Below are 72089 nucleotides of genomic sequence, written 5' to 3' on the forward strand. Positions count from 1 at the left end.
CTCTAACTATTTTCTCACTTGCTGGAATTTTTACCTTTTCCTTTTTCAAAATTGTTCTGTCATCATGCCCGGCCCTCGCGATGTTCTCCATCTTAACTATTTGCGCAAGGAGGAGTTGATCTATGAATTAACTATCAGAAATATGCAATCTGGAGGCACGGTTGCGGTAGACACAAACAAGCTTAGAGAGTCCCTTGAGTTGCCCATTTCCATCCCCACTTTGGGAGAGAAAGAAATTGACGACTCTCTTTCCACGATCACCGACAATACTACTGAGCTAGCATCTGTAGTTAGTTTTTTTGAAGAAAATGATCCTTCGCCTAATCAAATTAAGCGTGTGCAAGCCAGGCTATTTCATTTTTCAAATAGAGTTAACGATCTGTTGTCTCTAAAGTTGAATGACGTTCAGAGGAAGGAAGCTAGTATGGTTCTTGAAAATCTTTCTGAATTATCTAGTAAGGTGACCCAATTGTTAACTGGGGAAGTTCCTCCCAAAATCGATCAACCTACCACGGTGAATGTAGGTAGCGAGGAAGAGCCTCCTAAGGGAGATGCCAATAGGAAAACCGTTGCAGCTCAAACAACCTCTGCCCCATTGGACGAGTCTGAACGCCGAACCTCGTTGAATAATGTACGTTCTGAATTAACGTCTTTGCCACTTAAACCTTTACCTACTATGTCACCGGGGTTCAGCAGCTTGCCTCATCCATTAGCAATGTTGCTCAGAGGTATCTCTAAGTTTTCTGTTAATACCACCAGTGAAGTTATTTTTTTTAAAGATTTTTAGTTGAGTTCCAGTACCATGCTCTTGTTTTTTCTCTTTCTCCATGTCAGATTTTGCAAATCATCTATCCCTATGCAATTGGTATTCTCTCAGACAAAATAGTAAGAGCCATTGCCGAACAATCATCTATTGAAGACTTCCACGCCCACTTGCTAGCTAACTTCATTCCGGCTAGGGCAAGATCCTCACTTATTCAGAAGTACTATTATCGTGTACAGCGCTTGGATGAAAACTTGGCAGACTTCATCCAAGATATTAAGTTCTATACTAGGGTGTTTGCTCTTCATTTTCCTGAGGATCAGATTGTACAAGCTATTGTGGAAGGTATCTCACCATCCTATAGGTCATACTTGTGTTTCGCGGCGTGCCCGCAAACCTTCTCCGAACTTGAAGCATTGGCCGTCTCAGCGGAAGGAGTTAGATACGCCGATTCCTTGCGTGTAGCGAAAGAACCCCCTCTTTCTTTTAGTAATCCTCGGCCTCCACCTCGCCGACCAGTCACACCCCGTAAATGTTATGCTTGCGGCTCGCCTGACCATCTTCGCAATAAATGTTCATTGGTCAAATCTAGTAGGGCAAATAATGGAGCTGGTTCATTACAAGGCTGTTTTAAATGTGGGGCTTTCTCACATATCGCCAAGAATTGCCCAAATTCAAATAGCACCCCCTCCTGCTCAACTTCTGGTGCAACTTCCACCAATGTCACTAATAATAAGTGACTAGCGGCTTCGGCTGAGTCGACTAATTCTGCTTCCCAAGGCTCAGCCCCTGGTAAACAGGTCGAAAATTCAGGGAAGGTTCAGTCTTCGAACTCATCTTTTGAATGCCCCAAAGAATGTCTTAGGATTGCGGCGGATACCCCCGCACCGGTGCCTTTTCTCAAAATTGAGTTAAATAATGAGCCTATGACAGCTCTATTAGATTCAGGCAGTGTTTGTTCTATTATTTCGGCTGAATGGTATTCAAAATTGAAATCTGTTTGTAAGCTTCCTGACTATTGTTTGTCTGCGATCCAATATGTTTCGGCTAATTCATCTCCATTAGAAATTCTAGGTTCTTTACATGTAAAAATTCGTATTTTTAAATTGACATGGAAAATCAAATTGTTTGTGGCTAAGCACTTGTCTTGCCCCATCATATTGGGAGCTGACTTCATTTCTCACACTGGTCTTGTGCTCGATCTTCAGAGTAAGTCGTGCACATTCAAATTTGCTTCCAATTGTAAAATCCCATTATTGAAATGTAATTCTGCATCATGTTCATCTATTTCGCCTACCCAGGATGAGATGTTGTTAGACCTTAGACATCTACCTGAGGAGCAGGCTGATAGTATTCGTAAGTTGTGTCAGTCGTTTCCAGAGGTGTTCTCTGATACTCATGGTGTTACTGACCTTATCGAATACAAAATTTAGGTCACGGATTCGATTCCTGTCCGTTTTCCACCATATAGGCTGTCTCCACCTAAAATGAAGGCTCTGAAAGAAATCATCGATCAGATGTTGAAGGATGGTATTATTAGGCCCTCCGAGTTGGCGTATTCTTCGCCTATTTTTCTAGTCCCGAAACCCCAAGGTGGCTTCAGGCCTGTCATTGATTATAGGGCTCTCAATCGGAAGGTGGTGTTACAATCTGTACCCCTTCCCGACCTTCATTCTTGTTTTTCATGGTTCCGTAAGGCCAAGTTCTTTACTATCTTGGACCTGAATCAGGCCTACAATCAAATTCCCCTAGCCGAAGAGTCTAAACATCTTACAGCGTTTGCCACGTATTGGAATTTGTATGAATACAACCGCGTGCCTTTCGTGCTCCCCACGGGAGCAGCTGTACTCACGAGACTGCTAGATAGGGTCTTCTCCGATATCAAATTTGAGTACTTGTATCACTACGTGGATGATGTCGTCGTATTTTCGGAGACCTTTGAAGAACATCTAGATCATCTGCGAGAAGTTCTTAATCGCCTTCGCAAGGCTGGGTTAACTGTCAAGTTGTCCAAGGTTGCCTTTGCTAAGCCCTCTATGTCATTCCTAGGGCATATTGTGTCACCTGATGGTGTTGCAGTCGATCATTCTAGAACACAGGCCATCCGTGATTTTAAACCTCCCAAGGACTTCAAAGGTATCGCCAGGTTCATTGGCATGGTGAATTTCTTCAGGAAGTTTATTCCTAACTTTGCTAATAGAGCGGCGCCCTTAAACCTTCTTCGTAGGAAAGGCATCAAATTCGAGTGGGGACCTTCTCAACAAGCTGCTTTTGAAGATCTGAAATTAGCTCTCTGTAATGCCCCTGTCCTTGCTATGCCTGATTTCTCGAAGAAATTCATCGTCCAAACCGACGCGTCGTCGTCGGCGGTAGCTGCAGTCCTTCTTCAAGAGACTGAACTAGGGAGGCGACCCATCGCCTACGCATCTAGGACTCTATCGGCTCAAGAAGCCAAGTATTCTATCTATGAGCTCGAAGGGTTGGCAGTCTTACTTGCCTTAGAAAAGTTCCGTCTCTATCTGGAACATGTCAAATTCGACCTGGAGACAGATAATCAAGCCTTAAGCTGGGTCTTAGGTAGGCCGCGTCGTACTGGTCGTATAGCCCGTTGGGCCATCCGTATTTCGGCCTTCCAATTCGATGTCAGGCATATCAGAGGTACCGAAAACGTTGTTGCTGATGGACTCAGCCGTATGTTTTCCAATGACGTTGAGACCCATGAACCGGTCGACAGTTCATCACCTCCCGAGTCCATACTATTTGATGTTAATGCCATCTTAACAGATGCTCCCATGCTCTTCAGGGATATCGAGAAATACCAACGTGAAGATCCGACGCTGGCTCCGATAATGGAAACCCTTTCTTCTGGGGAACATGTCGTCCCTTATGTTCTGAGGAATGGTGTTTTATGTTGCCCTTCGAGGCATGATAAGATGATGAAAGTCGTTGTTCCAGCTGTTCTTGTACCTATGATCTTCAAGTACTATCATGAGACCCCACTGGGGGGGGCATCTTGGAATCTTTAAAACTCGTGAAAAGATTCGTGAAAGGTTCATCTGGAAGGGTATGGACGGTGAAATCCGTGAACTAGTAAAGGCTTGTAAATCCTGTTTGCTTAGTAAACCAACCATGTCCACCAAGGTAGGCCTTTTTACTTCTCATCAAGCGTCGCGCCCCATGGAACGCCTGTATATTGATTACGTAGGACCCTTCCCCCAGTCAAAGGGAAATGCCAACAAGTTCATCCTTGTATGCGTAGATGGTTTTACAAGATTTTCCTGGTTATTTCCGACTAAGCTGGCTACCGCTCAGTCCACCATTACTTGTCTAAATTCTATCTTTGCTTCTTTTGGTCCGTGTCAATATATTGTGTCGGATAATGCTAAGGCTTTCACATCAAATCTTTTTCGTAAATTCTGTTTTGACCTGTCCATCTCTCATGTGACGACTTCTGCTTATTATCCTCAACCATCTCTGGCGGAACGGGTTAATCGTAATCTCAGGTCCGCGCTTATTGCCTATCATCAGGAAGATCATTCTAGGTGGGACACGTCCCTGCATTGGTTAGCTTTTGCTTTAAATTCGGCGGTTCATGAATCTCACAAGTTTACTCCAGCTTCTTTGATGTTCAAGTTTGTTCCCAACACGCCGCTCTCTAACCTCTGGTCTCTGAGTGACATTCTACCTGAGACAATAGACCCAGACAACATTAAAGATCTTTGGAAGAAGGCTAAAGCCAACCTTAAGGTGTCTCATGAAAAGGTTAGGGAAAGATATGATCGTGGACGGAGACCCACCCATTTGAAGGTAGGTGACCAGGTGATGGTCAAGAATTTTGTTCCCGCGGGCAAGCTTGCCCCCAGATTTCATGGGCCGTGTATCATTCTCGATTTCCTTACGCCGGTTACGTTGTTATTAAGTAATCCAGCCACCGAGAGGATATTTAGGGTTCACCTGTCACAGGTGAAACCGGTGTAAATTCTGTGTTAACTTGCTTCATATAATTTTGAAAGAAATAGGAAGGTTATATTTTTTTTCTGAGTGGTTTCACTTTTAAGGCCTTCTGCTCTTGGAATCTGTTTCCTTTGTGTGTAATTATTTATTGTAAACCTTCCCCGCACAGTTAAGCTGCCATCCTATCCTTGCCACGGCCATTACCACGCTCCCGTCTCCTGCTATCATAACACGCAGTGGCTTATTCATGCCATGAATATCTTCACGCCGCTGGCCCCTCAACCTCTCCACAAGCCTGTGCCCTCAAAAAAGATGATGGTCCAACAAAATTCTGCCGCCGAGCTTTAATGTTTCAGTGCCCCCGCAGCCGCGCGGCGCCGTGCCGCGACTGGAATAGAGGAAGGGCCCCCTCTTTTCCAGCGAGGTCGACCTGTGTACGGCGAGCCGGAGTCCTCCTCCCGGCCAAGGCTGATGTGCGCCGCACAACCTGTAACTGGCCCGCGACCTGCATGTTCGCCGCGGGCGCGGCGTGCTTCAACTCCACTACCCCTCTCATAGTGCGGGCGAGCGGTATCTCAGGGTACTTGAGGGGTCCGAAGGGCCTCCTCTGGACTCAAGCAGCGGCGGCTGGCCTGGCCGTCAAAGTCATCGGCAACTGATATATTTAGTCACTTACATGGACGTTTCACATCAACAATTATTACCCTTTTGGATTTTAATGCAATATCTGGGGGACTTAGAAAATTTTCTTCTCTTTCAAGAATTTAAAGTTTTTCCTTCTGAATTCAACTTCTACAAACATAAAGACATTACTTCAACAGTTACGACAAGAAATTTGAAACTGGATCTAATTATTCTAAGAAAATTTGTTGGTAAATACTTCTGCAATTAACTTCCATATCAACATCATAACTTGGACTTTGTTTTCAAACAAATTTCATGTGTCACCCCTGGTGGGACTTTGGGGGGGGGAGGTCTGTACCGGGCGGTACCCCTCCACGCCGCTAATTCAAACTTTGCGCCAGTTGAAACTCCTCTGCTGGAGGAAGTCTGAACTTTTGTGTTAATTTTCAAGTTTCTCAGAAGATGTCACTACTTGGAAATTTTGAAGTTTCTGAACTGGGTCGTTTTCGACGTATTTTTGTTTTTCCGGTAGTAAGAAGTGTGAACATTCTCTTCTAGAGGACACTACTGAAGAACTACAATGGTGCACCCTAGTGCGAAGTGAAAGAACTATGTTTTTGGAGAAAATTTGAATTCATAAGTTTGTTCTTTGTTAAATTTCTTTCAGTCATTGTTTAAGTTGGCAAAATTAACCCTTTCTTTCCCATTGTTTTGAATTTAGCCAATCCCGAATTTCTCGAATTAATTTTCCACCAATAATGTGTTTCTTCTTCGTATTGTGTAGGGGTTTTCTTGGTGAACCAATAAAATCCTTGTGGGAGGGTGTTCTCATTCCTGAAACGCCTCGAACTTTCCGCGAGAGTATATAAACTGCTGATTTTAGGGTCTCCGGGCCACTTCAGTAACATCTTTCTGTGTGTAAAGTACGTAGCAGGGGGCGGGAAGCGCCTCTTTCTTCGGGCAGCAGTTCAGCCACCAGGTAATGGCCGTTTAATAACTTCTTTTCTTGTCAGCTCAGCAGTTTAACTCTCGGGGCAGGTCCGAAGCATTTCTACCATGTAACCTTTCCCTAAAATGTAAAGACACTTAGTATCTATTCTATCTTTTAAACTACATATCGGGATAGAGAGTGCTTAACCCTCTCGAGCTCCCACTCATATTGCATTGAGGTGAACTTATTTTTTTCTCAACCGATTCTTCCTTAACGTAATGTAAATTGTTTCTTTCTAAAGTCACCTCTTTAGTATGGGATTAGCCCTTGCATTAACGGCCTAGTGCCAAATAGGTTTTAAACAAATGTATTAGGAGTGCAGATCGCCTCCTCTCAAATTGGTATTTTAGAGGCCATGTAATTAACCTTTTCTCACTTAATAGGCCTCAGTAGGTTGGGTATTTTACCCCTGTGTTTATGTCCTTGGAGGACAGCTTGAAAGTAGAATTTGGAGTGGCCTATGGTAGGCTTGAATTTTAAGAGCGGGTTGCTCTTTCTTAAAATTTTTTTTTTTTTTGCGTGCCTCGAGGAGGCTTTACTGTGTGAAGGGGAGCAAGTGCTCCGGGGCTTGATTGGGGTCGTATGCCCCTGTGTTGAATTCTGTATATCGTAAGGTTGGGCTTATTGCTCAGGGGTTGTGTGTCTGGCTCTCGGAGCCCAAATTCTGTAACTCTGTAATTGTACATTATCGATCTGTGTTTCGGCTACTGAGTACCTGTTATAATTGTTTATTATTGATCTGGAAAAGAAAATATAACCTTGTTAAATTTTATCTTAACTTTAATTTCGTATTTTGAGACCTGTTCACCCCCGTACCTTCTTCACCTCTGCTAATCCACCAAACCACGGTAACAGTACAATTAATTTAATTTACATCATAATGTAACAGCTTATAAATCTCAGATTTTGTCCCGTATTGGCTCAACACAACTATGGTTAAGTTATAAGGAGATTCCTACCTTCCAATGCTTGTCAATTCCTTATAATGGTTTTACTATTTAGAGGACATAATCCAGCATAATCTCTAGGTGTATATTAAATAGGACATGTTTCATTCCAATTATGGAACATCTTCAGCTAAAAGATTTGACAAAATGGCAAGAAAATTAAAACACATGTATTAATTATTAGTGATAAAATAAAATGTTCATTCATGTTTGGTAAAAATTTCCAACAAGTTAGTGTCCAAGTGACAAAGTAAAATTGGTGTAAGGGGTCTTCTTTATGCTGGAGATGTGTATGCTTGTTAATCTTGAAGATAAAATTAGAGATATAAAAGATTTTCTTAAAATATAGTTGTCAGGAGAACTCTTGAGAAATAACCGTAGTTGAAGTTGAGTTGCAGTTAGATTATAAAAATGAGTCTGAAACAAGAAGAAAATAAGTAAAGAGGGAGATATTTTAAAGGAGAAAACCTTGTGAGAATGTATGTTAGTGAGGATAAAAGGATAATGGAATTGTTTACCTTATAGTCGATCGTGTCGTATTTAGTGTCCTCCCTTACGCCGTGTCATCATTATAAGAAATTGACAAGTATTCGAAGGTGGGAATATCCTTACAACTTAACCTTAATCATAATGTAATTTATTTTTCAATTTTGCATACCTTAAAAACACAACAACTTCTAATGAACACTTCAAAGTTCCAGATTTCTTCAGACAATTAAATTTTAATACATTTTTGAGTTGTAATTCTCATGAGAATTCATTATTGATTTTAATCATACTCACGATGAATTGTACAACCTTGCCATTGAAATGAAACAAAATCTCCAATTTAACACGTTTTAAATTAATCGCACATTCACATTTTATTAACTAAACAGATTGGATTAATCCGACATAAGTTAAGCAGTTTTCAAATAAACAGTTCACATTAATCAGTTTTCAATTCAATCAAATTGTAATTAAACAATTTTAAATCTTCTCATCAGAATAAAATACCTGACTACGATCGCACCTTTATTCTGGAAAACACTAAATTATTACAAAATAATCCTCTCCATTTCCAAAGAAAAATTCCTATGCAATGTTGGGAAAATATTCACACAATAATGATAGTCATAGCAGAAAATGATTACCTCCAAGTTCATCACTTAAGTAAGACAATGATTACATCAAGAAGATACAATTTCCAACCATAAATACTGCAAAATATGATATGCATTATTAACAAGTGCATTTAGAACATTCAAGCTCTTTAGGCTTTTTGAATCGTGAAATTACCAGAGTTTCGCCCCAGTGTAGCAGTGGGCACATCAGTTGGAATGCTGCACCTTTCAAGTACAATAAAGGTGTTTTAATTTAATCCACCTATTCAATACTTTTATTTTCACTTATAGTGGTTACATAAATAGACTCTCAGTTAAATTGGACATGTTTTGCCCTCAATTAAGGGCATCTTCAGTCTAAAAACAAACATCAAGAGTACAACTAATATTAAAAGTGGAAGCTAAAAGTTTAGCCAGTTATTTAAATTCAGGACATAAAAATGTGAAAAATGATACAATATATAAAAATGTTAATGGAAACACTGTCAATGATTAAACTATAATCTTGTCAGAGACTAAAACTTCTTCTATTAAAATTCTACCTAAAACAGTTCATTTAAAATGTTAGTAGAAAACCAAAGTGGTAATAATATAAAGCCAATGACATGAGGGCGTGAACACAAGCATAAACATGATTGTCATAAATACAAACTGTCTAAGGCCGCTGATGAAATTCGTCAGCATAAAGTGAGACAGAAGCATCAGTTGAAAAATTGTAAGTGGCCCTTAGCACCGATAGGTAGATTTATAACATGTAATAGTAACACTGCACCTTTCCAAGATGCTGGCGGCTAGTGCACCGTTGAGACACCACTGCAAGCCTCTTATGTAGGACAAGGCAGTGACGGTGCACTAGGGGAAGTATGTGCCTCCACTTGTACAACTGTCTGCCTTTGGCCTTTATATCAAAAATAAGGTTCCTAGAAGGAAATCATAATTTAATTTCATCGATTGCAATTGTCAAAAACATTTAAGCATTTTAGGCTTTTCAATCATGAAATTATCAAATTACATTTGCAATCAATGAAATTAAAGTGAATAGGCCTAGCATAGTGGACACATTCCTTTAGTCTTTGAACCGATTACTCCAGTCGCCTTTGACCATAGTTAAATGTAACAAAGGCTTTTCAGTCTGTCAAACACACAGCAAATATAATGTAAATTAAAACACTATAAACATATCTGTAAAACACACACTAACATACAAAGAATGACATGTTTCGTTCTACAAGAACATCCTCAGATTCTATCGAATCACTTAAAAAACAAGCTTATATATGTACAGTATTGTTTATGTAGCGTAAACTTGTCAATGATAGAGAGATTAGTGATAACATGAAACAGTAATGACAAAAATAAAATATATATAATTATTAATATAATGAAAAACTTACGTACTTATCTAGACTTCTGATGTTAAGTTTGTTGTCACCAAACACTATTTCTGGACTGTGAATGTAACAAAGGCTTTTCAGTCTGTCAAACACACAGCAAATACAACGTAAATTAAAACACTATAACATATCTGTAAAACACACACTAACATACAAAGAATGACAGTCCTGAAATAGTGTTTGGTGACAACGGACTTAACATCAGCAGTCTAGATAAGTACGTAAGTTTTTCATTATATTAATAATTGTATATATTTCATTTTTGTCATTACTGTTTCATATTATCACTAATCTCTCTATCATTGACAAGTTTACGCTACATAAACAATACTGTACATATATAAGTTTGTTTCTTAAGTGATTTGATAGAATTTGAGGATATTCTTGTAGAACGAAACATGTCATTCTTTGTATGTTAGTGTGTGTTTTACAGATATATTTATAGTGTTTTAATTTACATTGTATTTGCTGTGTGTTTGACAGACTGAAAAGCCTTTGTTACATTTAACTAAGTCAGCATTGGAAAACATGGCTTCATTTTTAACAAATTTAACAAATTTGACCATAGTCATAACTATAGAGTCCCAAGACAGCCATGAGAGACTTCCAAGGGCGATCTTCCCCAGCAGTCTATCATAGTGAAACGGCAAACCGCCAAAAGACTTCTACAGTAGTCACCTGGGTATGAGGAATGGCTCCACCATAACTGTTACAGCAGTCAACCAGAGTGAAAAGTTTAAGGATGAATTCACATATTTATCACTCACAATATCCATTTAAATTAATGCATTTAACATGTGGGTCAATGATTTTTAGTTTGTGATTATTAAACTATCACAAGGCTGGTTTTTGAAAGTACTATAAAGAACTTCAATTGTATAACATGGCTCCATAGTTGTGCACATTGCCAAATAATTACAGATATGACAAGCAAATTACTAAGGAAGTTTGAAATGGAAAGTTAACTTAAGATTCACTACATTTATTATCATAACCACTACAAAAAGAATTTAGAAAGGTGAGATGGTAACTAGTTTACAACTGTACTTAAATTCTGCTGTCTTGTTTCTCCTCATGATCTCTATCTGGTCTCCTTAACATTCCTTTCTGCTGTTTCTGGGCATTATTATTGAATTCAGGACCTTTTGTACATGCATAGCAACTCTCCATGCTGCACACACTGGTAGCCGAAGCAGAATGTGGTCCCACTTTTGATGGAATGATGTGGAAATCAATATTGAGACATTATCATCATCATCATCATCATCATCATCATCATCATCATCATCATCATCATCATCATCATCATCATCATTTCCCCTTATACTGCCAGGACGGGGTATTTATGGCACTTCTCTATCTTCCTCTTTCCTTTCACCATTTCTCTTCCATGATCTTGTCAGAGTCTAAATTTCATTTTCTTATCCCGCTCTTCTCCGATTCAATCCACTTTACTCTAGGTCTTGCTCTTGCTCTTGCACTTTGCCTCCAACATCTGTTTTAGAATTCTATTCTCCTCCATCTTCTTTACATGTCCAAACCAGATTCGTTTATTCATTTTCAACTTTATCATTTAGCTTTCCTCTCCCAACTTCCTTCCCAACATCTCCATTTCTCACTCTGTCTTTCCTATCATACGTCTTACGAATTTCATCTCACTGGCTTGAATTTTACTTTCTTGCCTGCTTGTCAAAGTCCAAGTCTCTGCTGCATAAGTCAGTATGGGTACACAGTACATTTTGTACGTTATCTCTTTACTTTTTCTTGGTACTTCTTTGCTCCAAACAAGTTTTCTTACACTTTGGTAGAATGCATTACTCTGCTGTACCCTCCTGCTAATCTCCTTGTCCACCTTAGCATTTTGCATTAATTCACTTCCTAGGTATTTAAAGATGTCCACAATTTCCAGACCCTGACTTCCAATTTTCACAGTGTTTTCCTTGTCTTTTTCCTCTCGACATCTAGTTGTTACACTTCTTTGCTGTTCTTTTCCCAGATCACATCATCTGCAAATAGCAGTATCTTTATCTCTTTATCTTTATAGGCTTCCTTTGTCTCCTTTACAATTTTGTGGATGAACATAGTAAACAAAAGAGGTGACAGCACATTCCCGTCTTAGTCCAGTCTTATAGCTATAACATTCTATCTTTCCAACTGGGGTCAGTACTCTGCTAACATGGTTGTTGTATATTTCTTACACCATTTCTCTTCTGAGTCTCTTTTTAACCATGGTTTCCCAAACCTTCTCCCTGGGTAATCTATCATGTCTTTTCTATATCTATGGAAGTCATGACCAGATTCTTTCCACATTCCTGGTTCTTTTCCATCAGGTGTCTCATGCTAAAGATTGGGTCCACTGTAGATCATCCACTCCTGAAGTCATACTGTTCCTCTCTCCTTGAATCTTTCTTCTCGTTCTTCTTTGAAATGTCCTTTCCAGTATTATAATTACCTGCGATATAAGTGTGATTCCTCTCTAGTTACCACAAACTTACTTGTCCCCTTTCTTAAACACTGGTATAATTATCCCTTCTTTCTAGTCTTCTGGTACACATTTCTGTATCCACATACAATTTAGTAGTTGGTACAACTATTGCATACCAACAGGTCCAGCTGCCTTTATCATTCCCACAATGATTTCATCCATCCCTGTTGCTTTTCCCATCTATCCTTTTTACCACTAACTCCACCTCCCTCATTGTTATATCATCCTCTGTTGTTGAGTCCTCACACTGCATTGCTCTATATCTCCTGTACAGTTGTTCATATTCAACAGCTTATCAAAATACTCCTTCCATCTCCTATTTACCTCTTCTGGGTGTGTTAACAGTTTCCCATCTTCCTTTTTCACTAGCTTTGTGGTAACTTTTTCTGTCCTCTTACTTTTTATAAGTCCATACAGCATCCTTTTACTGCCACTTACATCTGCTTCCATTTTTGGTGTAAACTCTTCCCAACTCTTCTTCTTTTCCTCTCCTACCACCTTCTTACATCTCCGTTTGCTGTTCAGATCTACCTTTTGCTTTCTTCTGTTTGATCTTAGTTCTCACCAGGCTGTCTTTTCTTTCACCACTTTCCTCACTTCCTCATTCCACCATGATGTCTCCTTTTTTTCACTCTTGTAGATGTCCTGCCACAACCACACTCTGCTGGACTAACAAATGCCTCTTCTACACTTTCCACTTCAGTAACTGGGATTTGTTGCTTCAATCTCTCCTGAAAATCTTCCTGTACATTTTTGTCTTTCAATTTCCATACTTTTATTTTACTTTCTCTTATCTCTTTTAGTTTTTCCGTTCTTCCCAACCATAATTTTGCTGCCATAACTCTATGGTCCCCATCAAATGCTTTTCCTGGTACAGCTGTCATATCCATCAATTTCCTGCGATTTGTCCTTTCCACTAAAAAGTAATCAATTACTGACTTTATTCCTTCCGTCACTCCACCCATATCTCGTACTTTTCCTGTTGTTTTTCTTTTGAAACCAAGTATTCCCCACTATAAGTCCATTCTTTTCACAGAAGTCCACTAGTTCCTCTCCTTCATGATTCTCTTTCCCATATCCATATGGTAAAATTACATCTTCCTTTATTTGTAGCTCGTTTCCGACCTGTGCATTCAGATCTCCCATAATAACCACTTCCACACCTGAAATTTCTTTTTCTACTTCCTCCAAGAATCCTTCAATATCTTCTTCCTTGTTTCCCATCCGTGGTGTATACACTTATATAAAGTCCATCACTTCATTCTACATCTTTAGTCTAATCTTCATTATTCTTTCACTCAAATATTCTACCACTTCATCATACTCATACAATTGCTTCAAAATGGTTAGTCCCACTCCGTTTATTGCCTCTTGGCCACCCGTCCAGTATAATGTGTATCCTTTCCTTAATTTCTTCCTTCCATTACCTTTCCATTTCACTCCACTCAGCTCCATGCCCCATCATTTCCACCTTCTCCTTCTCCATGAAATCTACTATTTCCTCTGCCTTTCCTGTCAGGATCCTAAGATTTACTATTGCTATCTATCTCGCTATGGCTGAGTAGTGGATGTGTGACAGTAGTGCTCCTCAATATTTTGTGATTTTGGTTGTACGTAGTTTCAATAACGAAGTGAAACGGTGTGCCTCTGGATTACTAAGGTTTGAAGAATTGATGTACATATTACATTTTTATTAGATCGTAATTAGTGATGTATTATGAGCCAAGTTTAAGTTATTTGAGGAAGAATCTGTTAATGTAAACATTGAGGTGAAGTGCTACCAACTTGAACATATTTCCAAAGAGTAGTGAAGAGCAGTTACCGTCAACTTACACAATCGATTTTTATATCAATCGTGATACCATTCTTCGCCACCATGAGCTCTTGTGTAGCATGCCAGAAGGCTGTTTCTAGGCAAGATATACATTGTAAGATTCAGTGTGTTAACTGTCAAGGTTGGATCCATTGCAAATGTGTTAATATAGGACACGTTGAATTAAATTTCTTAAAATCTGAAAATCAAGTTTGGAGGTGTGCTTGTTGTGAAAAAGAAAGACGAAATAGTATACATGGCTTGGAACTAGCAACAGCACCATCTATTGGGGACATCTATCAGCTCTTACTTGAATTAAAGAAAGAAATTGCAGAGGTTAAGAAATCAAGCGCAGAGGCTGAGCGAGAGTTAGGCTAAAGCTTGGAGTTAGCTCACATAAAAATTGGATGAGAATGCAACATTCATTAAAAAACAGTCGGAAGTAATAAATCAGTGCATGGAGAAAATGGAAAAATTGAGAGAAGAAAATTTAAATCTTAAGAAGCAACTCAAAGACACACAAATAGAGTTAGATGAACTTGATCAGTATGGTTGTCGTAACACGGTTGAAATTTTAGGCATACCTGAATGCGTTAATGAGGATGTTTATGAAATTGTTAAGCATGTAGGCCTAGGTCGAGTATTAAATGTGGAGATCAAGAATGAATCGACGGATGCATGTCATAGGTTGAAGAGGCAATTGCATCAAGCTTCAGGTGCCATTGTAGTGAAGTTTGTACACCGTAGTGTCAAGAATGAACTCATTCAAAAATGCAGGTTAAAAAGGATTTAAATGCATCTCATCTCGGATTCTCTGAGTATGAGACGGTGTATATAAACCACAGTTTGACGTCCATACGAAGAAAGGTCCTTGGCCAAGCTCGAAAAAGTAAAGAGAGAAATTATGCTTTTCTATGGGTAGATCATAGAGGCAACATTAAACTCCGAAAAAGAGAGGGTGATCGGCAGGTGTTTAATCTAAAAACCCTCGACGATGTGAATGGATTAAATGAGACTGTGTAACTTTTGTGTTTTGAGAAAAATGATTTTTAATGCAATTAATATTTACTACCAGAATGTAAGAGGGCTAAACACTAAAATTTTGGAGTTATGTTAACAATAGTGAATCAGAATACGATATTCTGTTGATTGTGGAAACATGGTTAAAATCTCATGTTGCTAACAGCGAACTGTTTAGTAGGGATTTTAATGTGTATAGAAAAGATCGTGGATTAACAAAGAAACGAGGAGGTGCATTAATAGCTGTTAAAAGTTCTATAGTATCAAGACAAATAATATTAGATTTTGGTGATACTGAAGCAGTTTGTGTGAAAATTATAGTTAATGGTCACAGTTATGTAATAATATCAGTGTATTTTCCACCTGCCACCAAATTGGAAGCATATTTGAACTTCTATAGATTGTTTGAAGTTAATAAGGACCTTTCCAATTTAGATCTTATTATAGCTGGTGACTTGAATTTGCCATGAATTACTGGTGAGCAAAGTAATCTTGTAAATTTTGGACCTGGATATAGATCCTTAGCTGAGTTTATGTCACTCTATCAGTTGCACTTGGTCAATAATATTCTTAATGCAAATGGAAATACACTTGATCTTATTATTATGAATGTTGACACATTAACGGTATATAGAGATGAGAGCCCCTTAATTAAGGAGGATAGTTATCATCCTGCAATTGCAGTCACGCTACTATTAAACAGAGAGCGTAGCCATGTTTCACAACAACCTGAACAACCCAAGCAGTTATTTGACTTTAGAAGTGCTAATTTCTTTCAAATGTATAAAATGTTCGAGCGAATGGATTGGTCTAGGATTGTAGAATTTACGGACGCTGACCAGGCTGTTGAGTATGTTTATGCTCAGGTACACTCTGTTTTTCGTGAAATGGTACCAATGAAGAATTTTCACACAAAGAAAAAATGTCCTCCATGGTTTACTAAAGACATAATAAATAATTTGAAACTGAAGGAAATCCACAGAAAGCAAAGGAAACATTCAGAGTATAGTAGGGTAATATTTAACCAGTTAAGGAGAGTAACAAAACATATGATCATTAAAGCGTGTAAGAATTATATTTCTAGACTTGAAGAGAATATCAAAAGTGATGTTAATCAGTTCTGGAGCTATATGAAATGCAAAAGAAATACCAAGGAGGGTCTGCAACAGGGCATGAAATTTAACAGTATCTTACTTAAAAATAACAAAAGTATAGCTGATGGCTTTGCAACCTTTTTTGGATCGGTATATTCGAAACCTCCACCAACCTATGATATTCCTGATTCATCTGATGTATATGTTAATTATCCGTTATCTTTAGAATTCATGGATGAAAAGGAATACATGTAAGCTATTAAAAAATTAACACCTAAAAGGTCATGTGGTGTTGATGGAATACCGCCATACGTACTGAAAGCACGTTCGAATGTGTTGGATTTCCCCTTACGAGCCTTATATTACATTGTGGTAAAAACACAAACCTTTCCGGAAGTATGGAAGATAGCTAAAGTGTGTCCAGTTTTTAAATGTGGGGACAGTAAAAATATTGAAAACTATTGCCCTGTTTGTATTTTGTGTGCACCGGCTAATGTATTTGAGCAAATAATGTACACGCATATATTTAATCATGTGAGGGTCGGTATAAATATTAATCAGCATGGTTTTATGCTAGGTAGATCAACTACGACTAATCTATTAAAATTTATACAATATGCGTGTGCCGTTTTGAATAATCAAGGACTGGTTGACGTAATATACACAGATTTTTCCAAAGCCTTTGACAAATTAGATCACGGCATTTTAATGAAAAAATTGTCATGCTCTGGTCTGACCCCTCCTTGGTTAAAACTGCTTACATCTTATCTTAGTGCATGGAAACAATATGTTTGCTATCATCAACATGAGTCTTACGCATACAATGTTACTTCTGATGTACCACAAGGGTCTATCCTTGGCCCTTTATTCTTTATTTTATATATTAATGATTTGCCCACTAGAATTAGGTTTTCTCAGTGTTTATTATATGCTGATGATGTCAAACTTTATAAAGAGAGAAAAAATGTTGATGATATGTTGAAATTACAATATGATTTGAATTACTTATACACATGGAGTATTGAAAACTGTTTGCAACTTAATTTAATAAATGCTGTTTCCTTCAGATTTCAAATAAGAAAAATACATTTCATTATAAATATAAAATTAATAATTAAGAACTCAAAGTTGTTCACTCTGTTAACGACTTAGGGGTAATTGTTACAAGAAATTTATCTTTCAAGGAGCATATTAATACAATGGTTAATGATTCCTATAAGAAATTGGGTTATATAATTAGAAATTCAAGAGATTTTACTAACACGTATGTACTCACCTTATTATTCAATAGTACTGTCCGATCAAAACTCGAGTATTCATGTATAATTTGGTCTCCATGTTATAAATATTATCAAAATCAAATTGAAAGGGTGCAGAAACACTTTTTAAGATATATTTATTACAAAAAATATAAAACATTCCCCTTTAGAAATTATGTTTCATGTGGATTTTTGTTGAATGAATCACTAGCCAGTAGGAGTGTACTGTAATAGCTCAACAAATTTATCTCTATAAAATGGTTAATGCATTAATTGACGATAATAGCTCGTTTTACGAGTTATGCTTTAAAGTTAGAAAAGGAAATTTAAGATTTTGGCAATTGTTTATTACTCCAGTCTCCAAAACTGTATTTTTTAAGAACTATCTGTTTATCAATATGTCTGAAACCCCTGGAGAGAGGGTGTCCCAGTATTTCAAAGCCCCCAGGAACTGGGCTGCCCAGGATGTGTTGGGTATTTCAACCAGCCCTATTGAATTGTAGGGTCCCCCTATCCGCCACCCGGGGATGCGCCCTCTAGGGGTTAACAGGCTCCCCTGAGGGGAGTATGGCACAATTTCTGTAGATTTACACGGTCCCTAACTATAACACTAAGATATTTGCCTAAGTATCTGCACAAATTATCAAATCCAATGATGACCTTCTGTAGGAAAATACTTAACATGCATCATTGATGTCTGACAAATTAATGATAGTGGGAACTGTATGGCAAAAACACACATTAATTCTGCCTAAGATGACACAGAAGAGAATGGAATGTGGATTGGTGAACAATGACATGATGTTGAATAATCCAGACTAAAGTGTCGTATTATCACCTGTCTTCTTATTTTAACCAGAAGTATCTTCTATAAAATACTGGTGATAGTTCTGACCCACATTTAGAAATAATATGGTTTCCCTTTTGTATAAATATTGCACTGACTCGTCTATTTTTTTTTACAGCATTATCAAACATCTGGAGACCTTGATTCATCCTTGTTAACTTGCATGCTGAATTCCAAAGCACTAAAAAGACAGATCTGACACTAGTGTCTCTCACACATATAAATCAAACTTTTACAAACACATTATGGGTTCAATACAGAGGACCAATGTGCACTAGAATTTAACCATTGTCAGATCATATTGTGGAGTGTCCCTTGTGCCATTTCTTCCATTGAAAAAATTATGAGACAATATTTATTTTGTCTCAAGAGCATTTCAAAGTTGGGTTTCCACTCTGAAACACGTTACGTGGTTAATGTGGGTATATTTTCATAGTTTTAGTAAATTTTCTGAAACTTTGCATGCATTTTTAATTTTTTACTAGTTTTGCCTTGCCCAGTTCAAGTCTGGTAGGGGAAATAAGGTTTTTAAGAAATTATATCGTCTGTTACATCAACTCTTACACCCACTTGTCCACGCAAGCTAAAAGTGATTAAGTTTGCCAAAAGTTCCATTAAATGCTTTTCAAGAAGTATGTTCACTTTAGCAATCTGGGTTTCCCTTGAGTAATGATATTCTTACCCGCTGATGTCTAAGGCGGTCCAGTACACCCGTATCCTTACAGTTATAAAACATTACATGAAGGTCTGGATTATTCACGTGTGTGGCTTCAAGGTCAGCAGGAGGATCACAGTTCAGAAGATCAAATTTCAAAATCTCAAGTTTATCAAAGCTGAACAAAGGTATCAAGCACTGTGGTGTCAGTCCTTCACAATCTAAAATATCAAGATGTCTCAACCCTGATATTGCTTGGAGGTGGGCCACACAGGCATCACTGATGTATCGGTTACTTTTCAAACAGAGGAACGTCAGTTTCTTAAAGTTAGACACATATTTGAGGTTGCGATCAGTGAAGTCTAAACACGAAAGAGTCAACTTCTCAATTAATGGACAGCTGTTAGCAACCACAAGAAATGCCTGTTCATCACAGAAATCGCATTTGTCAAACTGTAGCACCACCACATTGGGAAAATACCTGAACATGGGCAAACAGTCACTGATAGTGTACCACCCTGAATCTCGGATTGTTAACGATAAAATCTGTTTCAAATGTTCTGTTGACTTATCAGGTAAGTGTCCAATTTGGCCACATAGACAATACAGAGTCAATGTTTTCAAAGCTTTACATAGTGATAAATATGGCACGATACACTTCATACCATTCGTTTCACAGTGAAAACCTACGGTATGCAGGGAACGTCTTTTCTTCTTCAAATATGCCTCGATGTCACACTCTCTTAAAATGTTAAAACTGCAGTCCAAGTGTTCAAGATTAGGAAAATACATGAGTACATACTTTAAGTCAACTCTATTGTCAAAAGAGTCTAAGTCTTCTTCCTTAATGTCTACAATCAAGATCTTGATCTTCTTCATTACAACATGTTTGTTGTGTAACCAGTCCCAGAACACAGCAAGCTTCACCAGTTTGGGACACCTGTTCACTTCTTCAAGCAGCTCCTTGGTGATAGTACAATGTTTAATGTATCTCAGGTCAATGGCTTGTAATGATGGGGATACTTTCAAATTGTCTATTATATTCTTAGTGTTATCTGTCTCTCCAGGTTTATACACAATGTTCCTCCACAAATATTTTTGTCTTGATATCTGCTGCCACCATTTGCAGACAAACTGGATTTTCAATAGATCAGTATAGGAAAAATAGGAGAATACTTCCAAGAGTACATCAGCTGGTAATAGACCTGGATTACTCTCCATTTGGCAAACAACAGCTGGAAAAGAAACAAACAATTTCAGTTTGTAATGTCATTTTCAAACTCTTTCAAATATTACCACATAAGGTATGTAATCAAGCTTGTAAAGTGTTAAGAGAAAGGGGTGTAGAAGAATGGGTAGTTACTGGTTTAATGGGAAGTACAAATGTGCAATGTCCTGCTTGAACACAAACCAGATTATAAGATGAAAGATATTTGACTCCTTTCTTTTTCTTTCTGTTTCTGCTAGTTGCTTTATGTCGCTCTGACACACATAGGTCTAATGGTGACAATGGGACAGGAAAGGCCTAGGAATGGGAAGGAAGTGGCCGTGGCCTTAAGGTACAGCCCCAGCATTTGCCTGGTGTGAAAATGGGACAACACAGAACACCATCTTCAGGGCTGCTAACAGTGGGGTTCGAACCCACTATCTCCCAGATGTGAGCTCACAGCAGCGCGCTCCTAACCGCACAGCCAACTCGCCTGGTATTTGACTCTTCAAAGAATGAGCATGAAAAATGAAAGAGCCAAGAAGGCCATGAAAGTGAAAGTGTGCTGGCCATTACAAATCTAATTCCACCAGGATCAGATAAGAACAAGAGTTACCAAGGAAGTTTTGATAGGAAAGATGCAAGTAAGATGCGTGGCACAAATAAATGAAACCACTGACAGATTGATTGATTGATTGATTGATTCGTGTACATCCCCTTAAATTGAGTTTCACCACAGGTAAGAAATACTGTGGGTACACTCTCTCTTCAATGATAGCTTTTCTCAAACTTCTTTCAACTGAACAACTTCTTAAGTTATAATGTTCTGGAGACCAACCTACTCTTGCCCTGTTTGAAAACAATTATCAAACTTTTGTTTTTCATTTTTGAACTACTTGTCAATCAGTTGATACATAAATACTTTTAAAACTCTGTATGTTATAAGCCCTTGGTTTGTTTTAGGATTAGTATGATTTTTAATTAATGAAGGCAATCAATATAGTTTCAAAATAGACTCAGTGAGTGCTGACATTACACCGTTACTATGCAATGCTAATAATAATAATAATAATAATGTTATTGGTTTTTATGTCCCACTAACTACCTTTATGATTTTTGGAGACGCCAGAGGTGCTGAAATTTAGTCCCACACTGTTTTTTTTTACATGCTATTAAATCTATCAAGATGAGGCTGAAGTAATTGAGCACCTTCAAATACCACCAGACTGAGCCAAGATCGAACCTGCCAAGTTGGGGTCAGGAGGCCACCGCCTCACCCATCTGGGCCACTCAGCCCAATCACCATGCAACTCTATACAACTAATTACTAGAAACAGTACATAGTACAATATGTATAGTGAAACAATCTATTGTTCTGTTTAAATGGATTGAAAATGAAATTGTGTGCTATTCTAAAACTTTCTTAAGAGAGAACCAAAACTTGCAGAATGGTTTTTTTTTTTTTTTTGCTAGGGGCTTTACGTCGCTCCGACACAGATAGGTCTTATGGCGACGATGGGATAGGAAAGGCCTAGGAGTTGGAAGGAAGCGGCCGTGGCCTTAATTAAGGTACAGCCCCGGCATTTGCCTGGTGTGAAAATGGGAAACCATGGAAAACCATTTTCAGGGCTGCCGATAGTGGGATTCGAACCTACTATCTCCCGGATGCAAGCTCACAGCCGCGCGCCTCTACGCGCACGGCCAACTCGCCCGGTACTTGCAGAATGTGGGGAATATGTTGTCAAGTCCAATCATGTGGCTTCCTCTTGTTATGATAGGATTTCATTTCATGGAACGGTCATAACTAGCATGAAGAAGAAAGTGTATGATATAGCCTACAGGAAATAGTAAAATGTTTATTGCGCTTAATAATATTGTTATTTGCTTTACGTCCCACTAACTACTTTTACAGTTTTCGGAGATGCCGAGGTAACAGAATTTAGTCCTGCAGGAGTTCTTTTACGTGCCAGTAAATCTACCGACATGAAGGTGATGTAATTGAGCACCTTCATATACCACCAGACTGCCAAGTTGCGGTCAGAAGGACAGCGCCTCAACCGTCTGAGCCACTCAGCCTGGGTTTTTCAATGTGCTTGAGACACTTTGTACTGCAGTATATTCTCTTGCAATATATATTAATTATAATAAAAACTACAGTATTTTAATCTCAAAAGGTCATAGATATTTGGATTTTGAGTAAATTAAATAGAAAATGTTGTTTATATAAGTTATCCTTCTTCATCCTACAACTTGTCAAATTCTTTGTTTTAAGGGACCTCAGTTTTTTTTAAATTTTTCAAATTTGCTATACGTCGCACCAACACAGATACAGGATGGCACACGAAATGTCATACACTGGAAAATGTTTATAGAAAATGTAATATACAACATATTGAATACAAGTTCAGCTCCATGGCTACATGGTTAGCGTGCTGGCCTTTAGTCACAGGGGTCCCGGGTTCGATTCCCAGCAGGGTTGGGAAATTTAACCATCATTGCTTAATTTCGGTGGCACGGGGGCTGGGTGTATGTGTCTTCATCATCATTTCATCATCACGATGCGCAGGTCACCTCCGGGTGTCAAATCGAAAGACCTGCACCTGGTGAGCCGAACATGTCCTCGGACACTCCCGGCACTAAAAGCCATACGCCATTTAATTTCATTGAATACAAAATGGCGTTTCAACATTCACTGATGTGTATGGTTAGTCTGTGTACAGGACATGTTCAATATGTCCACCTTCTCAGTGTACAACAGTTTTGAGATTTACCCGCATGTTCGTGATCACTCTACAACATAAGTCCTCACTCAACCCTCGGAAGAAAGTCAAAATGGCCGCTTGCAATTGCTGTACATTTTCTGGTTTATGGTGGTAGATTGTCTCCGTCAAATATCCCCAGAGGAAGAAGTCGCAGGGATTGAGATCAGGGCTATGGGGTGGCCAGTTTGAGCCGCTCTCAAAACGCTCAGGATATCGATGGGACATTACACAGGGCCCGAAATGTTCATTCAGGAAGTCCAGAACATTTGCTCCATCTTGCATGAACTATTGTGTCTCTATTGGTAGTCGTAATGCAAAGATTTCTGAAAGGAAACTGTTTGTCAACATGTCCAAGTAACATCCACTACTGACTGTGTCATTGGCCCAATAACTCCATGACTGGAAATTGCAGCCCACACACACACACACACACACACGTTCATGCCATGACTTTCAACCTCGTGCACAATAGCAGGCCGTTCTTTTGCCCAAAACTGGACATTATGTTTGTTCACTGCACCATTGAGATAGACGTGTGCCTCACCACTGAACCATGTGTTGTGAAATACGGGATCACCTTCTGAAATAGCCCACACAGCAAACCGTACTGTATGTTTGTATGGAAAGACATCAAGGTCAGACTGCTGTATTCTCTCAACTGACCGATGAGAGATGCCCAGCTGAACATGTGAAGTTCTGGTGGATTTAGAGGGGCTCCGAGCCACAGCCGCTCTCACAGCAGCAACATTTTCCAGTGAGCGGACCGGCTTGAGGCGGGGCCCTTTCTCACCAGTATGTTGCCTTCTGTTTCAAACTGCCTGGCCAGTCTGTATACTGTCTGCCGACAAGGGGCCCACCAAGTACGGAAATGAACATGAAAACTTTCCTGGGTCGGAGCTACGCTCTTTGTTTCCGCATAAAACAAGAGTATCCTCACCTTCTGTTCACACGTTAATCTCCCTTTGTCTGCCATGCTGTATAACTGGCAGCCGGTACACATGCGTGACGTGGTGCTGCCTGTCGGATCATGCATGAAATAAGGTTTGTGTTCACAAAAGGACATGATTGTGAGGCCAGGTTTACACATTTTATAAAATATTTCCAATGTATGACATTTTGTGCGCAATGATGGGATAAGCCTAGGAGTCGGAAGGAAGCAGCCGAGGCCTCAATTATGGTGCAAGCCCAGTATTTGCCTGATGTGAAAATTGTAAACCACCGAAAACCATTCTCAAGGCTGTCAACTCCAGGGTTGAAACCCACTATCTCGCCGATGCAAGCTCACAGCTATGCAACCCTAAACGCATGGCCTACTCACCTGGTCAGTTATAAATCCTTTATGATGCTAACATTGTTAGCAATATGCCGAGCGGTTATAAAAACTTTCCCTATATGACTTACACTTGACAGGCAATGAGTTATAGTACAGGTAACACACATACAGTGTACCCTCTCTAAGATGTACAGTACATTGCTGACAGTACCTATCAGAACCACAACTGCCCATCAGAAGTCATTAGCATACACGGGTGTTGATAACCACACAGACCCATATGTACCGCAGTCAGTAAACAAACAGCATGGGTTTGGACAAAAAGAACAGAGTATTATTGGTGAACCTCTTTTATAAAAATAATGCAGTGGCTGCACTTCACGGACACAGTGGGGTCCTCTTTTTCATACCCACATTACAGAACATGGTGAAAATGTTTGAAGAAACCAGGGACATGTATGTGGCTCCGAGAAGATTCTGGCGATGGGTTGCATCACATACAGATGAAATTATCTCTGTTTCTTTGGCAGACCATGCTGCGCACAACCCCTGATCATCAAGCAGTGCATGAGCTGTTACAGGGTCCATTATTTGGAAGAGCTGGCCTTAGACTATTTCATGGAGTGACGGAGCACATTATACGCTTTTGGTAAACGTACAGAATTGCTGATTTTGGGTATTGCCATCTCCAATCCATGAGCACCAAGTGCCTCTGCATAATGAATGTGTGGTGTGACCTCACAGCCAGTTTAATCTGTGATCCACTGTTCTTTGAGGAGGCTGGCACTCAAGGTCCAAGGACATGCAGAATGACTGGCCAACAAGACTCTGATGTGGTTCGCCAGCACAATTCATAGTCTGATGGATGATATACCCTTAACAACAGTTATATTGCATGATATGGCAATGCAAACCCTTTGAGGACCAAGGGACAAATATGTTCCCTATAGAAAAGCTTTATTTTGCTCACTTTCTGTGTGAAAGTAAATAATATTTTTAAAAATTTCCAATCAATTATGTTTTTAACCACCTGCCTACAATTATCTTTTCTCTATCAAATACCATTAACCAAAAAATAATAGAAACTTAGATTTCCCTTTTCAGATATATTATTTCTTTAATTCATACTTCAAAATTTACAATATTTATTCTATAACTGGTCTGTAATCTCATTATTTACTCTCTAAAAGTGTTTCCTATAGATTTACAAGAAGAAATAGCAGTAACATACATTTTCATAGTCTTGGGACAAAAAAAAAAAAAATGTGCATGAAATGCATATGTTCCTGTGGTCAATAAGAGAACTTAGTTGGTACTGTTAGCCAAAACTGTTGATGTTTAATTTTTATTTACTGCATATTCCCAATTACTGTATGTTCACTGTTGCATTGCTGCACATTGTTGCAGCTACGGAAGTTCCTAAGTGTTCTAAAATGACTTCTGAAGTATTATATTTAATAGAAGAAATGGAACTTTACAGTGTTTGACAGCAGCTAAAGTGGTGATGAAGAAAACAGTGTTCTTGGTAAAGAGAACTGTACGATTTTATCACAAGATGCAGATGTTGTTGGACAGGAGGTTATTATGAAAAGCCTAATCTAAACATCTCAGACACAGCAACAAATTTACAATCAGCTTTTAAAGGATCATTCAAAGAATATAACTACTCTTGAATTTCGACAGATGGTTGTTAAAGGACTCATTGGGGAGTACACTAGTTGAAAGAGATCACTCCCCCAAACAACCATTTCAAGAAACCAATATAGGTGTGCTTCAGGTAAAATAGAGAATGTTACATTGAAAGGACCAGTCTGACAATATGTGCAATGTGCTAAGAGTAAAGTTGAAAGTCATACAAATAATCTGTGTGAAGTGTTTAATGTGCATTTGTGCTTTACAAATTACAGGAACTGCTTCGAGAAAGTGTTTTGTCCAGTAGAGTGAACTTGAATTTCCTCCCTCTGGCAAAATTAAACAAACATCTCGTCATAGTACATTGATGGACTAGCTGTATAACTGCACACCAACTGAAATATTTATATACTTTAATGCAGATATTTGATACAACATGTTTTTCATAATCGCAGTTGACATTAAAAAAGAAAAAGGGGAAATGGACCACAGGGACATTTATGTCACAACTATAATTAGTCTAATGATGACAGCCAGCTTCATTTTTTTCTTTTTTTTTTTGCCTGTTGCTTTATGTCACACCGACACAGATAGGTCTTATGGCGATGATGGGACAGGAAAGGCCTAGGAATGGGAAGCGGCCGTGGCCTTAATTAAGGTACAGCCCCAGCATTTGCCCGGTGTGAAAATGGGAAACCACGGAAAACCATCTTCAGGGCTGCCGACAGTGGGGCTCGAACCCACAATCTTCCGGATGCAAGCTCATAGCCGCGTGCCTCTACACGCACGGCCAACTTGCCCGGTGAAATATTCACTAACTTTGAAGATAGGAATACTGGCTTCAGGAATGTAGGTGATATGATAGAATTTGTGTTAAGCTTGCCTGCTGCAAATGCTCCTACAGAATGAGTATTTTCATTAATGAACATCTTTGGACAAATGAAAAATCCAGGCTAAAGCCCCAAAATGTAAAACACATGGTAATCACTTGGTGCAATTGGATATAACTGCATAGAGTTTTAAGACATACTGCATGGAAACTTAAAGTTGTTGAAGACAATTCATTCGAATGAAAAGTACAAGAGCCTGTCAGTGACTTCACACTGCAATGTGTTAATGTAACACTGTGTGTTGTAATGTGAACAAATGTAATAGCATATGTTAGTAGGTTACATTTTCTAGAATGATAAATTTCATAATTTTAAATGGTCCAGTTGCATGATTATCAATCTCTACTAACTTGAAACTAAAAATATTCCTAAAGAGAGAGAGAGAGGGGGGGGGGGGGGAAGAGAGAGACAGAGAGACCATAAAAGGAGGTTTCTACCTAGGATACATCGTTTGGAGCTTTGTTACAGCCAGTCTGCCCTGCCAATTATCTTTTTTACTATACACAGTAAATACCATACATACAGTATATCCTACATGTAATACATTTCATATTGCATTCTGAACTGATTTTACATTAAAATAAGATGCTATTTTAAAATTTGTTTTTGCTACTTGCTTTACGTCACACCAACACAGATAGGTCTTGTGGCGACGAAAAAAAAAGATGGAATCACTTTAATATGACATTGTGTGATCAAATCCACCTAACTGATAATTTATACAAACATTTCTGGGACATGATCCCACCCTTTATTGGACCTTCTTCAGCTATCAGCACTGAACAAAATTAAGGGGGAATGGGTTACCCTATCCCAATAACATTAAATTAGAGGAAATTTTTTACAAGTTGTTTTATGTCACATCAACACAGATAGGTCATATGGCGACGATGGGATAGGCAAGGGCTAAGAGTGGGAAGGAAGAAGCCGTGGTCTTAATGTACATCCCCCGCATTTGGCTGGTATGAAAATGGGAAACTACGGAAAACCATCTTCAGAGCTGCCAACAGTGAGGTTCAAACCCACTATCTCCCGAATGCAAGGCTACAGCTGCATGTCCCTAACTACATGGCCAACTTATGTCTGAGTTTGACAGCTGATATAGCTGCCATACTGACTGCTTGCAAATGAATTTCTATGCAACCAATTATTTAAAAAATAGATGTAGTAAAGATATCAAAATAATTTATATGTCATTTTAAGCAGAAAATACTGGAGATTCGGAAACACATTTTAAAAAAATGAATTTTTGACCCCAAAATCCTTTTCATTCTGCCTTCCATTGTTCAAACCTCCCTCAACTTTACATTCTTTTATTGTATGATATGAAGAAGTGGCTTTACATAATTAAGAGAGAAAGGATGGCAGATATGATCAAGGGGAAAATACAGAAAGGGTAGAGGCAGGAAAGGAATGACAGAAAACTAATAAGATTCCTTTATACTGCCATGGCTACAGCTTGTTTAAGTAAGTTAATGTGAAAATAACTAAATTTTAACTGTGTTTAATCTTTCATTTTGGGTAGGATCACAGCACATCATTGCATTAAATATCATGTCTGAATAGAACAGAAGAAATGTTTTTTAACAGCATTGTCTCTCTCTCACTCTCTCTCTCTCTTAAACTCACCTTATTGAGGGAAGAGAACCAGCTTGCTACTGCTCTCAGTCCAAGCACCTTGTTAGACAGGAATTAACTTTTCATTAGCGAGGTGCGCTATATTTATATGCAAACTGAAGGTTCTAGAGGTAGAATGTCTTAACGACAGTCGATCACATGATGTGCTGACGTTATAACACATTCAAAGAGGGTCAGTCAAGCGTGGGCAGCATGAAAGAAGAGTTGAATAGGCATGAAATTATATAAATAATGTTCTACTTCAGCCCAACATTAGATACGAAAATATTCTTGTCTATCTTAGTAACAGATAATAATATATATGCCACAACACTAATTATAAGAGAAAGGGGCAGAGAGAGTTATAGCAGTGCATTGCTGACATGTCTTGAAAATGTATCAAATCTCATACCAGCACAGAAAACAGGTTAAGTATATTGTAATCTTGTTATTTTCCCAATATTTACCATTACCTTTTTATAACCTTCAATTCTATTCCCAACTAATGGACTGAAATCACCCTGCAGAATTTTACCATCTACAGTCTTATGGTGGCCCTTAAAGGGGATGTCGCCAGTTAGGGAAAAAGTAAGTAATTCTACAAAAATAGTGCCTCTGTTTCAATCCTTAAAATGTCTATCTCATACTACTAAAGTTCATTTCATATTTCTTAATAGGAAACAGGTCCCAAAAAAAGTCAATAAATTTGCCATGCTTCCTTTTATTTTATTTTATTGTATGTATATTGTTTTCTAACCTTCCTTGAGCGATAAGCCTAAGAACATGACTAGTAGAATAAAATACAACCTACCAATTCTGCATCTGTTGCCCTTTCGAATTGAGCTATGGTCATCAAAATTAAACATTCATTGAATATTTTTATGTACTTTCTCTTGGCTTGATTTTCAAAACCACAAATATGTGTCAAACCACTCCTCTGTTACACCGAAAATATATAATGATGATGATGATGATGATGCTTGTTGTTTAAAGGAGCCTAACATTGAAGTCATCGGCCCCCAAAATATATAAAGAAGCATCCTGACAGCTAGGACTGTAAGAAGGAGCACAGCACATGCCATTGGATGGTGTTGCCATATTCCATTCTCCTTCCTTTCACTTGTTCATCCAGATCACTGTGTTCCATTGTAGACTACCTGGCCAGATTATGACTGACTTGGTCTCATGTTTGGTTATTTTTAACAGCAGCCAGGCTGATAAGCTCAGACAGTAGAGTACTGGCCTTATGAGCCCAACTAGGAAGGTTCGATCTTAGCTCAGTCCGGTGGTATTTGAAGGTGCTAAAATACGTCAGCCTCGTGTCAATAGATCTACTGGCATGTAAAAGAACACCTACAGGACTAAACTTTGGTACCTCGTCGTGTACGAAAACTGTAAAAGTAGTTGACAGGATGTAAAATCAGTAACTTATTAACAGGGGTGGTACTGATAGCCTGCCAAATAGCAAATAGCATCCTCTTTACGTGGATCCAGCTTTGTAATTCTGGAAGTTTTGGGCATCTTCTTACCAGGCGTGGACAGTTTAGATGAACCCTCCTCTGAGTTGTTGTAATTCTCCATTTTAACTCTTGTCATAGCACTTTTCCTAAGAGCTTTCGTAATGCGTTCCTGCACTCTCTGGATGGAATTAAAGGAACATTCCTTTCTGGGAAACTCAGCATTCCCTTCAAACAATTCCCTTGCCGCACATATCATTTCCCTTCCTTGGTGATGAATTGTCACATCATGGCCGGCAGTATTTTTGTCCATGAAGTGGACGAGTCTCGGGTCTCCCTCTCCCTTGAGGAGTATTCATCATGCTCGAAATACATATTGCAATAAAATAATTGTACAGAATTCATGTTTAAAATATCATTAAATATGTAATAATGGCCACAAAACAGAAATAGATTATAACACGAGCTGACCACCAAGCTTATCCTCATGGCAACTGCAGTGAGCCCACCCTCTTTTCGATGGCAACCATATCCCCCACTCCCTTCATCCTGCCCCAGTAGGCAGTAAACAGACCTCCCTCTAAAATCTGTCAGAACTAATATTTCAGAAATACGACCTTAGTGCCAATTTTGTATTACAAGTTACAAACATCATTACTATAACTACCAAATTCAAATCCCTGTTCTTTTTTTTTTTCTTTTCACAGCATACAGGTGGATAGAGAACACACGAGTGTCACTATAATTGCAATAGAGTTTCATTTTCTTAATTTAAAAATGTTTGAAATTTTTATTATATTTTGAAAATGTTAAATGTCAAATTACACCTAATTTTTACCTCTATAGTGTATTTCTATCACAGGTATGATGCTTTTGTGAGAATACAGTGAAACCTCGGAATGCAAGTAACTTGGTGTAAGAGTGTTTTGCATGATAAGCAAACATTTTAAATAAATTGTAACTTGATAAGCAAGTCAGATTCTGCAATACGAGCATCATGTGTGCCTACGTTTTCCCCTCCCCTAGGCCTTTGTTGAATGGATGAATGAGGTCTTTGGTCCTGTAGTTTAGAAATACCTTTCAGAAAATAATCTGTCACTCAAAATCTTGCTGGTTATGGACAATGCTCCTGCTCATCCTCCAGGTCTTGAGGCCTTGAGGACGACTTACTGGAGGAATTCAAGTTCGTTACGGTTAAGTTCCTTCCTCCCAACACTACTCCACTACTCCAGCCTCTGGATCAGCAAGTCATTTCGAACTTCAAGAAGCTATACACCAAAGCACTATTTCAGCGATGCTTTTAAAGTGACAGACGGAACACACTTTACCCTCCGAGAGTTTGGGAGAAATCATTTCCCCATCGTGAACTGCCTGAAGATCATCGATAAAGCCTGGGATGGAGTCACTAAGAGAACTCTCACTTCTGCTTGGGGAAAGCTGAGGTCTGACTGTGTTCTTGGACGTGATTTTGTGGGGATTGTTGGTGACAATGAGCTGCTGATTGTCGATGAAATTGTGTTGTTAGGTAAGACTATGGGGCTGGAGGTGAATGACGTCGACATTCAAGAACTGGTGGAAGAATATAAACAGGAACTGACCACCAACGAACTGATGGACCTGCATCACAAACAACAAGAGCAGGTTATAGAGAAGATCTAGTCTGGGAAAAAGGAGGAGGAGAAGTCAATGGAATCTCTCACTTCAACTGAGATTCGGGAGAAGTGCAAACTGTGGGAAATGATGAAAAATTTTGTAGAAAAACACCACCCGAATAAGGCTGTAGCAGTACGAGCGATGAATCAGTTCAGTGACAATGCAATGTCACATTTTTGAGAAATCCTCAAAAGAGAGGCAAAAGCAACAGTCATTGGAAAGGTTCCTCATTAAAGTTGCACGAAAAGAAAACAATTGCATTGAGCCAACAGATAGCAGTGATTTCGTTAGTGAAATTTGTGCTACACAGTAACTCTTCTCACATCATCTCTCGTCTTCTTCCTCACTCCAACAATGATTCCATTGTAAGGTAAAGTGCACTTTAATTTGTTTTACTTTATATTTTGTATTAGAAATGGTATGCGAATAAATATTTTTGTGTTGTGGACGAATCATCCAGGTTTCAATTTTTTCTTATGGGAAAACCTGCTTTGATATATGAGCGCTTTGGATTACAAGCACATTGCCAGAACGAATTATGCTCGCAATACAATGTTCCACTGTATCCACTTTTAACAAAAAACTAAAGTTTTATGTAATTCTTGATAGTAGTTTTTGAGAATGACAAAATTTTACAAAATAATGTACATGTAGGTTCAATACACTATGACCTCCAGTATTACGTGGATTATCTGTGTCACCTGTAACTTCCTTCCAATCTCTGTTCGAACTATCAACAGAATCTGAGGAAACATCTGTCAGTTTGGATTCACTATCTGAGCTATTTGGAATTATTCCTTCCGGCATCAGAGATACATTCACTACATGGCATTGCCTAGACAGCGGACTTACAGAAATATCACTGTTATCAGAAGATGCAAAGTCGTCACTGTCATAGGGCGATAAATCACTCTCCAATGAATCGCTAAATATTAAAACATTGTGCATTTCATCCTCTTTCATATACTTAACCATCTTTACACTGTTGGAGGTAAATAAACAAACAAGATAACAAGCAACTGACATAAAACGGCAGAGTGCACGGCTACCATGCGCGAAACTTGCAATGCATTGAGTGAAAACTTTTATAAAACACTGATATTGATATTGCACATTATCAATATTTCCAGAGAGTATAAACTGAAATCTTTCTGTTTGTATTACTTATACTGCCATCGTGCAGCAGGGAACGAAGATAGAGGCAAAAGAAAAATATGGTCAATAGATCGGGCCCTGGCATTTTTAGCAGCAGCTCACATGGCCGATACATCAGCCACCTGGCACTATAAGAGTTAATATTAATGTTAGATCTTGAGACCTTGAGGATGTGATAAGCTCAGTGGCTTAGCTGTTGGTTTCCCACTCAGAAGGCTGAGATTCGAATCCTGGTCTCTCCAAGATTGAAACTTCCATCTCAAACATCGTGGAGAATAATGAAGGGCATCCACCTTGGCTCCAGCAACCCAGAAGAAAGTGGGATAACCTGAAGAAACTTTTGGGGCATGATAAGTTCAGTGACAGCTGCTAACTACCCACGTGGAAGGCTGAAGTTCAAATCCCAGTTGATCAGAGGATGAGATTTTCATGTCAAAAGTCATGTTGCATCAGGAGGGGCATCCGGCCTTAAAACCCCAGTCAAAATCAAAATGAGCTTGGGTGGGAAATAACTGGGATAAGCTGAAGAAAACTTTTAGGTGTTTGAGACCTCCTGTGTGTTGAACTGTGGGTGTATTTCCCTGTTTACAAGACTAATTTTGGATTTTTAAATTAAATAGGTATTAATTTTGAACTAAGGTTATTTTTTATTTCATTATATTTGAGTTCATACTTGGCTCAATAGCAACTGTATGAAACTTGTTGATACTCAGATGAACCAGGCTGTTGTGTCTGGAGAGCAATGTTGTTGTGAATCGAGAAGGTGGTGAACTTGCAAGTTAAGTTTTAAAAATGAAGACGAATGTTCCTTGTTGTGCTATGTGATTGCTGTGAAAGTTGGCTGAATCTCTAAATATACGGTTGAGAATTTGTGGAAGGAGTGAAATGGGTAGTTTCATTGCTGTTCCAACATAAATTTGTGACCCCGACATGATTTTATAACACAGATACTGGCGAGTCTCAATTTGGTTATTAAAGGTCTAATATCGTAGTGGAAGAAATGGAGGCAGTACTTATAAAACGTAAAGTGGTGAGAGTATGTTATACTAAAACTTAACTTACAAGTTCCTCGCCTTCTCGATTCACAACAACTTTGCTTGCCCAGACGCAACACAGTCAATGAGAACTGTGACTGCCACAGTCAAATCAATACCCACATTCTAGCTACCGGCACTGAGTCACATTCCACCATACGTAAACATGCCATAGTCCGGGAGTATAAGAAGATAAATGCCAATGTCCAGATATCAATACACCAGGATGTAATTGCTGCTGAAGCCAGAAGGTTACACTTGTGGAACCCACCCATCAGGACAGTGAGGCATCTGATGGATAATAATTTCAGGACATTGCCATGGCATTGTAAACACCACAACAAAATCAAGTGGTTCCCATCTGCTCCGGAAAACTTGGTCAACTCTAAACAGGATTAGGACAAACCATGGCAGATGTGCCAATCTTTTCCACAAGTGGAGACAAGTTCCCTCACCAAAACGCAGTTGTGGTGCTCCCAGGTAGACTGACCAGCATATTGTGCATGAATGTCCATCACATTGATATAAATGCAATTTCAGTGACTTTATGGGAGCAAGTCCAACTGTGATAGAGTTTATTAACAACTTAAAAGTCAAATTATAAATAATGTAAATATGTAATATACTCTATCTAATTTTACAATTATTTGTACTATGTACTGCCAAATGCTAAATGAAATAAATGAGTTCATACTTTCTACCTCATATTTGGAACAACTGTAATACAATTGACGGATTCCTTACCATGGATATAGTGGATTGAAATTAGTAGGTTTTCAACTTTTTTTAAAAAATTCAACATTTAACCTCAACTATTAAAACATGGCTGACACTGAGTTTATTTAGTTTTTAAGCTGTTCAGAATTGTTTATAGAAGAGAAAAATCTATGTAATAGTTAGTACATAAATATTATGTGTGATCTGTTAGGTCCGTTCAGTTGGTATAAATCACTGTCGTTCAATCTATGTTCATGCGCGGCCACCATTATGTGCACAATGTTGTCGAGTTGACACAGCTCTGACACGATTTGAAGGAAAGAATATGATGTGTAGAGCTGTAGTTTGCTACCATCTATATTTACACAAGAACTATATGAACCAAATCTTAACTGCAGGGCCAATCAGCGCACGTAGTACGTTTCTTTCGTACTAACAATGATGAAACCAGGAAACGTACACCATGCGGACTTCATTCTCTGCAATAATTGACATAGCCCAACCGGTGTATGGCCACAGATGTCAATGTGTTAAGGAATTTAAAACTAAGCCCTGAAAAGAAGGCAATGAAGGTTTTTGAATTGAAACGGTGTGCTCGAGGCAAAATTTAATTATAAAAATAAACAATTCTTGTAAATAAGTCTAACTATGTTAAACATTTTACTCATGATGATGAATTTCATGATGTTTTATATAATGCCCACATTTTCACTGGATATGGAGGTTGATATCTTACGATGAAAAACTCTAAAAGAAAATACGTAAATGTAACTTGCCACGATGTTCAGACCAATCTGAGTTTGTGTGAGCCTTACTTGCAAAAGTAGAAGAGTCAGAGAAAAACATCAAGAATTCTATATACTATTTCAAAACTTGATCTAACAGATTTTCAATCACAAGCTGATGAAAATATTTATTTGTTATGGAATATCATAACCACTTCTTGGAAATAGTTATTCTTATACCTCTCGAACCAAAGAAGTCTGAAGAAGCATGTGATAAGATCACCAACTTATTTACTCTTCTAGGAGTACCTTCTATTCTATAATTCAACATGGGAGGAAATTTGAAAGTACAGTTATGGTTGAATTGAAAGTTTTGTGGGCAAATGTTACGGTCACCCATGGAAAGCCAAGGCATTCTTAGACTCAGTAAAGTATTGAAAGAGCTAATCAGGAAGTTGCAAACATGATAACTACTTGGATGCAGGAAAATTAAACTCTCTCACTAGAGTCAAGTGGCTCTCTCTATGGATCAGTGATTGAGTGTTGGCCTCCAGATTACAATACAGCGGGTTCAAACCCAGCAGAGGTAGTTGGATTTTTGAAGGGCAGAAGAAAGTCCATTTGACACTCCATGTCGGCATGTAAAATATCCCTGGTGACATGTTTGGTGTTTACCCGACAACGTAAGTCATGCTGTAAGTTTCACCAAGAGGAAAAGTCCTCTCAGTTTTAATTATTGTGTTGATGGTGTGATAGCTGCTCATGGGAACAATGTAAGTACCTAGGTATTAATACAAGGGTGATCACCATTGGGTTAATCATATTAACAAAGTAGTTTAGAAATGTTACAGATCTCTTCACATGGTTATGAGAGTATTTAGGGGTTGCAGGAAGAATGTAAAGGAGAGAGCACTTATATCTCTGATAAGACCATAGAGTATGGCTCCAGTTTATGGGACCCTTACCATGATTACTGTATTTCATATAAGAACTGGAAAAAGTTTGAAGGAAAGCAACATTATTTGTTCTGGGTGATTTCCGACAAAATGTTGCAAACTCTGGACTGGGAAGACTTGAGAGTAAGGAGACAAGATGCTCGACTATGTGGTATGTTTCGAGCTGTCAGAGGTGAGTTGGTAAGGAATCACATAAGTAAAAGAATAAGCTTGAATAGACCTTTTAAAAGTAGGAAAGATCATTATATGAAGATAAATTTGGAATTCAAAAGGACATTCATTTATAGGAAGAGCAGTAAGGGATTGGAATAAATTATCAAGGGAAATGTTCGATTAATTTCCAAATTCATTGAAATGATGTAGGATAAAGCTAGGTAAGCAATGTATATATATATATAAAACTAAGAGTTTTGTCTGTACATTGCTCAGAATTTAAAAAGAATGGTATTTCTGTATCGGTCATGTCCACAGTATCAAGGAAATGCACTTTTTACTTCTCTGTAATTTCTGTCTGTCTGTATGTATGTATGTATGTACAAGCATCATGAGAAAATGGCTGAAGAAAATTTAAACAAAATCGGTATGTAAAGTCTTGTGAAGAACCACTACAATCTAGGCTATAAATTATTTTATTCATGCTGAGTGAAATGGCAGTTTAGGGGAAGGCTTGAAATTTCATTCTCAAATATTTATATTATTAGTAGTCCTATCGGGTATGGTAACAGAGATATTTACGAATTTGCATTTTTGTTGCTAAGTCCATATAAACGCCGAGCCACGAGAAAATGGGTTAACAGAATTTAATGAAAATCACTATAGGAGAGCCGGGGAATAAGAAACTACAGTCTAGGATATAAACAATTTTATTCGCCCTGGATGAAATCGTAGTTTAGGGGAAAGTACCCAAAACTTAAGTTTTAAATGCCTATGTTATTGGTCCTATCAAAAAGTACTACATAACAAAAGTTAGAGAGAATACAATTTCCCATTATTTATGTTTTTTTTTCAGTTTTACTGTACCGGCTATGATAAGAGTGGTATTTCAGAGTCAGAAGAAAACTAAATGTGAAGACCTACAATATCGAAAGCACGTGACATACTATCAATAATAACATTATATTGACCATTGTTTGTTGTGATGTTCTTTGTCTCTTACACTGCCACTCAACGCCGATAGATGGCATTACTGCTGTGTACCAAGTATAACAGCCTGACTGAATATTGGAGTTAGAAAACCTTCTTCTTTAGCATTCCATTGCTCTGGTTCATTCATTTTCTGATACTGTTGGTACGTAAAACACTGGTTCATCTCAGTATTCCAGCTATTCAATTCCTACTCTGATGTGCTGTTTTGAATGAGCAGTGTGCACATTTAAGGCAGAGTCTCACTAAGTAGTAGTAGTAGTAGTAGTAGTATGACCTGGTCTAGCATTACAATTAAGGCCTATTCGAAATTTTAGCACCACAATTCACTAAATAACTCAAAATTCAACCCTGAAAAGAGCTGTTTCTTCACTTTTATTAAATTCTACATTCATTTTATTTTAAATGAACAGTGAAGAGGGGGATTCTCATCTGGCTTGGATGAAGAATTTGCGTGGTTTTTCATTTGATTGAATATTTCACACGAAAGCATTGCTTTTAATCATGGCTTTTCTACTAACGTCACTGTAGTTTCAGTTGGGAAAACTACTAAGACAGTCTTTCTGAGGATGTAAAAAGACAGGTGGAGATTGAGTGTCTGCCATTTTAATGAAAACTCCCCAACTTGACTGTGACTGATGGTAGGCAAGCGGGCCTACCATTACAATGAAAATTCCCTAACCCAGTCTACATATGAGAGGAGACGTTTGGCGACTTTCCCGTCGCGTTTCTAGGGTAACGTTAAGAACTATGCAGTTTAATACAATCTTGCTCACAACATGTACACTACCTAACCTACAATTATGTATACAATGTAGGATTCCGTAGCGAAGCACGGGTACATCAGCTAGTTATAAATAAATGTAAATATGAAGTCTGGGCAACCACCCTAAATTTTGATTTTTGATGACGTGAACAGATTGAATGATGAACATTAATTAAAATTCAGCCATAAATGCCCGAGGAAGATTCAGTTTACTCTGATCCAGCATTGCCAACCATACGATCTGGATCATGCATGTACAATAATTTGATGCTGTGTACCATCATACGATCCAACTGGCAGATCGTACGCCTATTGTACGATCCTATATTACATCGTAAATTTTGTCCTTTATTTTTTTTAAAAGCATAGATTTTTGTTTGTGCTAATTATGTTCAGTCATAGATGACCAGTTAGAAACCGAGTAAGGCTTTTCGAATAAAGAGATTCATAAAAGGGAATTTACCAAGAGTGGGCTCTTCCCTTTCTGAGTTATTTCATGGTCTCACGCCTGTAGATCATAGCATTCGACTTCAACAGATTACCCTTTATCAACATCAATGATGATATTAAAGCCTGCTCTGAAGTACACGAATTTTGGGCTAAATCACAGGAGGTGAAAAACATGTTTGGTGAATGTGAGTTTCATGCACTTCCAGAATTTTCACTCTCTGGTTTGTCATCCACTCACTTGAATGCTGATTATGAAAGAATATTCAGAAAAATTCATCTAATTGAAGTCAAAAGCAGGAATAGGTGAATTACTTCTACAGTGAATGGATGCTTGCTGGCCAGTCAGTGTGTTCGAGTCAGTGGTATGTGTCAAGATTTCAAAACCGTTGGAGGCTCAGAAGAATGACTAAAGCACAGTGGTATAATTGACTAGCAAGCTCAAGTACCGGTACCAAGAACCATCTGCTGTGAATGTGCCTAGAAGTTCCATAGAAGTAGAATATGATGATGATTTCCAGGTATGAGGTAAGGCACTTCAGTGACTTTATATGTCATATTGACTACCACTTTATAAATTATCCTATTCTTTTAGAAATAGAAATCAAAATAGGAAGATTTTCTAATTCTTGGATTTCATCACGTATATTGCACCATGATCTCGAAGAAAGGACAACATAAAAGGCATATCATTGCTACGGAAAATAGAAAACCTACCAAGACGCATGCCTAGTGCATACCGTGGAGGCCACTGCATAAGCTACTTGGAGCCACCAGCAGTGCCAATGCACTATGAGAGACTTTGTCTCATTTTCAAAAATTGATGCCTGCATGGCCTTCAGATGATAAAGATGCTGATTCCTGCAAGGAGCCTGAAATATTTATTCCAAATGAGTAAATTTATAATACCAATATAGTTGGTCTGTTATTGGACATTATAAATTTTCCAGCTAACTTATTCCTGGTTTCCAGCATTTCACCCCAGTGTACTAAGTTGGGCTCATCAGTTGGTAAATAGCACACCTACCAAGACACATGGCTAGTGCATACCGTGGAGGCCTCAGTGTGCTAAGTTGGGGTGAAACGTTAAGCCATGTGTTTCACTAGGTGTGCTATTTACCAACTGATGAGCCCAACTTAGTACACTGGGGCTAAACTCTGGCAACCAGGAATGAGTTAGCTGGAAAATTTATAATGTCCAATAATGGACCAATATATTGGTATTATAAATTTACTCATTCGGGACAAATATTTCAGGTTCCCTATGGGAATCAATATCAACCCATTAAATGCTCATTAGATTATTCCTAAAATGTTTTCAAAAACAATTCAAATTTTGACAACAATGATAATGAACTCAAATCTACTACTCCTACAGAGTTGAAGGTAAAATGAAATTTAAAAAATTACCAGTATAATAGGCAGCCCATTAGATGCTCATTAAGAACCCTTGCATTGTGTACAAGCAGAATTGTAATGCGAGGAAAATAATTATAATAATAATATTAATAATAATAATGGTATCATAATAATAATAATAATAATAATAATAACAACAATAATAATAATCATAATAATAAAATCGTCACTGGATATAAGTAGATAAATGAAACAAACTAAAAAAAATTTGGGATTTGAACACAGGGCGCAGAAGTGTGAAACCACAGCGATAGTCACTGCGCTACCATGTCAATTGAACTTGCTACGGCTAAAGGCCAGTCTCCACTGATTAACATTCAACATCAACATATTAAATTTAACATGTTACAATTGACATGTATATTGACATTGTGTCTTCCAACTGACTCTGCATGTTAACACAATGTTGAGGTTTACATTTTAACATGTTGGCAAGTTTTCTGCTCCAAGTGGGAAACATGTCAAGTCAATTCATTTTTCGTGAGAGTTCGGCACAGCTTCGGCAACTTCCGTGCTGTTTCCATGTCAACAGATAGCCTAAACCACCCAAACAATGTGCTTCTCGTGAAGTAGGTTTATAGATACAACACTCTGCAACACACATCCTCTTTGTTATAAGCTACAAATACAGTTCGCGCAAGTATGTCGTTCTCTCTACACTATACCAGTACTAAAATTTATAGTCAGGAATGGAGTCGAACAAGGAGATTACTCTGGATTTAATTAATGATATAATGTCCCAGGCATGATATTAAACTGCGTCTACTGAGTGACCATGGTATAAGTGGTCCCCTTCTACCAAGTGCCAATGGCCTCCTCAGAGGGCGGATGAGGAGGTAAAGGTGCAGGGCACCCTCTTGTCCTTGGGATGAGTAATCATCCCTAAAGGCAGATGAACTGGCTTGATCTGGTTAACGACATTAGGACGCAGAAGGCAATGGGAAACCACTGCATTAAAAATCCTAGGGATATCCCTTGTATAGCAGCCATGCCAAGTTGCGGTAATAGAATTGTAGTTACTAATCATGGAAGTCGGAAGCCAAGATTTGGCAGGAGTGGTAACAGCAGCAAGGCCTCTCCAGTCATCATCATGCGAAATCCTTGCAAAGAGAACAGTAAGTTCAACTTAGGTACATGGAATGTGAGAACACTAGGTTAGGTTGGAAAATTGGAAGAAGTAAAGTACTCAATGATCACAAAAGACGTAGATGTGCTTGGTGTATGTGAAACTAGATGGGCAGGAAACCGAGACTTTCAATCAGGGAATTTCAGGGTAATACAAACCGGATGTGATAAAGGTGGAATGAATGGAGTGGCAATAATCCTAAAAGGTAAATGGTGTTAAAATGTGATGAATACCCTTCATATCAGTGACAGGATTATGATGGTTGAGATAAAAGCTGACCCTGTTGACGTAGTCATTATTAAAGTATATTATCCAACCACAAACAGTGAAGACGATGTTGTAGAAGAAATGTATGATTGTATTCAAGAACTCTTTGAGTTAGTAGACACCAAAGCTATTATTATTTTAATGGGAGACTTCAATGCTTCAGTTGGTAGTCATGAAAATCTCAAACATACTGGTAAATTCGGACTTGGCGAAACAAACTCGAGAGGAGAAAAATTGCTCGAGTTTTGTGAACAACATGAACTATTAATAACTAATACATGCTTTGATGTTCACAAAAGACAACGTTATTCATGGAAAGCTCCTGGAGATAGTAGAAGACATCTGTTAGATTAGAGAATAGTAAGGCAGATATACAGAAACCAAGTGCTTACCAGTCAAAGTTATCCAGGGGATGATGTAGACAGCGATCATATATTAGTTGCAGCAAAATGCAGTATTAGATTCAGAATACATAAAGTCTATGGTTCGAAGAAATGGTGTTTGAATAACTTACACACTGCAGGTTTGGCTTCAAAATTCAAAGAGAAAACTAATTATATATGTATAGACTAGTATAAACTAGTAAATCAAGAAAACTAATCAACTGTGCAGTGAAAGTACTGGATGGGAAAATGTCAAGAACAGCTTAATGACAGCCGCTTCAGAAATATTGGGTAAAAGAAAACTGGAACCAAAGAAGCCTTGGATGACTTAAGAAATTTTAGATCTCATTGAACAGAGGAACAAAATGAGAAACAGGGATTTTGAACAATATAGAGCATTAAAATTTTTTATAACAGACAAGTGTTGCTTAGCAAAAGACAGCTGGATGAATGAAATTGGTGAAGGCATTGAAAAAGATTTAAAAGCAGGGAAATCTGATTAGGCATCCTTGCAGAACAAGAAAATAACCAGAAGTAATGTGGTTAAAAACAAAGCAGGAAAGTTTATTTTTGAAAATCAGGAAGTAGGTGACCGCTGGAAGCAATATATTGAAGATCTATATGAAGGTCAGGAAATAGATAACATTCGGGATTATGTAGAGGATGAGAGCCTGATTGAGGTAGAAAGGAAAACCCACCAATTACAAAAAGTGAGTTTAATATGGCTCTATACTTATTAAAGGATAAAAAAGCCATAGGTGTTGATAACATTTCAGCAGAGCTCCTAAAGCCATGAGCTTGTATCCAGCGTTTAGTTTATTATTGTGTGTTCAGTGTTAAATTTTTTGTAAAAATACTAAGAATCCCTGCTATTTTAAACTTAATATGTGAGGAAACGGAAACCTAATCGTATTTTTTATATATAAAATGACTCAATTTATGCAAATTCAGTATGCACAGCAATTCTGCAGAACGTAACTATCGCATATAAGGATTTTTTTTTTTAACATAGTTTTCCCCACCCAGCCACTCATTTCTGTCACCTGGCTGATAAGAGTTTCTGGGGAGAAGACTGATGATGATGATGATGATGATGATAATTGTATGCCTTCAACTATGGTGCAAGCATTTCCATTTGACACAATCTGCCTGCCTGCTTGCCAATTTTGATGTTCCATTTTACTCTACATCTGCTAGATGTTCTAGTAGACTGAATCTCTCTTGGGGCATCTATGGCTGAGTTATTATTGAATTTTGTTGGTTTAACACCAAGTGGGTCAATAAAGATCTTTTCATTCCAACATCATACAACATGGAGCACCAAATGAACTTTCTTCTGCCCTTCGAAAATCCAGCTACCTGTGCCCAGTCAGAATCAATTATCTTGTAATCTGGAAGTCGACACAGAGATGGATAATGTTAGAAGAGATTAGGAGGAGGTTGTTCAAAGTCTGGTAAAAGAAAGATTTTCTGAAATTAGTAATGAAATAACAGTTGCTAATAATTCACCACATGTATAGGAGAAGGACAGAAAATGAATGTGCAGCGATCAACGAAAACAATTGAATCTGTCAGAGATGAGAAGAATAAACAAAATCAGAAACACAGTCCATTAAGTATATACGCATAACACGGTCGTAGTACAATATAGCAATAATATGTGTTCTTCTAAAAATGCTTGAAATGATTGTTTCATTATGACAGAAGGAATATGAATATCTGATCTTCACAGTAGGTTTTAAGGATTTCTTCCTCAGGCAACAAATGCTATAAGGTTTTGTCTCCCATGTAAAATATTACCGGTCACTGTACATATTTTCTCAGCAACTACTGAAGAAAAGAGCTTTGAATTTCTCCAAGTTTCCTTTCATTCAGTAGAAAAATATATTATGACCACAATTATTTCAATGTAAATAGTCAGAAAAATTGAGTCATTATGCAAAATGGAAGCACTTTCTTAGTAAAACCAAACATTTAAATTCTATGAAACTACCACCCTTCCATATTAAGTTCTAGTTCACAAAATAAAAAGGTCCTGGAACATTCTGCACACCAAACACCCTGTCAAGCATGATGTGTATAGCGCATGCTTACAAATAAAGTAGAAGAAGCATCATTCAATGTGGAATTGTCTGATACTTAACACAGTGGATCGTACACTCTTATTTCTTTTACACAGTTAATATTATGAATGAAAGATCATTCTAACAAAGTACAGAGTAAGTTGAGAACAAATTTGCTTTGTTCCACATCCCGGCAGGGAGTTGCGAACCTCACTGAGAGTGTTTGTGCTGACTGGAGCCCGCAATTAGATTCAATGTTGTTTGTGATGAAAAGAGAGGAGTTAGCAAGTGGTGGGGATTCTAAGAAATACTCCAGCCCTGTGTTCAGCTTAAGTTCCACATAGCTCTCTAAAGCTATTATGCACAATCTTTTCCTGCAATGTTCAACAGGTCAGGAGCATTATCCAGCCAACTGTGAAGGTTTTAATGTTTTTTCGGTGTGTTTATATGGATCTCGGTGACAATTTGCAGTATCATAAATGTATGACGTACTGACACAGATTATGTGAGAGTGAAAAAAACCTTTCACATAAATCAGTAAAAATAGACACCCAAGGTTTGTAACTTCATGGGGAAGTAAAAATTGTGGAAATATCACATGGAAATCCTTTCAGAGGAGAGATGTGTTCATTGTAATGTACAGAAATCCAACATCCCACCCCCAAGAAGTACATTTACTTTTATAACCTATCGAAGAACCATTCTCCATTACTGAAGTGGCTATTTGCATTCTTATAGGCCTACGTAAAATAGGATGCAACATCATTCCCATCAACCATGATAATTAGATTCAGTTACCAACCCCGCCAGAATAAAAGCACAAAAAAATAGAACATGTAAAAAAAGCCGTTGCTATCGCCCTAAGCTAAACTCTGTCATGAGGACAGTGGAGAGGCCACACTCCCTTTGAGAGGCTTTTTTTTTTTCTTTACGTTGCACCGACACAGATATGTCTTATGGCGATGATGGGATAGGAAAGGCCTAGGAATTGGAAGGAAGCGACCGTGGCCTTAATTAAGGTACAGCCCCAGCATTTGCCTGGTGTGAAAATGGGAAACCTTGGAAAACTATCTTCAGGGCTGCCGACAGTGGGGCTCGAACCCACTATCTACCGATTGCTGGATACTGGCCGCACTTAAGCGACTGCAGCTATCGAGCTCGGTAGAGGTTTTATTTATGGCCGTCGCGCATATTGCCTGCACAGCAAGAAAAAAATTTAATTCACCTTTCCACACAGCAAGAAATAAGTATTAATTCACCTTTTGAATTAGTGCTTATCCTAGTTCCTAAGTAGATAGGTTGGCAGCCTTGTGGACTGTCCGACCAGGTCCTCTGTGAGAAGTAAACAAAGGACAGTGAAACTGTGCATACGTGAACGTGGTGATAACTAGATTAGTGAGGAAGATAGTGCTGATCTGCAGAACTGTATGATAAAATTTTTAATAATATTATATTTTAGAATACTCCCGTAAGAAATATATTCATAATCACTTGTGTGAAATTACTGAAAATAAAAATCCACAGCCTGTTTCCAGTCATTCAACTAGGTCAGGAATAAAGTGAATGAATTCCCAATCTACAAGCAAGGATGGGAATTGTGCCAGGTGCCGAAGCCTGTCGCACTCTTCTGGGGCAAGGGTTATTGACTGAAATGTGAAATGAAGTGATATTTGAGAGTGTTGCTGGAATGAAAGATGACAGGGAAAACCCGAGTACCCGGAGAAAAACTTGTTGCGCAAATCATGCATGGAGTGACTGGAATTTGAACCACAGAACCAGCAGTAAGAGGCCAGCACGCTACCACCTGAGCCCCGGAGGCTTATAGTGTGAAATTATTATGTGATTTTTTTTTTTTTTGCAAGGGGCTTTACATCGCACCGATACAGATAGGTCTTATGGCGACGATGGGACAGCGAAGGGCTAGGTGTGGGAAGGAAGCGGCCGTGGCCTTAATTATGGTACAACCCCAGCATTTCCCTGGTGTGAAAATGGGAAACCACGGAAAACCATCTTCAAGACTACCGACAGTGGGGTTCGAACCCACTATCTCCCGAATACTGAATACTGGCCACACTTAAGCGACTGCAGCTATCGAGCTCAGTATGTGAATTAATTAATAATCGAAATAGAGTAAAATTATTGAAAATCTAAATTTTCGAAAGGCCACTAGCAGCACACCTCATAAGCCAGGTTAGGATACGCCACTGCACCCAGCATATACATAACCAGAGGTTACGGAGAAAAAACAATGTATGGCTCCTCATTTATGCACATCCATAGTATCCCGTGTAGATATGTTCAATGCTGTATTAATTTTTTTAAACTCTAATTCATGTTTATTACATCTATCATGCAATTAGTTAATGAAAATGACAATGTCCAATGGGTGACATCTGCCTTAAAGAAGTAAGGAAATACAAGGTAAACACCAGGCAATGAACTTTGACAACCTATATATAGGCTAACGTACTCTTACAAACCCAGACCATCCAGCGGCGTTTCTACTCTCCAAGACTTAAACAGCTATACGGAAGATGCGCACATAGTTGCTGCCCTTGCAAGGGGCATGCATGTGTTCGACCTAGCATCAATAACTAGCTGAATCTCAACTGTTCACATGGTGATACAGTTATCATTGCAACACCGTATTTTCGTATGTAAAAGTTATTTTAAGTATGAGTCAGCTCGACAGGGACGCGATGCATTTGTTCAGCAATTTCCTGGTGAAGAGCCACCTTCATTAGCACAGATTCATGTAATTGTAAATAAATTTGAAACTACTGGCTCAGCGCTCAATAAAAAAAACATGCATGCACACAAACAGTTTTAACCCTTTTTAGGGCAAAAGACTGGGGGTATTAAAAAAATAAATTTTATGGTTAATTTGTACTTGAAATATATGCATGACAAGGGATGTACAACTAGTTTATGGATTTACACCTTATTTCATAAAATATGGGGTGGGAAATTATTATCCCACTGACCGTTCCAGATAGGTAATGTTTGTGGGTGGGCAGTGGGATAATAATTTCCCACTTAAAAATATTTATGATAATGTGCTCATTGCGTATTAATTACTTTATTGACATCAACATAATACAATAACACAGCATACTACATGGCCTATGGAATAATAAATGATAATGAAATCTCTCAAATTTAATTTAGTCATGTGTAGAAAACTTTGAAAGCACTGTCTGTGATTTTTGAAATGGTTCAAAGCATGATTTAGATAACGCAGCATTACATTTCCTTCTGCTCAGTACTACATTGTGCACAGCGACGATATGTTTTTATTAGCTCAGGCTGCCGATATCTGATAATCTCGCTGTATTTTCGATCGTTGCTTGCCCAACAGATCTGTTTGTCCACCGTCCACGCCCGTTCGCTGGGGAATAACCAGGGCGCTTCTTGCTCGAAAATGACCGTATGTTCATTTACTAGTTGTGACCTAAGCTTCAGGTGTGACGTACCTTTTGTTTTCTTCTCTTTCATTTCCGCTTTGTACACTATGTATGAACTGACAATCGTACTGTCCAGGAAGTAATAAAAAATCTTGAGCCACCATCTTCTAGACTTCTTGACCTGCCAAAAAAAGTAACATGAACCTATAAGACACTATGTATAGGATTTCCAAACATAATAGGTTGTGTGGGTTCACCATTGTTTTTGCTTACCATAGTACTGGACATGGTCTTCACCATCAGAGTCCCCACCTTCCTCCGAGTCCAAAGCTTGTTCTTCCGATATTTCATCCAGCCAGATTTCAATCTTTGCTTCCATATTCAGAGCAGTAGTAATCAACCTACATAATTCCAGCATAATACTGTATATTATTATTATTATTATTATTATTATTATTATTATTATTATTACCAAGCTACTATTAGATGAAACAGGAAGCTTTACCGATGTTTATGATTTGAAGCCACTTACTAGGAAGACTAAATAGCACAAATACAGTCAAAACCAAAATTAGGCCTAGATCTTACATAAAACCCAAGTACTGACTAAGTGCAAGTGACTATAACATCTTTGTCTATCGTCATAAGGGGAAACTTAAAACAGTTTTAGAATATAGAATTGTAGTAAGTTTGAAAAATATATAAATAATTTTGAAATAGCATCTTACTAAGTTGCAGAGAAACTATGAAATTACCATTGATTCTGTTATTAGTATTCTGAATGACACAACGGATGGATCATTATTATATCTGTGGCACAAACAGATTTTCTCCTTGAATAAATCATGATAAACTGCATTTCCGGAGTATATACTAACCTTTGGAAATCTTCTGTCTTCAGTATTCCACACCTTCTTCCTACAAACACCGTTTCACTGCAGCTCGACACAATGGGACTGCCACAGCACGCGCGCTAGGAACCACTGGGATACATACTTCCCACCTAGTGATCTAGGTGGTAGTAACGATCAGGTTATTAAGTTTGAAATGAAACTGTGCAGCCCTCTTACACTAGCAAGTGGAACTGCATGTTCTGAAACAGCCGGGAAGATAATCTCCCTAAAACTGTTACGTATATACGAGGTGGGAAGATAATATCCCAAAGACCTATAAAGAGTTAACAGAGGAAAGGCTGGAAGACACTGGTGCGGATCTTTAACAGGCACCTAATAAATCACTCATGAATTTAGCACAACAAGTAAGGGTTTCGGTTTCTTCTGCACAGAGAGCTACAAAGCTGTTACACATCAAACCGTACAGGTTTACACGGGCCCATTGTTTAAAACCTGCCGATCCAGCCACAAGAGTGAGATAGTGTGAGTGGTATCTTGCATCATTGAACGCTCGTTTAATCGACCCACAGCTTGTGTTCTTTTCGGATAAAGCCTGGCATCATCACAAAGGTCATGTGAACAGTCATAACACTCGATATTGGTGTGCAGAAAATCCTAATGGTATTTATGAAGTCCCTCATTATGAAGAATGACACTTCCAGCATCTTTTATAAGTTAAGATTTCATATAAGATTGTATACACGCTTAAAGCAGGGTGGCTGCACGCGACATACGTTTGGCTGAGGCAACTGCTGTAGCGCAGAGTACAAACACCACGTGCTCAGTCTGGGTTTATAAGAGAGACCCTGTATTCAATCAATCACAACTGATCTGCATTTGAAGCTGCCCCACCTGGTGGCAGATTCCCTATCTGTTTTTTACCTAGTCTTTTCTTAAATAATACTGATTGAAAAAAGTTATAAAATATTCATAACTCAGTTCGTATATAAACAGCCCCCGTGGATGGTTTGAAAATTGAAACATGACCACTTCAATAGTAATACGACGAGGTTATACAACAGACCGGGAAAATGTAATCATATTAATATGCTCTGTTTCTTAGGTATCCCTTATTCCGTTTTAATGAAAAATGTTCGAAACACTTAACATTCTCATTTACTTACTGCTATCCTGAATCAGTTTTCCGAGAACAATCGTGTCAGCGTCGAAGTCTATGATTGTTTTCAACTTGGGAAAGACAGAATGACAGCAGTCTAGCAAGCATGGATAAACATGGTCATGGCTAACAAAGAGAATAATACATTAATACGGTTACATGTCAAATAGGAATTGCGCGCGCTAATGCACCCAGAGGGATGTACTGAAACACTACCGATAGATGTCTCACGTGTAGTACCCGGTACGCCCGGTATGCACTTGTCGATCGTCTTTTGTTTGTGTGTGTTCTCTTGAATGCTCGAAGTGTGTTTTTAATGGAAGTTACCTAGTTAAATGCTAAAGTTAAAGTTTTAATATATCGTTACGACAACAAAGACGACAAGAAAATTGTGATGCCTGAATATTGCTGTGTCCCAATGTCCCAAAATCAAGGTCGACCGTATTCATACCATCAATTTCCTAAGCAAGATGCTTTCCGTAAAAAGTGGTTGCATGCGATTCGTAGCAAGACCTACGAAATAAAACTGACTCCTAAAAATATGACTCCCGACTTTGGTCTGCTCGAAACATTTTACAGTTGAAGATAATGTCATTACTGAAACTGGCAGTACCTTCTTGAAAGTTAATATGACCTATTTCAATAATTTTAGGCAAAAGACGAAGACTTAAGGAGAACGCTGTACCTTCGATATTTTCATGGTGTGGCACCGGTACATTGGAAATAACTCCGAGAGCAAGAAAATATAGAATTAGGAAAACAGCCATAACACCGTGTGCGATACGGTACCCTGAATCACACAGTGACCTATAATTTGACACTGGAGCACCTTCAATTTCAGACTTCCTGAACAGGAAATAACTCATTACTTCCAAATTTGAAATGTTTATACCGGTATTTGTCTTTTGGTCCGAAACAAAATCCTGAAACTCGTGCGCTACATGGAAATGAAATTCAGTAATACTGGATGTAGCCCCAGGCACTGCTGTCACACCAATGTCGTGCCTTATGTACGCCTATAACCGGCAAAGAAAAGAAAAAATACCGTATTAGGAATGTTTTCAAAATGCTATTTGTACTTTAAGAATTCAATCTTAACAAAAACGCTAAAAGGAAGAGTTACTGCATTTATACCTTACTGGTACCTTTCAATCAACTCTTGCATTTTTCCGGATACTTTTTCGCCCCTTTTCTTTAATTCTGCTTCCAAATCCGCAATCGTCATTGCACTTATACCATTTCCCGTTTTGTTGAAAACATTAGCAGAATATGGTAAGTCCATTTTAATGCATTTAAAGCAAAAGTGTCGTTTCGATGATCGCAAATGTAGGAATACTCCATATAAGTCTCATGTAAAACAATCGATCATCGGAAAGCGCATACCGGGTATTTTTTTACCATTACGCTGCCTAGCGGACAAGTTTTGCGTGATACATCCCTAGTATTGAATGAAATGACTACCAATATATTATAGTTTACATTCATTTCCAAATTATACAACAAAACGAGAGAAAAATTTTAGGCGTGTAAATTTTACAAATATACCAAGATGCCATTGAAACATAATATATCAGTTCCTCAGCCTCGTTATATTGCCAGTGCAAAGGTCTCTTTAAAAATGAAAACGCTAGGAAAACAACAGATAGGTAATCTGTTACCTGGGCGACTGCCCTAAATGCAGATAGTAGTGATTGATTGATTGATTGATTGATTGATTAATTGATTGATTGATTGATTGATTGATTGATTGATTGATTGATTGATTGATTGATTGATTGATTGATTGATTGATTGATTGATTGATTGATTGATTGATTGATTGATTGATTGATTGATTGATTGATTGATTGATTGATTGATTGATTGATTGATTGATTGAAACAGGAATGTTTATTAATGCAGACTTATAGATTAGAAAATACACAAGATCAAAAATTCCCAGGTATCTCCAACAAACAGTCCTTAAATTTCTGGCCCGATAACCATTTACTTAAAAAAGGACGCTGTTGATAACTCGGTCTTGGCATGTTCTCGGAACGGTATCTGCGCTATGACATTCGTCATGCACTTCTTACACAGCAACTGTAAGTTAATAGGTTTTGGGTAGTTTATCAGTTCTCACGGAAACTTGCCCTAGTTATTGATGTATGATGTATTGTCGTCTCTGTCCGATGGTTCTACCAAATACAATAGAGACTCTACTGTATTTGTTTCCACCAAATGGGGGGAGGGGGGTGAGTGCATGCAAAATCGGCAACCATTCCACACCTCCAGACCGTAGTCGACTACAGTTACAAGCCGGAGTCATGTAAGTTTGGCAACGTCCAGTGGAGGCCAAGGTGAGAGCGCGGGATCTATCTGGGTATGCTGCTGTCTAGTGAACTTCGTCTCGTGTTTCGTTTAATTTTTCACGGATAGGTTCGAGTATATATAACAAGATAAGTGATAGAATGAGTATACGTACAGCCTATAAACGAAATGTGAAGGCTAAGCAGGGCAGGGTAGCTCGGTCAGTAAAGCTGGCTTTCTAAGCCCAGCTCAGGCCGTTGGTATTTGAAGGTGCTCAAATACGTCAGCCTCGTGTCGGTAGAGTTACCGGCACGTTAAAGAACTCCTCCAAGACAAAATTCCGGCACCTCGGCGTCTCCCAAAAACCGTAAAAGTAGTTACTGGGACGTTAAATCAATAACGGTATTATTTGTGAAGGTGTGGACTGAATTTGGCTTATTAATAAAATGTTTCATGTATTTGCAGATGCTCAGAAAATGTTGTGTATCCATGTATCGTAACAACTATAGCATTAAAAAAGGTTTTGTTACCTCGTTTAGTTTTTCTTCAGACGAGGATTAAAACAAAAATAGATTTGTCGTTTTAAACGGGATAATTGGAAACCTGGGAAGGATTCAGTCGTATGCATAAACCATGTCACACACGAAATTTTTCAACAGGGGATGACATTTGTGATAGTAAGGTCAACGTAACTATACTACCACCTAAACCTAATGAGCTTCTCCCTGATGCATGTCCAATTGTTTTTCCAAATTTGCCAAAATACACTGACTGACAGTGACAATGCAACACCAAGGAGGAGTGGTTCGAAAGGGATGAAAGTTGGGGAAAAAACAGAGACGGCACGGACGAATAATTGATGTTTATTTCAAACCGATATGCAGGTTACACAATGCGCACGGCATCGACTCAGTAGGATGTAGGACCACCGCGAGCGGCGATGCACGCAGAAACACGTCGAGGTACAGAGTCAATAAGAGTGCGGATGGTGTCCTGAGGGATGGTTCTCCATTCTCTGTCAACCATTTGCCACAGTTGGTCGTCCGTACGAGGCTGGGGCAGAGTTTGCAAACGGCGTCCAATGAGATCCCACACGTGTTCGATTGGTGAGAGATCCGGAGAGTAGGCTGGCCACGGAAGCATCTGTACACCTCGTAGAGCCTGTTGGGAGGTGCGAGCAGTGTGTGGGCGGGCATTATCCTGCTGAAACAGAGCACTGGGCAGCCCCTGAAGGTACGGGAGTGCCACCGGCCGCAGCGCATGCTGCACGTAGCGGTGGGCATTTAACGTGCCTTGAATACGCACTAGAGGTGACGTGGAATCATACGCAATAGCGCCCCAAACCATGGTGCCGCGTTGTCTAGCGGTAGGGCGCTCCACAGTTACTGCCGGATTTGACCTTTCTCCACGCCGACGCCACACTCGTCTGCGGTGACTATCACTGACAGAACAGAAGCGTGACTCATCGGAGAACACGACGTTCCGCCATTCCCTCATCCAAGTCGCTCTAGCCCGGCACCATGCCAGGCGTGCACGTCTATGCTGTGGAGTCAATGGTAGTCTTCTGAGCGGACGCCGGGAGTGCAGGCCTCCTTCAACCAATTGACGGGAATTTGTTCTGGTCGATATTGGAACAGCCAGGGTGTCTTGCACATGCTGAAGAATGGCGGTTGACGTGGCGTGCGGGGCTGCCACCGCTTGGCGGCGGATGCGCCGATCCTCGCGTGCTGACGTCACTCGGGCTGCGCCTGGACCCCTCCCACGTGCCACATGTCCCTGCGCCAACCATCTTCGCCACAGGCGCTGCACCGTGGACACATCCCTATGGGTATCGGCTGCGATTTGACGAAGCGACCAACCTGCCCTTCTCAGCCCGATCACCATACCCCTCGTAAAGTCGTCTGTCTGCTGGAAATGCCTCCGTTGACGGCGGCCTGGCATTCTTAGCTATACACGTGTCCTGTGGCACACGATAACACGTTCTACAATGACTGTCGGCTGAGAAATCACGGTACGAAGTGGGCCATTCGCCAACGCCGTCTCCCATTTATTATTCGCTACGTGCGCAGCACAGCGGCACATTTCACATCATGAGCATACCTCAGTGACGTCAGTCTACCCTGCAATTGGCATAAAGTTCTGACCACTCCTTCTTGGTGTTGCATTTGCTCTGTCAGTCAGTGTATTTGTCATCGAAAGGTGTTAAAAGAAAAGATCCTGAAGGTAGAAGCCTGGAAATGTAGAGTAGGGTAAAAGGAAGATGGATGATATGCCAACTGTAAACAATTTACTCAAAATTCACCAACTAATGAATGTCACTCTATATGTTATGAGGTGTTGGTAAAAGAAATGACATGTTTAGCAGGTGGTCAAGTATCAAAGAGGTCTCAACTAGATGGATACTTATTAAAGTATATAGGAACCACTTCTTGTAGTGTTAGTGTTAAATGTGTACAAATAAATCTACTAAAATGCTTTACAATCTCATAGAGTATCATGAGGTTAGCAGCGAAAGCATACTCTTCGTCCTGCCTCACATTTTTAAGGTAACAATTCGAAATTTGCACTAAAAGGGTCGCGCTGAGTGGCTCAGACGGTTGAGGCGCTGGCCTTCTGACTCCAACTTGGCAGGTTCGATCCTGACTCAGTCCGTTAGTATTTGAAAGTGCTCAAATACGTCAGCCTCGTGTCGGTAGATTTACTGCAACGTAAAGAACCCCTGAGGGACTAAATTCCAGCACCTCGGCTTCTTCAAAAACCGTAAAAGTAGTTATTATTATTATTGTTATTATTATTATTGTACCGGGCGGTACACCCCCACGTCGCTAATTCAAACATTGCGCCAGTTGAGAGTCCTCTGCAGGAGAAAGCCTGAACTTTAACAACCATATTAATTCTAAGGTTTCTCAGACGATGTCTCTACTGTGTATTTTGAAGTGTTCTGAACTATGCCTGTTTTGATTTGTATTTGTTTGCTCTGCAGTAAGAAATGTGAACATTCTCTAACAGATGTCTCTGCCAAAACTGATAACGCTCTCTGGTGTAAAGGAATGAACTGTCCGGAAGAAATTTAACATTCATAAGATTTGTTTTTGCTAAATTTTGTTCTGTGGTTTGAGAGTTGGCAATATAATCCTTTCGTTCCGCTTGTTTTGAATGGAGTCAATCAAAAATTTCTGTAATTAATTTTCCACCAATAAGGTGTTTCTTCTTCGTCTGGTGTATGGGTTTTGCTGTTATCCAATAAAATTTTGTGGGCGGGTTGTAATCATTCATGAAACGTCTCGAATTTTCCGCGAGGGTATATAAACTGCTGATTTTCTTGTCTCCTGGCCACTTCAGTAACATCTCTCCTAGTGTGATTATGTAGCAGGGGGCGGGAAGCGCCTCTTTCTTCGAGCAGCCGTTCATCTACAAGGTAATGGCCATTTAATAACTTCATTTCTTGCTAGCTCAGCAGTTTAACCCTCGGGGCAGGTTCGAAATCTTTTCTCATGCAACCTATTTTTAAAATGTAATAGATATTTGGTGAAATTTTGGCCCTTTAACTATAAATTGGGATAGAGAGTGCTTAACCCTCTCGAGTTCCCACTCATATTGTTTTGAGGTGACTACGTTTTCATTACCGTATTTCTTCTCTTCATAATGTAAATAAGTTTTCTTATCGTGTCACCTCCTTAGTATGGGATTAGCCCTTGCATAAGCGGCCTAGTGCCAAGTAGGTTTTAATTGTGTATTCGGAGTGCAAGCTACGCCTCCAATAAACTCAGAATTTTGGGCCATGTAATTGACCTGTTTCTTTATTGAATAGGCCTCGGTAGGTTTGGGTATTATTACCCCTGTTCTAGTGTGCCTGGAGGGCAGCTTAAAGGTGGAGTTTGGTGTGGCCTTTGAATAAATTTGAACTTTAGAACGGGTTCGCTCTTTGTAAAAAATTGTATTTTCTGTGTGCCTCGAGCAGGCTTAACTGGGTAATTGGGAGCAAATGCTCCTTGGCATGATTGGGGTTTTCTGCCCCTTTGTTGAACCTTGTACATCACTAAAGTTGCTCATTGCTCAGAGATTATGAATCTGGGGCTCGAAGCCCAAAATCCATTAATAAACTGTAATTGTACATTCTTAACTTGTTGATATACAACTGAGTTCCTGTTATTCTTGTTATTTCTTGATCTCGAAAAGAAAATATAACCTTTGTTAAATTTTAAATTAATTTTAATTTCATTGTTGAGACCTATTCCACCCAGCACCTTCTTTCACCTCTAACTACTACGGATAACTCCGTAACAAGTGGTAGCAGAGCGTGGTTGAATGGGTCTCAATTTAGTCCCTTTTGACGGCTAAACTTTGTATTCCATTCGAACTCTAACAATTTTCTCAGTCGCTGGAATTTTTTTATTTTTTCAAAATTTTTCCGTTATCATGTCCGGCCCTCGCGAGGTTCTTCATCCTTTCTATTTGCGTAAAGAGGAATTAATCTATGAACTATCTCTCGGAAACGTTCAATCTGGAGGCACGGTTGCAGTCGATTCCAATAAGCAAAAATAGTCCCTTGATTTGCCGATTACCATCCCAACTTTGGGAGAGAAAGAGATTGACGACGCTCTCTCCACGATCAATGATAATACTACTGAGCTAGCATCTGTAGTTAGTTTTTTTGAAGAAAACGATACATCACCTAGTCAACTCAAAAGAGTACAGGCCAGGTTGTACCACTTTTATAATAGGGTATGTGATCTATTGTCTCTGAAGTTAAATGACCTTCAGGGTAAGGAAGCTAGTGGCCTTGCCGAAAATTTGTCCAAAATGTCTAGTAAAGTTAGTCAGTTGTTATTTGGTCCTGCTATTCCTAAAGTCGACCAGCCTATGGTAGTAAATATTGTTAGTGGGGAGGATTCCTCTAAAGAGGAAGGAAGTAGTGCTGCGGCGGCTACCCAACGAACATCTGCCCCATTAGAAACGGTGTCCGATCGTCGCACGTCCATTCCACCCTTCGTGTTAAATAATGCTCCTTCTGAATCTGCTTCTCAGACACTTAGGCCCCTTCCTACTACGTCTCCGGGTTTCAGCAGTTTGCCCCATCCTTTAGCAATGTTGCTCAGAGGTATTTCTAAGTTTTCGGTTAACTCTACCAGTGACGTAATTTCATTCTTAAGGTTTTTAGTTGAGTTTCAGGATCATGCCCTTGTTTTTTCTCTTTCTGCGTGTCAGATTTTGCTGATCATCTATCCCTATGCAATTGGTGTTCTCTCCGACAAGATAGTTAGGGCAATTGCTGAACAGTCATCCTTAGAAGACTTCCATGCCCATCTGTTGGCAAATTTTATCCTCGCCCGAGCTAGGTCATCGCTCATTCAAAAGTACTACTACCGAGTACAACGGTTGGATGAAAATTTAGCAGACTTCATCCATTAAGTTTTACACTAGGGCATTTGCCCTTCATTTTCCCGAAGATCAAATTGTTCAGGCCATAGTGGAAGGTATTTCTCCATCATTACCGCTCATACTTGTGTTTTGCGTCGCGTCCGCAAACTTTTGCCGAGTTAGAGGCTATGGCTGTCTCAACCGAAGGAGTTAGATACGCCGATACACTGCGTGTCGCGAAAGAACCCCCTCCATCCTCTAGTAGTTTTCGGCCCCCTCCTCGCCGATCCATCACACCCCGTAAATGTTACGCTTGCTGCTCGCCTGACCATCTTCGCAATAAATGTCCATTGATCAAATCTAGTAGGACTAATAATGGAACAGGTTGATCCCAAGGCTGCTTTAAATGCGGCGCGTTCTCCCATATTGCCAAGAACTGCCCTAATGCTAATAGCACCCCCCTCCTGCTCAACTTCGGGTGCAACCTCCACCAACAATCATAAGTGACTAGTGGCCTCGGCTGAGTCGGCTAACCCATCTTCCCGAGGCTCAGCCCCAAGTAAACATATAGAAATTTCAGGGAAAACTAAGGCTTCAAATTTATCTTTGAAGGTCCAAAAGAATGTTTTAGGATTGCGGCGGATACCCCCGCACCTGTGCCTTTTCTCAAAATTGAATTAAATAATGAACCTGTAACGGCTCTATTAGATTCTCGCAGTGTTTGTTCTATTATTTCGGCTGAATGGTACTCCAAATTGAAAACTGTTTGTAGTCTCCCTGATTTTTGTTCGACTTCGGTTCAATATGTTTCCGCAAATTCCTCTCCATTAGAAAGTTTAGGTTTTCTGTATGCCAAAATTCGTATATCTAAATTTACTTGGAAATTTAAACTGTTTGTGGCCAAGCACTTGTCTTGCTCCATTATATTGGGAGCTGATTTCATTTCTCACACCGGTCTAGTGCTCGACCTTCAGAGCAAGTCGTGCTCTTTCAAATTTGATAGTAATTCCAAAATCCCTTTGTTAAAATGTAGTTCTGTAACATGTTCATCTGTTTCGCCTACCCAGGATGAGATGTTGTTAGATCTTAGACATCTACCTGAGGAGCAGGCTGATAGTATTCGTAAGTTGTGTCAGTCGTTTTCAGAAGTGTTCTCGGATACTCTTGGTGTTACTGACCTTATTGAATACAAGACTGAGTTACGGATTCGATTCCTGTCCGTTTTCCACCTTATATGCTATCTCCACCTAAAATGAAGGCGCTGAAAGAAATTATAGATCAGATGCTGAAGGACGGTATTATTCGGCCCTCTAAGTCGGCGTATTCTTCGCCTATTTTTCTAGTCCCGAAACCCCAAGGTGGCTTCAGGCCTGTGATTGATTATAGGGCTCTCAATCGGAAGGTGGTGTTACAATCCGTGCCCCTTCCAGACCTTCACTCTTGTTTTGCTTGGTTTCGTAAAGCTAAGTTCTCCACCATCTTAGATCTAAACCAGGCGTATAATCAGTTAGCAGAGGAATCCAAGCACCTGACAGCGTTTGCCACGGATTGGAATTTGTATGAATATAACCGCGTGCCTTTCGGGCTCCCCACGGGAGCAGCTGTACTCACTAGACTGCTAGATAGGGTCTTCTCCGACATCAAGTTTGAGTACTTGTACCACTATCTTGATGATGTCGTATTTTTGGAGACCTTCGAAGAACACCTAGATCATCTGCGAGAAGTCCTCAATCGCCTCCGTAAGGCTGGGTTAACTGTGAAGTTGTCCAAGGTTGCCTTCGCTAAGCCCTCCATGTCATTCCTAGGGCATATTGTGTCGCCCGATGGTGTTGCAGTCGATCACTCTAGAACACAGGCCATCTGTGATTTCAAGCCTCCCAAGGACATCAAAGGTATTGCTAGGTTCATTGGTATGGTGAATTTCTTCAGGAAATGTATTCCAAATTTCGCCAACAGAGCGGCGCCCTTGAACTTACTTCGTAGGAAAGGCGTCAAATTTGAGTGGGGACCTTCTCAACAAGCCGCTTTTGAAGATCTCAAATTAGCTCTGTGTAACGCCCCTGTTCTGGCCATGCCCGATTTCTCCAAGAAATTCATCGTCCAAACCGATGCGTCGTCGTCGGCGGTAGCTGCAGTCCTTCTTCAAGAGACTGAACTAGGGAGGCGACCCATCGCTTATGCATCTAGGACTCTATCGGCTCAAAAAGCCAAATATTCCATCTATGAGCTCGAAGGTTTGGCAGTCTTATTTGCCTTAGAAAAGTTCCGTCTCTATCTGAAACATGTCAAATTTGACTTGGAGACCGATAACCAAGCCTTAAGTTGGGTCTTAGGTAGGCCGCGTCGTACTGGACGTATAGCCCGGTGGGCCATCCGAATTTCGGCCTTCCAATTTGATGTTAGGCATATCAGCGGTACTGAAAACGTGGTTGCTGCGGACTAAGCCGTATGTTTTCTAATGATGTAGAGACTCCTGATATGGATGATAGTTCTTCACCTCCCGTGTCCATACTATCTGAGGTTAATGCCATCTTAACAGATGCTCCCATGCTCTTTAGGGATATTGAGAAATATCAACTTGAAGATCCGACGCTGGCTCCGATCATGGAAACCCTTTCTTCTGGGGAACATGTCGTCCCTTATGTACTGAGGAATGGTGTTTTATGTTGCCCGTCGAGGCATGATCAAAAAATTAAAGTTGTAGTTCCAGCTGTTCTTGTACCAATGATCTTCAAGTACTACCATGAGACCTAATTGGGGGGGGGGCATTTAGGCATCTTCAAAACCCGTGAAAAGATTCGTGAAATGTTCATCTGCAAGGGTATGGACGGAGAAATCCGTGAATTGGTAAAATTTTGTAAATCATGTTGGCTTAGTAAACCCACCATGTCCACTAAGCAAGGGCTTTTGTCTTCTCATCAAGCGTCACGCCCCATGGAACGTCTCTACATCGATTACGTAGGACCCTTTCCCCAGTCAAAGGGGAACGCCAACAAGTTCATCTTTGTATGTGTAGATGGTTTTACAAGATTTTCTTGGTTATTTCCGACTAAGCTAGCCACCGCTCAGTCCACCATTTCTTGTTTAAATTCCATTTTTGCTTCTTTCCGTCCGTGTCGATATATTGTATCTGATAATGCTAAAGCTTTCACATCCAATCTCTTTCGTAAATTCTGTTTTGATCTGTCCATATCTCATGTGACTACTTCGGCTTATTATCCTCAACCATCTCTAGCTGAACGGGTCAATCGTAATCTGAGGTCGGCCCTTATTGCATATCATCACGACGATCATTCTAGGTGGGACACGTCCTTGCATTGGTTAGCTTTTGCTTTGAATTCGGCGGATCATGAATCTCATAAGTTTACTCCAGCTTCCTTGATGTTCAAGTTTGTACCCAACACACCGCTCTCTAACCTTTGGTCTCTTAGTGATATTCTACCTGAGACAATAGATCCAGATAATATTAAAGATCTTTGGAAGAAGGCTAAAGCCAATCTTAAAGTGTCTCATGGAAAGGTTAGGGAAAGATATGATCGTGGGCGGAGACCCACCCATTTGAAGGTAGGCGACCAGGTGATGGTCAAGAATTTTGTTCCCGCGGGCAAGCTTGCCCCCAGATTTCATGGACCGTGCATAATTGTAGATTTTCTTACGCCGGTCACGTTGTTATTAAGCAATCCAGCCACCGAGAGGATATTTAGGGTTCACCTGTCCCAGGCGAAACCTGTGTAATTTCCGCACTAAATTAGCTCGTTTTTATTTTTTGTTACATTTTGAAAGAAATCTGAAGGTTATATTTTTGGTTTCATGTTGAGGCCTTCTGCCCTTGGAATTATGTTCTTTGTTTCCTAATGTTCATTGTACAACCTCCCCCGACCAGTTAAACTGCTATCCTGTCCTTGCCATGGCCATTACCACGCTCCCGTCTCCTGCTCAAACACACCAGTGGCTAATTAAAATGATATAAATATTTCCACGCCGCTGGCCCCTCAGCTCCACCACAAGTACTGTACCCGAAAATCATTATGGTCCAACAAATTCTGCCGCCGAGACCTTAATGTTTCAGTGCCCCCGCAGCCGCGCGGCGCCGTGCCGCTACTGTAGTAGAGCACGGGCCCGATCTACTTCAGTGAGGTCAACCAGTGCACGGCGAGCCGGAGCCCTCCTCCCGGCCAAGGCTGATGTGCGGCGCACCACCTGCAACTTGCCCGCGGTCTGTAAACATTCGCCGCGTGTGCGGCGTGCTTCAGCACCACTACCCCTCTCATAGTAGCGGGAGAGGCGTATCTCAGGGTACTTGAGGGGTCCGAGCGGCCTCCTCTGGACACAAGCAGCGGCGGCTGGTCTGGCCGTCAAACTTAATCAACATTTTAAGTACTTATTCAGCTACATGGACATTCCATTTCTACAATTACTACATTTTTTTGCTAGGGGCTTTACGTCGCACCGACACAGATAGGTCTTATGGCGACGGTTACTACATTTTTGGATTCAACTGCTACATTTGGTGGACTTAGGAAAAGTTTTGTTTCCTTTCAAGAATTTAAAGTTTCCTTTTTCTGAATTCTACTACTACAAGCACAAAGACATTCCATCAAAGCTACTACAAAGAATTTTGAAACTGGATCATACCAATCTAAAAACCTTCGGCTACGGAAAAAATTTATTTTCTCTTTTAAATCCTTCTGCAACTAATTTCAATAATCAATAGCATAACTTGGACCTTGTTTAAAACCAAATTTTGTGTTCTTCTGTGTCACCCCTTGGAAGGACTTTTGGAGGGGGGGAGGTCTGTACCGGGCGGTACACCCCCACGCCGCTAATTCAAACATTGCGCCAGTTGAGAATCCTCTGCAGGAGAAAGCCTGAACTTTAACAACCATATTAATTCTAAGGTTTCTCAGAAGATGACTCTACTGTAAATTTTGAAGTGTTCTGAACTATGCCTGTTTTGATTTGTATTTGTTTGCTCTGCAGTAAGAAATGTGAACATTCTCTAACAGATGTCTCTACCAAAACTGATAACGCTCTCTGGTGTAAAGGAATGAACTGTCCGGAAGAAATTTAACATTCATAAGTTTTGTTTTTGCTAAATTTTGTTCTGTGGTTTGAGAGTTGGCAATATAATCCTTTCATTCCGCTTGTTTTGAATGTAGCCAATCAAAAATTTCTGTAATTAATTTTCCACCAATAAGGTGTTTCTTCTTCGTCTGGTGTATGGGTTTTGCTGTTATCCAATAAAATTTTGTGGGCGGGTTGTAATCATTCATGAAACGTCTCGAATTTTCCGCGAGGGTATATAAACTGCTGATTTTCTTGTCTCCTGGCCACTTCAGTAACATCTCTCCTAGTGTGATTATGTAGCAGGGGGCGGGAAGCGCCTCTTTCTTCGAGCAGCCGTTCATCTACAAGGTAATGGCCATTTAATAACTTCATTTCTTGCTAGCTCAGCAGTTTAACCCTCGGGGCAGGTTCGAAATCTTTTCTCATGTAACCTATTTTTAAAATGTAATAGATATTTGGTGAAATTTTGGCCCTTTAACTATAAATTGGGATAGAGAGTGCTTAACCCTCTCGAGCTCCCACTCATATTGTTTTGAGGTGACTACGTTTTCATTACCGTATTTCTTCTCTTCATAATGTAAATAAGTTTTCTTATCGTGTCACCTCCTTAGTATGGGGTTAGCCCTTGCATAAGCGGCCTAGTGCCAAGTAGGTTTTAATAGTGTATTCGGAGTGCAAGCTACGCCTCCATTAAACTCAGAATTTTGGGCCATGTAATTGACCTGTTTCTGTATTGAATAGGCCTCGGTAGGTTTGGGTATTATTACCCCTGTTCTAGTGTGCCTGGAGGGCAGTTAAAGGTGGGGTTTGGTGTGGCCTTTGAATAAGTTTGAACTTTGAGAACGGGTTCGCTCTTTCTAAAAAAAAATTGTATTTTCTGTGTGCCTCGAGCAGGCTTAACTGGGTAATTGGGAGCAAATGCTCCTTGACATGATTGGGGTTTTCCGCCCCTTTGTTGAATCTTGTACATCAGTAAAGTTGGGCTCATTGCTCGGGGATTATGAATCTGGGGCTCGAAGCCCAAAATCCATTAATAAACTGTAATTGTACATTCTTAACTTGTTGATATACAACTGAGTTTTAAGACAGGGATTATTGAGTGCCGAGCATCGGGAAATATTGGGGAGAGGGGATGAGAACGCAATCCTGAGATGGATTATTAAACAATGGGAAAAAGGGGGTGAATTGAACAGGTATTTTTGTGCGACAAAAAAGGCCTGCGAGAGTAAAATGAAGGAGAGTGAGTTAGAGGGTGGGCAGGGGAATATGGGGGTGGAATAGTTATGTGTATAAGGGAAGGGGATAGTATGATAAAATTCTAATGGATTAGGGAATATAGGGACCGAGTACTTAGTTATGTAGAGTTGGGTAATAAGACAGGATTGCATGGTCTGTTTGTTTTAAAGTTAGCTGGAATGCAAGTGCTGAAATGCTGAGTGTTGTTGTTTGATTTATTGATTAGGTGTAGGTCAGGAACAATAATGTGACGCAAGTACAGAGCATAATAAGGACACTGGATGAACATTAAGTGAGTGACTGCTACAGCTAATGACTGCTAATTATTCTTATGATTATTATCCTTATTATTATTATTATTATTATTATTATTATTATTATTATTATTATTATTATCATTGTACCGGGCGGTACACCTCCACGCCGTTTATTTAAAATGTGCGCCAGTTAAAACTCCTCTGCTGGAGGAAGTCTGAACTTTATCTACGTTATTAATTCTCTACTTTCTCAGAAGATGTCACCACGTGGAAAACTTTGAGTTTTTGAACTGTGTCATTTTTGAGGTGTTTTTGTTTAGCTTGAAGTAAGAAGTGTGAACTTTCTCTTCTAGAGGACACTACTGAAAATCTACAATAGTGCAACCTAGTGCGGAGTCAAAGAACTATTTTGTTGGAGAAAATTTAATTTCAAGAGTTTGTTCTTTGTTAAATTTCTTTCTGTCATTGTTTAAGTTGGCAATATTTACCCCTTTCTTCCCCTTGTTTTGAATGTATCCAATCACGAATTTCTTCAATTAATTTCTGACCAATCTGGTGTATCTTCCCCAAACTTGAATCTGTTGCGGGGTCCTACCCAATAAAATCTTTGTGGGAGGGTGTTTTCTTTCCCCTAACGCCTAGAACTTTCTGCGAGAGTACTTAAACTGCTGATTTTAGGGTCTCCGGGCCACTTCTGTTCCATCTTTCAGTGTGTAAGGTACACAGCAGGGGGCGGGAAGCGCCTCTTTCTTCTCCAGCCGTTCAACACCAGGTAATGGCCAATTAATAACTTCTTTTCTTGCTAGGTCGGCAGTTTAACTCTCGCGGCGGGTTCTAGGCCTTCCACCATGTAACTTTCCTTTTAAAATGTAAAAACAACTGGTATCTATTCTATCTTTCAAACTACGTATCGGGATAGAGAGTGCTTAACCCTCTCGAGCTCCCACTCACATCGTCTCGAGGTGAACTTATTTTTCTCAACCATTCTTCCGTAATGTAATGTAAATTGTTATTTTCTTAAGTCACCTCTGTAGTATGGGATTAGCCCTTGTATCAACGGCCTAGTGCCAAGTAGGTCTTAAGAAAAGTGTATTAGGAGTGCAAGTTCGCCTCCTCTCAAATTGATATTTTAGAGGCCCGGTAATTATTCTTTTCTCTCCTAATAGGCCTCAGTAGGTTGGGTATTTTACCCCTGTGTATATGTCCTTGGAGGACAGCTTTAGGTAGAATTCGGAGTGGCCTGTGATAGGCTGGTATTTTAAGGGGAAGTATCCCTTTCTTGAAAGTTGTAGTTTCTGCCTCAAGGAGGCTTTTTCGATGTAATTGGAAACTGGTGTTTCTGGCATGATTGGGGGTTTTCGGCCCCTCTGTTGAATGGTTTATATTGTAAAGTTGGGCTCATTGCTCAAGACTTATGTATCTGATTCTTGAAGCCCCGAAGGGGGTAACTGTGTAAGTTGTACATTTCAAATTGTGTTTCGGCTACTAAGTACCTGTTCTATTTGTTGTTACTTAATTTTGAAAAGAAAATATAACCTTGTTAAATTTTAAAATTAATTTCACTTTAGTAGCTTGAGACCTATTCACCACCCAGCACCTTCTTTCATGCATAACTACCACAAAAACACGGTAACAATCATTATTATTATTATTATTATTATTATTATTATTATTATTATTATTATTATTATTATTATTATTATTATTATTATCATTATTATTATTATTATTATTATTATTCTTCTTCTTTATTATTCATTTTACTCTGCATGTGAACATGTATAGGGGCGAAGTCGCCTGTTATGTTCAATAAATGTATGTATGTATACAACTGAGTTCCTGTTATTCTTGTTATTTCTTGATCTCGAAAAGAAAATATAACCTTTGTTAAATTTTGAATTAATTTTGATTTCGTTGTTGAGACCTATTCCATCCAGCACCTTCTTTCACCTCTAACTACCACGGGTAACTCCGTAACAATTATTATTATTATTATTATTATTATTATTATTATTATTATTATTATTATTATTATTATTATTATTATTATTATTATTTTCACTAAGAGGAAGAAGAGTCAGACCCTACTCAAATAGTTTCGTTTGGAACTGTGAAAGCAAATTATATTTACTGTCAAGAAAGTTTCAAAGGGATAACTTAGAAAGAATGTTTAGTCAGTACTTATAGCTTATTGGTTGTAACTACAATGTTACTGCACTTCAAGACCTAGAAAGTGAGATGAAAATCAGGATTAAGGGTGTTCTAGGGTTGCGGTGGTGGTAGTGATGGTATGGAAAAGTGAGTGCCTAAACATCCCATCAGGACATTTTATTGGCTCATTATTGAATTAATAAACAAGTTAGACTCACTTTTATCATGTAAATTGTTTTGGTGGGCATTTTGAGATGTCATGGATGATATGCTGTACATTTCTGGGTATACACTAAGGACAATACCCAGAAGGATAAGCTGTGACACTTGTTTAGGTCTCCTGCAGAGTAATGAACAGGTGATCCCTATTTTGAAGAACTTCAGAGATGGATTAGTGGTGCCATCAGATTGTGTTGTGTGTCTGCAGAACAGTGGTATACGAAGACTACCTGGATTGTGAAAATTATAAAGAATTTCTGTTATCCCTATCCTGAGGTGCTTTAGAAAAAGATGACAATCAACAGTTCTGTTTTTAACGCCGTCATTGTGGGCGTGACAATAATGGTGCGATAGAGTGTGTATTGTCTACATTTTCCAATGTCGTGTTAAATAAATGCTGAAAGCAGATGAAGAACACGAGTTATGTCAGCAGTGAGGATAAAAAAACCAAGCGGAGGAAGCTGGCAATGCTCCACAATAATTGAGCTTGTGAATACTGTTCTTAAAGTGTTTCGTTTTTATTCATATAAAATGTGTATTTCTAACTTCAGTGAATGCATTTACTGATGTGTGTGCTTCTTAGTACCATTTTACGAAGAGTGTGCATTTATCGTAATCATCGTTATGGTCTAAATGTAGTGAATATGGGTGAACTAATTCAAAATCGGACACGCCCCCTTTTTCCCTCGGCCTCCGCTTGACAGATAGATACAGCGTTGCCAAGCGTACCTTCGGGCATTAACTGTAGATGGCTCTGTCCAGACGTTTTCGTAAGTTTAAAAGTATGTGTCCACTGCGCCGCGAACCAATGAGGTTGTGTCATGTGCGGGTTGTTTACTTTGTGTACTTGTGGTGCCCGTTAGTGCTCCGTCTCTATCGCATATATTCAGCTGTGAGTAATACGTGTGATGGCGGCCTCCAGTGGAAGGAAGGTCCTCTTGGACAATTTACAGCTGCCTATCGATAATGAGGTTGAAGTGCCCATGGACGACGATACTGTCAATAATCAATCTACAGGCCAGTCTACTCATGAACAAATGACCGACAAGCAAAGAGCGCAACGTGGTCAAAAGCCACCACCTCCCGCTATACAGGAATTGTATACCGGGGAACATTCTGGACCATATATTGTTTTGGTTGGGATGAGCAGCCGATAAAAATGTAGGTCAACTTCATCCCAGGGCTTTAGGCCACCTTTTTAATTATAGGAACATGCCAGTTAAAGCAATTACACGCAAATGAGGAAATCGGCTCCAGGTTGAATTCAGTCACGCTGGTCAAGCGAACGAATTTTTACGTCATTCTTTACTTGAAACTATTCACGCTAGAACCTATATACCTGGCTCAAATATTTTCCTTGTTGGCATTATTCGAAGAGTGGATAAAAACCTGACTGAAGACGCTATTCTCCAACACCTTGAATCCGACAAAAAGGTCAAATCTGTCAATCGGCTTCATCGTAAGGATATTATTAATGACTCCAATGAATACATGCCCATTGCTTCCGTAAAAGTAGTCTTTCGCTCGCAAAAATCACACACGCTACGTTTCACTTTATAGTATCTTTCTCGATGTTGAACCATTTATTTTCAACCCTATTATTTGCTAGAAAAGCCAGATCTGGAGGTGGTGAATGATTGTGTATATCTGGGCTCCATAATCAGTAACACGGGAAATTGTGATAAAGAAATAAAATGACGGATTGTCCTAGGTCGTGCCGCAATGGTTAAACTCACAAAGATCTGGCGGAACCGGGCATTATCCAAAACAGTGAAAATAAGATTGGTGGAATCACTGGTGTTCTCTGTTTTCCTATACGGCTGTGAGACCTGGACTGTGAAGGCTAGTGACAAGAACCGAATAGATGCCTTTGAGATGTGGTGTTGGCGGAGAATGCTCCGTATACCATGAACAGAAAGAAGAACAAATGGCTCCATTATAGAAGAACTGAGCATCACAAAGCGTTTATCTTCCCGCGTTAGTGAAAGTTACCTCCTGTTCCTGGGACACATTTTGAGGAGAGAAGGAGACAATTTAGAAAATACCATTCTGCAAGGCAAAATTGAAGGCACCAGACCAAGAGGCAGAACAACAAGTAGATGGTTAGACCAAGCAATGAAGATCACCGGTCTACCTCTTCACAGTATCTTAAAAAGAGTTGAAGACCGTTCAGCATGGAAAAATCTCGTTAAGGATGCAGTTACTAACGAAGTGAAGAAATGAGGTCACGACGCTCAGCAATGAGTAAACCGACTGATGATGATGATGGACATACCGCACAGCAGTGTCGGGCTCAAGCTTATCGATGCGGCAACTGTTCCATGCAACATGTCACGGATCAATGTACTGAACAGATCAAAAAATGTGCATACTGTAAAGGGGACAATCAAACAGGGCACTTTACATGCCCCGAACATAAACATCAACAACTTGTAAAAAAATTATGAGCACTGAGAACATATCTTTCCAGAAGCAAAATCCAAAGTTTCACTCCCCGGTATATTATGCTACCCAACATGCGCAACAGTTCCCCCCCCCCCTTCCTAAGGAACCAAACTCCCCTCTCAGCGAAAACCCGGGAAAACGTAAATTTATTCGGGTTCTTATCCATTCGCCTAGACCTACACGCCCTCCGGAGTATGGTAGAGTTGCACATATAGCTATTCTCAGAGATCCACCCATTCCACATAACTCTCCTGTGAGTATCAATTCCCCCCGCCCATTAACCCTGCAATCGCAACCCTCTACTTCTACAGCCAACGTCATTTCCCCCATCGCCCCTTTAATACATATGAAGCACCCAGTTTATCGCCAAAACGTACACCATCAGAAAGATATCCACAACATAATTCTTCTTTTAATCCTAGCCTTAGGTGATCACCCCTCAATCACGCACGTCATCTACCAACTGCGAGACGGGTTATGTGACATTTTTAATCTTTATGATCAACATAGTTCAATGGAACGGCAGGAGCGTACTCAATAAAAAGAGTGAAATTCAATTGATTATGAATGAAACCTTTGCTCATATTCTTGCTTTGCAAGAAACTTGGTTTTCGGAACAAACAAACTTTTCGTTACCAGGATACAATCAAGAGCGTCACGATGGCCCAGGTTATGGTGGGGCTGTCTCCTTTATCCATCGTTCTCTCCTTTACCAACCATTATCCATTCAAAGCCCTATACTTCACACCTTCATTGTTGGTATTATAACCAGTTACACCTTATCAATCTTTCTTGTCCCCGTGATGTTCATATCACAAGCACACAACGGGCGCAATTCTTCCATGAATTTGAGTATTTGCCTAATGGCCTCTACTTAGGTGACTTTAAATTACACCATACCGCCTGGGATGGCGCTAGTGATACTCCCCGTGGTTCATATATTCTTTTCTCTTTACAACGTTTCGATTTGACTCTTCTATGGCTCTGCAATGAGAATCGCTTCCCCTGGATCTCCACCTAGTGTAGTCGACTTGATCTTTTGCCGTTCAAATCTGACACCCCTGCTTACTTCGACAACAATCTCGGACACGTTCACAAGCGATCATTATCCCATTTGGGTTACATATGAGTTTTGCCGCCCTGCCCCTAGTGCATCATCCTCATGCCCCAGCTAGTTAATATCCGATCATTACGGAATTTCGATGATCAAAACTTTTCCTCATACTTACAATATCACTTTCGCTTTTTCTCGGAAAACATCTTAACGTATCAATCTCTCGTGGCACTTCTCACCCAATATCTTGATTCTTATCATCCTCGTAATCCTTTTGTTACCTCCGCCCCCCGTCCCTTTCAATATATTCAGTGGTGGTATAATGAGTGCCACCAACTCATTCTACAGCGTAAATTTTTATTCCATACCAATTGACAATCCCTTCCACGTCTGAATTATCTCAGGTTGAAACATCATATTGCCAAAACTAAAATAATTTTCAATAAAAAACGTCGTGCCGCGTGGAAATTATTTATATCTTCTCTCACTTCGCATATTTCTCTCGTACAATTATGGAATACCATCCAGACGTTGTCACGTTCCTCCTCGCATAATGTTCAACGAATGATACCACAAGATATTCTCCTCTCCTTTTCCCATTCATTGACCCCGGATTATACTTTACCTCTACGTACACCTCCCCCGTATGCCCCAAACACTCAATACTCCACCCTCCTTCAACCCCTGCAATTAAGTGAATTGTAATCTGTCCTTCATTCAGCATCCACATCCTCTCCTGGTCCAGATTACATCACATATAAAATGCTTCGATTGTTACCCTCATTCCAATTCTCAAACCTCAAAATCTCCTACAAATCCAGAGAACTACCATGGTATCGTCCTAGGATGCTTTATGTGCAAAACCATTTTAAAAATACTCCTAGAACGGTTGTTTTGAACAATGGAATATTATAATTTACTCCCTAAATACAATATGCATTTCTCAAAGGCCGCAGTACTCATGATCATATTAATATGTTGACCATAGGCCTTCTTCTTGCTCAACACCGTAAAAAATAGTACCCTTGCCATTTTTTGGATATATATAAATAAAGCTTACGGCACGACTCCGTCCCATTACAAAGTACATGTTCTTTGGGCTTAACTCGCTGCGAAACGGCTACCTGCCGCCTTCCTAGCTATCTTACAAAATTGATACACATGTCACTTTTAAACAATTAAGTCGTCCTACCATCATTTAACTAGTCGTTCTTCTTGAAATGGCTTGCCTCAAGGAGATATATTAAGTGGCATTCTCTTTGCATTATATTTTCATGATCTCGAATATATTATTTCGCAGCATGTTCGTGTTCTCATTTATGCGGATGACATTGTTTTATACACATCTCATAATTGTATCGATGAGGCACGCACACTTATGAGTAATGTCATAAGTGAGGTATATACGTGGTTTCATGAAAATAGACTCTGGTTATCTCTCGACAAATGAGCTGCAATGCTCTTTACACACAAGCGCTCATATGACCGCTGCCCTATCACTTTCCATGGACATAGTATTTCCTTTACAACTCATTACAAATACCTTGGGATAATCTTTGACCAAAAGCTCACTTCGCAGCGACATCTTACATCGTTATGTCAAAAAGCTGATAGATACCTTCGATTTCTGCAAACTGTTGTACGCCGCCAATGGGATGCGGATCCCGTTACCGCCCTCTCATTATATATTCGGTCATATTTGGACTATTGTTCTCATATCATAGATACAGCCTCGCTTACATCCCTTACGCTACTTCATACCCTTCAATTTCACGCTTTACGACTTTGCCTTGGTGCTCTCAGGACTACACCTACCAATCCATTGTTAGTAGAGGCTGATGAATTCCCCCTAGTACTTCGACGACGTATGCTTGCACAGAAATACTTGCCTAAACGCCTTGCCTTTTCCTCCGCCCCCCCCCCTTATTCCCGAAGCTACAGCACTTATACGAATATTAGCAAAGAAGCCCTCCTCGCAACGGATGATTTCCCGCCATATACACAGCTTATATTACCCTTAATAATTTTCGAACTTCGCTTCTTAAAACATCTACGCTTCCTACGTAGGTCTATTCCTTTCCTTTTGATAGCTTTCACTATACCCCTAATGTAATTTACACTGACTGACAGTGACAATGCAACACCAAGGAGGAGTGGTACGAAAGGGATGAAAGTTGGGGAAAAAACAGAGACGACACAGATGAATAATTTATGTTTATTTCAAACCGATATGCAGGTTACACAATGCGCACGGCATCGACTCAGTAGGATGTAGGACCACCGCGAGCGGCGATGCACACAGAAACACGTCGAGGTACAGAGTCGATAAGAGTGCGGATGGTGTCCTGAGGGATGATTCTCCATTCTCTGTCAACCATTTGCCACAGTTGGTCGTCCGTACGAGGCTGGGGCAGAGTTTGCAAACGGCGTCCAATGAGATCCCACACGTGTTCGATTGGTGAGAGATCCGGAGAGTACGCTGGCCACGGAAGCATCTGTACACCTCGTAGAGCCTGTTGGGAGATGCGAGCAGTGTGTGGGCGGGCATTATCCTGCTGAAACAGAGCATTGGGCAGACCCTGAAGGTACGGGAGTGCCACCGGCCGCAGCACATGCTGCACGTAGCGGTGGGCATTTAACGTGCCTTGAATACGCACTAGAGGTGACGTGGAATCATACGCAATAGCGCCCCAAACCATGATGCCGCGTCGTCTAGCGGTAGGGCGCTCCACAGTTACTGCCGGATTTGATGTTTCTCCACGCCGACGCCACACTCGTCTGCGGTGACTATCACTGACAGAACAGAAGCGTGACTCATCGGAGAACACGACGTTCCGCCATTCCCTCATCCAAGTCGCTCTAGCCCGGCACCATGCCAGGCGTGCACGTCTATGCTGTGGAGTCAATGGTAGTCTTCTGAGCGGACGCCGGGAGTGCAGGCCTCCTTCAACCAAT

The 72089-nt window shown here is 39.6% G+C and overlaps 1 protein-coding gene across 1 annotated transcript; it reads right to left on the reverse strand.

Annotated features, from left to right (window-relative positions):
• Positions 1-18399: 18399 nt before the first annotated feature.
• LOC136884846 (F-box/LRR-repeat protein fbxl-1) lies at positions 18400-49183 on the reverse strand. The gene is made up of 2 exons (XM_067157132.2): positions 49063-49183; positions 18400-20184 (listed from the first exon to the last, which is right to left on the reverse strand). The coding sequence occupies exon 2, from the start codon at positions 20168-20170 to the stop codon at positions 18938-18940; it is 1233 nt and encodes a 410-aa protein (XP_067013233.2). The 5' UTR covers positions 20171-20184; positions 49063-49183; the 3' UTR covers positions 18400-18937.
• Positions 49184-72089: the final 22906 nt, after the last annotated feature.

Source organism: Anabrus simplex, chromosome 13, assembly GCF_040414725.1.
Source record: "Anabrus simplex isolate iqAnaSimp1 chromosome 13, ASM4041472v1, whole genome shotgun sequence".
Taxonomy (NCBI): domain Eukaryota; kingdom Metazoa; phylum Arthropoda; class Insecta; order Orthoptera; family Tettigoniidae; genus Anabrus; species Anabrus simplex.

Coding starts and splice junctions, on each gene's coding strand:
- LOC136884846 (XM_067157132.2), bottom strand. CDS start 20,170: ATGGAGAGTAATCCAGGTCTATTACCAGCTGATGTACTCTTGGAAGTA.